The 72089-nt window shown below is 33.8% G+C and overlaps 5 protein-coding genes across 5 annotated transcripts; 1 reads left to right on the top strand and 4 right to left on the bottom strand.

Moving 5' to 3' along the window:
• Positions 1-31: 31 nt before the first annotated feature.
• LOC138317013 (uncharacterized) lies at positions 32-1255 on the bottom strand. Its single transcript, XM_069258647.1, has one exon. It carries the CDS (start codon positions 1253-1255, stop codon positions 32-34), a length of 1224 nt encoding a protein of 407 aa, XP_069114748.1.
• Positions 1256-13824: 12569 nt separating this feature from the next.
• On the bottom strand, positions 13825-30281 carry LOC138316696 (uncharacterized). Its single transcript, XM_069258358.1, has 9 exons — positions 30210-30281; positions 21037-21150; positions 20102-20260; positions 19719-19855; positions 19184-19286; positions 16591-16691; positions 15414-15583; positions 14763-14903; positions 13825-14524 (listed from the first exon to the last, which is right to left on the bottom strand). The coding sequence occupies exons 1-9, from the start codon at positions 30279-30281 to the stop codon at positions 14424-14426; spliced, it is 1098 nt and encodes a 365-aa protein (XP_069114459.1). The 3' UTR covers positions 13825-14423.
• Positions 30282-43650: 13369 nt separating this feature from the next.
• On the bottom strand, positions 43651-52495 carry LOC138315830 (uncharacterized). The gene is made up of 7 exons (XM_069257122.1): positions 52308-52495; positions 51675-51743; positions 51261-51329; positions 50859-50953; positions 48487-48586; positions 48001-48138; positions 43651-46625 (listed from the first exon to the last, which is right to left on the bottom strand). Exons 1-7 carry the CDS (start codon positions 52365-52367, stop codon positions 46395-46397), a joined length of 762 nt encoding a protein of 253 aa, XP_069113223.1. The 5' UTR covers positions 52368-52495; the 3' UTR covers positions 43651-46394.
• A 25-nt stretch (positions 52496-52520) lies between these two features.
• Positions 52521-59646, top strand: LOC138315828 (ATM interactor-like). The gene is made up of 4 exons (XM_069257120.1): positions 52521-52903; positions 53568-53696; positions 54300-54532; positions 54872-59646. The coding sequence occupies exons 1-4, from the start codon at positions 52694-52696 to the stop codon at positions 56829-56831; spliced, it is 2532 nt and encodes an 843-aa protein (XP_069113221.1). The 5' UTR covers positions 52521-52693; the 3' UTR covers positions 56832-59646.
• On the bottom strand, positions 58475-70649 carry LOC138315829 ((Lyso)-N-acylphosphatidylethanolamine lipase-like). Its single transcript, XM_069257121.1, has 6 exons — positions 70495-70649; positions 67661-67749; positions 66140-66682; positions 64690-64801; positions 60802-60988; positions 58475-60260 (listed from the first exon to the last, which is right to left on the bottom strand). Exons 1-6 carry the CDS (start codon positions 70563-70565, stop codon positions 60048-60050), a joined length of 1215 nt encoding a protein of 404 aa, XP_069113222.1. The 5' UTR covers positions 70566-70649; the 3' UTR covers positions 58475-60047.
• Positions 70650-72089: the final 1440 nt, after the last annotated feature.

The following is a 72089-nucleotide window of genomic DNA, read 5'->3' as shown; positions in this document are numbered from 1 at the left end:
GAAAATAAACTATATGTATATATATATATATCTAACAACCAATATCTTCACGACTCAAATCTACAATTGTTCGACCTTTTAATGAAAGCGGTTCCTTACATTTTAGATGTCTTAAGTAACTATATTGACTCGCATTACCGCCTTTTGTAAGTTCGTTTGGTTGACTGAAAAAGTCGATGAAGTCAAGCATTTTACAGTCACACTTGATTGGATTATTTCTAATATCTACTTTTACGAACCTGTGACCTGTAAAGGACTTTAACTCACCCATTGCTATAGTAGATATGAGGTTATACTGAAGATTTATAGTTCCGATACTTTGTTCAACAGACGAATTTCCATAATCAAGCACTGTACTAAATTTCTGGATATAATTATGTGATAGATCAAGCATAGTCAGGCGAGGAAAATACAGTCTCCAATCATTGAATTTATCTGGTATTCTTCTCAGTAAAGAATCTGAAACGTCCAATGTCTTCAATGCCGGATAAACCGCATTATTTACCAGAATACTGTCAAAATTTGCCCCACGGGTATTTGATAGGCTTAAGTCCATTTCGGTAAGCTTTCGGTAAGCACAGGTGTGGGAAGAGGAAAGAAGGCCTTTGATGTATTTTGTAGACGTACGTGTAGTAAATGTGGTAAAAATGTCATTTAAGGTTGATTCAGGAAGGTCTGAAAATGCATAGGAAATATTTCTTGCAATGGACACGGCGATACTTTTCTCAGGTCCACATTTAGCCGCTTTGGTCATGTTATTCATTCCATTTGAAGCTTCCATCATTTTCATTATATCGACATATATTGTCGAATCTGCAAGACTGTTGTAAATCAAAGTATCAGGAATGGCATCGATGGTACGATCAAAATACTCCGACATGTAACCGACTATCAGACAGTTCGTGACAGAAAAATACTTCAAACCAGCTGCACGTATTGGAAACGGCAGAGTAATGTTACCTTCGTCGTGACAGTGAACGTTCATCGCAAATGTCTTATTTGACTTGTGCAGAAAACTTCGAAGATCATGAAAGTTCCAAATATCATCTGGACCAACCTCACAGGAGACGCAAGATGGCTGTAACTCCCTCATTCGACTGACAATGCTTTTGCTTGTGGATGGATGTAGGCATGTCACTCCACTCTTTACCTTGCATATTTTATTCCAATGACGGGGCAGGAGTCTGTTTAGTTGAGCCGATTCAAGTATTGACATCAGCATCACAAACCTCAGGCAGGCCTTAAAAATAGACATCTTCAAGTGTAAAGTATGATCAGATACTCAATAGCTCTATCACACTTATATGTCCTTTTGTCCCACTTAATTGGATTGAAACCGGAATTTTGATTTCTATTTAAAGCCAATCAGATTTTCCTATCAGCATAATTAACTTTGGGGGCCTTTCACGCGTACATTTGGATTTCCTTTTGGGGCTTCCCTCAAGGACAAAGGTACCAAATAGAACCAAAGGAGGAGATTAGTTGGAATTTTTCTAGGATAAATTTGATTTGTGTTTCGGCTATTTAATTAAAATTTGACGTTTTCGATTTGACATGAAAATGAACTGGCACGTAGGAGAGATTAACATATACATATACCACAACAAGGATATTGTCCTTTAACAACGTAAACTACCAAAACTGTTTTTACATCATTGGCATTACAATAACGATCAGGTATATTGTCACTCAGTATGATACATGTATATTAAAAAGGGTTATGCATTATTGTCTTTTATGTTATCTATATTGTTCTATTTGAATCTATAACTTAAGGAAATTGAGATGAATAAATCTGACTACTGAAATGGTATTAGAACATCATGATTTTGTGGCAGGTATCTGATACATAGAAGATAGTAAAACATACCGTAGAGCACATAGTTTTCGCTGGAATATTTTTTCGCGGGGCATTACTGTGGTCGCAACAATTTAAGTCTCGGAGATTAATTGAATCACCACCCAAGGGGTAAATTCATGAACGTCTAACCCGAGGCTTCCGAGGGTTTGATATGAGGAAATTCCTCGAGGGTTGTGATTTTGTTGTCACTCCCTCATAGGTTGGGAATGATATATTTTCTCCCACATACAAAGGATAAAGAAGAGATAATAGCCAAAAAGAAGCAATTTCACTGCAATATCAATATGGCTCCGGCGTTTGCACGTTAACATTGATGACGTCATCGACATTGCACGCCACCGTCACTGCATGAAGACGTTACGTAATTTTCTTCAGGTTCAAAAGGCTAGCGCGCGCAATCTGTCATACCCTAGGGGTTGACAGAGAGAAATCTCCCACGGCTTAAACCGGTGACAAATCAGTGAATTGTGGGAGAAATAAATAGGGGTTGAATATACTCTGGTATAGATAAGATCACGTTGGTTTGATTCGTGAAAATATGATTTTCCGGATTCAAGTCAAACTCGTAAAAATGTACGTCTACACGGTATAGTATCAGCTGGACTTGTGGATAATGTGTGGTGTCCCGCTTTTTTCCGGTGCGCATTAATCAAATAGGGAAATGGACATGTATTTCTCGTTATCAAATATCGAGTGTGCCTCGCACGATGTCTGCCATAGAACTTTTCATTACGGTGGTACTTTAATACAGGACATTCTCAACCATTCAACATTACTTACAGAAAAGATGCATTTAATGTCATTTGTCGTTAAAAAGGCATAAAGACGTTAATATACGTCCAGTTATATCTGCTAATTAAGCGGTCGTACTTATTCAAAGTAATTCAGCAATGCTCAACAAGTCGGGAGTGTCCCAAATCTAAAACAGCACTAGTTTACTCTGTAGGTTTACAAGTAAGCCTTAGGTGGTTTCAGATGTTTAAAAAGTACCAAAATAATGAGTAGATTGGGCAGGTCTATATCAGGTACTTTTATATCGTGTATTTCTAACCATTATGGAACGTAAGTGTTTATACATTTAAAATATACAACATATTTGCATGGTCGCCCATAGTCAGTATCATGTTGAGACAGTCTGCCAAATTTCACTATGTTTAGGTATATTAGGTAAGTTATCACAATGTAAATTTACACGATTATATTGTAAATGTGTAGCTACTGTTACTACGTTTGTACATCGCAGGTAGGGGGAAGTCATCACAATTATTGGCAATAGTATGAAGGAGCAAGTGATCCAATTATTAGCCTTAGCAGGTGGGGGCAATTGATCAAATTATTGGCCTTAGAAGGAAGGGGCAAGTGATCAAAGTATTGGCTTTAGCCGGTAGGGGCAAATGATCAAATTATTAGCCTTAGCAGGAAGGGGCAAGTGATCAAATTATTGGCCTTAGCAGGTAGGGGCAATTGAACAAATTATTGGCCTTAGCAGGTAGGGTTAAGTTATCAAATTATTGGCCTTAGCAGGAAGGGCAAGTGATCAAATTATTGGCCTTAGCAGGTAGGGGCAAGTGATCAAATTATTGCCCTTAGCAGGTAGGCGCAAGTGATCAAATTATTGCCCTTAGCAGGAAGGAGCAAGTGATCAAATTATTGCCCTTAGCAGGAAGGAGCAAGTGATCAAATTATTGGCCTTAGCAGGTAGGGGCAAGTGATCAAATTATTGCCCTTAGCAGGTAGGCGCAAGTGATCAAATTATTGCCCTTAGCAGGAAGGAGCAAGTGATCAAATTATTGCCCTTAGCAGGAAGGAGCAAGTGATCAAATTACTGACCTTAGCAGGAAGGGGCAAATGATCAAATTATTGGCCTTAGCAGGTAGGGTTAAGTTATCAAATCATTGGCCTTAGCAGGAAGGGGAAAGTGATCAAATTATTGGCCTTAGCAGGTAGGGTTAAGTTATCAAATCATTGGCCTTAGCAGGAAGGGGCAAGTGATCACATTTATTGGCTTTAGCAGGAAGGGGCAAGTGATCAAATTATTGGCCTTAGCAGGAACGGGCAAGTGATCAAATTATTGGCCTCAGCAGGTAGGGGCAAGTGATCGAAGTTATTGACCTTAGCACGTAAAAGCTGACCAAAGTCGGGCACTTAAAACAGTTACACCACTAGTACCCGTGATGCAATTTATTTGCCTTTACTATAACAGGACAATTCAGAGGGAAGTACAACATCCCAAAACAATACCTGCAATTATTACCTACACTCACGCTGTGGACGGCATTCTGTATTGTGATCATCATCAAATTTATAGAAATCTAATTTCCATTTTAGAGTTCACATTTTATTCTGCAGAAGTCAAATAAGCGTGTCAGTATATCCGTACTGAAAATCGTAGTATCATATAATTATTGTATATAGAATCTTTTCAAACAAGTTCAATATGCGCCTTCGTGTAGCCATATACATAGCACTGTTATATTTGCTATGTTTTTTTAAGTATCAAGCACAATAGTTTTATCCAGTACATGTATACGTATCATATGAATTTCAGAAATACATATATTAATAACCCCAATAACGTTTATTCTTATTTTGATATGGGATTCATAATTTAACACGGTAGACATACCGTTCATTTATTCTGAAAGAGTACATACAAATAGAAATGGAAAGAGAATACAGACGATATAAATTAGGGTTGGCAGGACTCAATACACAACGTTACTAGTGAAGTAAGGTGACGGAGTTCGTCTTTTGTCGATGGTAAATTTATTTACATATGATTTGACATCGTTCAGTTCTGCACTGCTGAATAATGCTGGAGGTATTCAATCACACTAGAGTATCCCATCGATACACTGTAGTGATAAAGGCGTTCTTTGGTTAGGTTTATTATGGCAATTACAAAACAATCACACAAGGTGTGTTCTATTCGAACCGTCAATACATTTAGTGGTCTAATGCTTCTTCCGTTATGCTTATCGTATATTGCATTGGCAGCTTAAAACTATTTGAACCAGACGTATTTACAAACAAAATTGAAACTGATACAATTGGCGATGCCAAAAGTTTGGCCATGGAAATGCAGATAAAATATTTCATTTTCATCACAATACTGTAATTAATTGGCACAGTGTTAGGCTCAAGGTAGTTCATAGAGTAGGTTTTTTCTGAAACACTTATCATTATTCGGATCAAACGACGCAGGAAAGATCAAGGCTAAGTGTAATTGAATTTCGCAAATAGATGCATAAATACACAAGGGTAATCAAAATTCAGAATACTGTTTATTTCTAGTTGTGTGGGACACCGGCGTCTGTCGGGTTAAAGATTCGAATTGTAGATTTTTTAAATGCTGTGTTTGAAATTGACTCTGAAATGTTTTTCGATTTCACAGCTGGATGCCGTTGTTTACTGTCGCTATGGTAACGATTAGTGCTCATGTGAAACGTGTGTTTACTACAAAGGATGGCTTTTCATGAGCTATTTTAAGAAGCGATTTGTGGTCGTTGCATTTGAATGATACGAAGGTCATAACGTATCAACTCAATATATACATGTGATCATGGACCTTCTAGCAGTGTAATGTAATATGTAGTGGTTAACGACCGTTTCTAGTGAAGAAAGATATGGATTTAATAAACATTTTATTTTCTTTATCATTATTACTTCTGTGTGTAAGCTTAGGTAAGTTTTGCTTTGGATGCTACCGTTAGACAATATTTTACTTTTATTTAAATGAAATTCGAACAATAAACGTTTTGTTCAAAGTAATAAACTCGAAGAGAATAAATAATGTTTTATTTCGTCGAACTTGATGTGTAAAACAGTACGCAGATTTTAAAACCTTTTGCAAGCAAATATTTTCATATTCCATTGTTGGATATTCTCTTTATTACAGTTATTGCCGAAAGCTGTACTTTTTACAGCAGTGCCACAACGTTAGTCCGTACATGTAGTTCTGGATGTTGTGACAGTGACTGTTGTGAAGATAATTATAAATCGTAAGTTTTATAATGTTATCATGCTTATTTTCGACCAATCATATCAATACTCATTTTAATTTATTTTTGACTTAATAAAGCGAATTCAGGTACTTTTACATTCATTTTTATATGTTGTATGTTTTTGTTTAACGGCCTTTCGATAACTATTATCATTTAGGGCTAAACGAACATCAGCAATGTTACAGCTTTTAAAACATACATTAAATAATGCGTTCTAAAATACTTTCTATATTTTGGTACACGCTGAAAGAGTTTTGAATTATTAAATGTTCAAAATGCAACAATCATATGAAAAAGTAGGTACAATGGTAATAATGGGAAAATTAAAAATCGATCAAAATTTATTACGTTACAAGATACCTTATTGTTTAAATCTATTTCTTTTTAATGCATAAAAATAACATCGAGTCTCACAACATGGACATTTTTATTTATATTATTGTAATATTAATGGAAATTGTTATTGATATCTTTATGTAGACAGTATGATGTGGTAAGATTACTTAATGTTCATCTGTGTGATATACAGATTCGTAATAAAAAATCTATTCAATGTGTAATTATTGTAATTAAACCTTAAAGTTTTCCAAATTTCTTGACGAAAACTTTTCTTTCAAGGTATATCTACGCTGTTGTATCAATGTAACGTTACACTCATCGGCCTCATTTTTACGTTTTTATGAAATAATATTTTAAGTGAAATGATTATTACAAGCAAGAGTAAATGATACATTCATACTTTGCATTTTGTAGGCAACATATATAGAGGATATTCCTTTTTTCTTGATGAATACCAGTTATTGATATTTTAACGAGTGCTATTTATTACATTCGTTTTCTCGCTTCCATATACAGAAGACCATCTCTACTAGCTCCGCCATTGTATTTCACCGTTTTATATGCCTTTGCGATTATTACGTCGTTTTTTGTGAGCATAACGTCATATTTCTACACAAAAATATTACCTCATTTTTGTGCACAAACTAATGACGTAACAATCAAAATGATATTTCCACTATCAATGCTGCATTCCGATTCGTCAAAAGCGAGTGAAAATATCAAAAGTTGGTGAAAGTATCACTATATTTTCACCATAAAACCTAATATTCCAATGTGAAAAAAATGTTTTTATCACATAAACCGTCTGATATCCAGTGATTTCGCCCGTGTTATATCTTTGCATATGTGATTGCCACTTTAGTATAGTATGACCGGAATCGATTTCTCTTGGTTGGAAATTCAAAGTCATGACAGAAACAATGAAATAACGTGACGTTAGGATTTCGAGGATGGAGATCTTATATGTATGTGCACGTTATAGATGGCCTTGGACATATTGTTTATCAATTGATTTAAAGCAAGGTGATATATGTTTTGATATTTGGTCTTTGTTTTTATTTTCCATAACATAGTGTGGAAATTGTTCATTAAATGTTTTTCATCATAACGCTTTCAGCTTGGCTATAATACTTGGGACTGTATTTGGCTGTCTTCTGCTGATATTCCTTATAGCAATCATTGTGGTGTGTTTGACGAGAGATCGGTGGTCAAAACGTGTGAAACCGAAGCCTAAAGGTATGTCTTCTTATCAAAATGTAACGTGATCGACAGTTTATTATTAACTGTAATTTGTATTTTATCAAATTATCAAAACCACATTTCTTCATCACAAACATACCTGCTTTAAACATGGTAACATTTAATCATCGGTTAAATAATAATATAAATGTATTAAATACAAACTGATTGTTTTTATTTACAAAATATAATGGTATTCGTTCGTATTTATAAGCTATTTCAAATATAAAAGTAACCAAACTGTAACTATAAATTACGTGAATAAAGATGTCATCATCTAAAGAAATTATGTTTAAATATAAAAACAATTCCCTCGGTTTATATGTGTGTTGGTGTACATTACTGTGTCGTATTAACCTAACACAGGGATTGGACTTTAATTATCCGTCGTATTTTCTTTATCTACATTTTAGATGCGGTTCAAAAGAAGAGAAATGATGACGTTGTGCTCACAGACATGGAAACTAATAACACGGCATCAGTATGATAAGTGTGATTACAAGGAACGCATTTTGGATATATTGTAAAGATTCCGTCCAAATAGTGTTGAAAAAGAAGTTCTCGTAAATAAAATTACAACAATGAAAAAAAGACGTCTGATTTCGCTGGATCACTGTCATAACACAAGGCAAAAAGTGTTTAAAGCTAACACACGTATGGATTAAATATATACTTTGTAATCCAATAAAGCTGTATGTGTACAATGTATCTAGTTATGAAAATATGAAATGTTAAAGAGATGACGTCAAATTGATCTTCTACGGATAAGTGTGATCGGAACATAAATAAATCATTCATTGGAGTTTAATTACTTTGAATTCAAAGCTGATATATTGTTATAGTCATGTATGTCCTGTATTAATTATTAGTTTAAACATGTATAATTACATTTTCAATTGACAATTCAACATTTTAGTGCATTTCCCCTTTGATTCATACTCGTACCTGACATTTTTATTATATTCGACAGGTCACCGCTATGTTTCTGTAGACTAGAAAAACTTATTTCCATGTGTTTATAACCACAGTGAAAAAAAGATGATATGTTATCATTTTATAGGTTCTGTCTTTTTTGCCTTATGATTTATGATACAAAAAGATTTAATTTATAATAAGTCATATTGAGTATGTCATGCCATATATTCATATCGGTAGATTTACTAGTCGGAAATATAATTTTTTTCTCGTCCATCTCATTTTTGTGACAAAACATATTTTGTTGTCATACGATGTGTTATATATGGTCCACTTGAAATCACTTGAAAGCCGTCATGTAAAACACACATTATTTAAAACGTTGGTTTTTTTTTTTTTTCTTTTTTTTCTTTTTTTCTTCCATTTACAGCATATTTACACCAATATGTAGAAATTTACATTGTTAACTTTCAAACTGTATACTTCGTGTTTTTATTCTTAAAAGCTGTTTTATTTACATAACATAGACTAACAGATATAAAAAGTGTTGGGAATTATCTACAAATATATACATATATATATAGATGGTCGCGATGATTGTTGTTTGCTACACCTGTTGATATCCTGCTACAAACAGATTTCATAATATACGGACGTTTTTACGATCAATCATTCTACTGGAAATTTATTGTTTAATTTATTGTTTCCTTATGTTTTAAAAGTTTTCTTACGGACAAGCAAGGCCATGCGTCCATCAAACCGGTACGTACATAAGCAAGGTCATTGGTGAAGGGTGTTTGTTATTTATACGTGTGTTCCATAGGGGGTTCAATATAGGGAAAGTAATGGCTCCTAAATAAACATATCTTAATTACGGCTGATGACAGATGTCACAGCAATCCATTGGCATTTATTGTTTAATCATATAGAGTATATATTTATTAAATGTTTTTAAAATGTTTGTGACAGCTCTCTAGCTTTGATACTGCTATGTTATATGAATAAAGTTCACTGCTAAAGGAATTGTTCCCCGCGTTGGTCCTCAGTAGTGTGAAGCATACGATATAATTTAAACTTTAATCACGCTTTTATTTTGAATACTTTACCATAAATATCACAATCAGTTTGTTATTTCGAAATAATACAACGACATTGTAGCAACTCAGTGAACATATGGACATGGAGTCAAGATAAAAAACAATTCTCAACAGGTGCGTCTTTACCTAGGTGTTGCAATTTTATGGTATTATCATCCTTGATTGACGTATATGCTTGTTTTCACAGTTTGAATGATTCTCAAAGGAAATATAAATAAATAAATAAATAGAAATAAAAAAAGAAAGATTATTTCGGAGATTGTGTACTAAAGTGAGCAATGTCGATCAGTGTTTAAGATTATAATACATAGAACATCTATCAAATAGCATACCGGGGTGTTTTGTATTGTAATCCGTTAAGTAGATACATGTAAAATGTAAACTCGTTTTGACTGTTTATTTGCCCTACAACTACAGTCATCTTGAATTTTGATATCATTGTCAATCCCTACGATATTTTCTTTCATACCGAGTTTAATTTTTTTAATGTATGTTAACTTCGCAAACCAAAACTGAATTATATACAATGTTGTAAATGAAATATAAACAGGCGTCTGCCTTTAAAGTATGTGCTCTTTTGTGGAGACATACACACTTGTTATTGTAGCTTTATAACCATGCAGTTGTGGAAGCCTGATATATTGTATACAGGTATGTTTACCTGTCCAGTGCGTGATAGATGTACCTGTATACCGTCACATGGAAATAAATACCACCACCTGACCTAGCTATGTGGCATATCACTTTTTTTATTATTTAGTTTGACAAACAAATAAATGGGCTATTCTTATCCAAGACAATTACTTAAAGATGGGTCCCTGTATATTAACGCTAGAGGTTGATTTTCCTCGAGGATATTTGTTTATTATTTTCCTTGGTTGTTTACCTTACTAACAAAGGTCACCAGCGAGCGACTTAACCACTACACCACCTAAGCACCCCTTTTTTCTTCTGCTCCTTTAATTTGCTTTGCGCAATTTCGCCGCGAATCACTTTCGTAATGTCTATTCACCGGCGAAATCACATGATTATCAACAGTAGCCTGTGGTTTTTGAGATAAATAAGTCCGCACTCAATCCTCGATGTAAATATGAATTCAGTTCTTATCTAACTTGACTTGTAAGAGCACATAATCCGATGACGACAGTAAAACATCAGACATGATATTACTAGGAACTTGATCTGTTTTGAATGTATATTTAAGTTTTCTTGGTCGTATCTAACGAATACTTGTAGAGACACAAGCCAATTTAACCCATTTCCATGTTTCTAATCAACATCCTATTTCTGTTTTCGTAATGAAATACTATTCAAGAACTTAATGTAAAGTCGGGTCAACTCGCACCACACCTTCAGTTTGTATACAATTCCGTTGGAGCCTATCGTCATTAAAATCTAGTTTATAATAGTTGTGGAAATAAATATGATTAGGTTTAAACTATGCGAAAACGTGACAACATTACTTAAGTACATTAAATTGGCAATATATAGGTCTTAAGAATGACAGTCAAGTTCGTAGGCATTAACTTCGTATTAGTCTTCGACCTTACCAATCCGATTAACATAATTGATTCCTTCATGGCTTCACGTTTCTCAGTTCAGATGAAGTCATAAACAGGCGTCTGTAATCAAACAGATCACGATTTTTGCATATTCTATTCCTCTTTTCTAAAATCCATGCTCATTTGAGTCATATCATTCATTTGGCGTAAATTAAAGCATACCAGCGGCTTACAGTAACGAAATCCTACATCTGTGAGCCCATATACAAGATGTAACCTCTCTTGGCTGTCGGGACCTCGGTCACTAGAGTGCATTTAACCTTTAACAGATAGAGATAGACATAACTGAGGGTTTTTATCCTAATTCTTGCATTATAGTTTTTTTTCTTGCATGCTGACGGGGTTATATGAACCTTTGTCCGAATCCTGAAACATCATATTGCTGCCCTCGCCTTATATAAGACATCAATGACATAAATAAATACGACTTGTGAAGGAGAATCAAGAACAATTTTACGTTTTGTTTGGTTACATCTGAGACAGAATGAACACAAAGAGAGTGATTCACTACGATTTAAATATCATTTTGATATTGTCCGCACATATTGACAGCTACATTAGAAGATGGTCCAGTTATATATATTCCCGTTTCTTGACAGGTGATATCACTACACTTGTGATTTAGATAAGCACAAAATAAAAAAAAATTAAAAATTAAAAAAAAATATATGTATCTCATGATTAATAATTTCATTCATGTTTCAACATGGTAAAGTAATTTAGTCTCCAACACCGAAGAAAATGGCTTGTTTTACATTATATATATTATATTTACAAACGCCGCTGATTCAAAGCAAAAGTCAAATACATGCATGTATCTGATTTTCCCAAACGACACAAATCATCGCGCTTGCGATTACAAGAAGTGAATGAAATATATTGAGTTTCCAATATTCCGTGGTGTTGTCAAATATATGTGTTTCCATAAAATCCATATCTATGATCTGAGCATATTACAGTTTGAGTTCAAGAACCCATTTGTATGTGATCAGAAGTGAATATCTCGAAAACCAGGGCCTCGTGACTCAAAAAGGGATTTGGCTAATCACAGTTTAACGACAATGTTCAAATAATTTCTTGTAAATCGAAAATGACAACGTTTTATTAAATTCCTAAGTATTCCATACTTTACTTACACAACCATTTCAGATACATTCAGTGCTTTTGTAATAGCAATTGAGAAATGGAAATTTTACGAATCTTGTTATTAAGTTTATCGCATTTTTGATAATTGAGCCTAAGTATGTACTAATGACAAATTTCTTTGAAATCCAAGAAAATCAATTTAAGATCGAGAACTGGGATCTAGAATCAAGTGATTTTGACATAACCACACGGAACTACTTAACAACCTAAATTAATGCAATTAATTTGGTTTGACAATTGATTATTATAGACACTAAATATATATATTACAGCCACTTTTAAATGTAGGGAAAATAATTTAAATCTTAGTTAGCAGATTTAGCTATGCATCTAACACCAACGCTTTAATGTAAAAACAACATATACAAACAGCCCAAGCATATGACAGTTCTTTAGCAAGTAGTTCTTTAACATTTTAATCGTATATATACGATGGTTTTTCTTATCAATTTTCTTTCGTTAGATAAGGACACTACTAATTCAAAAAATAAAATGTTTGTCTTAACGTTATTTTTCCCCAATGAAATAAACTTTGTGGTAATCTCATATCTCTCAGCAACTATATATTGCAGTTAAATAAAAGTACGAATGAAGCCTATGAATTACTGTAACATATTCTACTCACATTAATACGTTCATATGCGTTAACCTTTTAGGAAATCATAATTTGATATATTGTGTTACCTCCAAATGTTTTATATTGTCTCGTCATGCAGCCATATATATATCATAAGTCAAATTGAAAGTATCCCTGTAAATGTTACAAGACGTGTATTATTTACCAGACCAAGGGAACTAACCTCAACCAGAATGTAGCGGAATATAATTATATCTGTATAGGTAATAGCTCAGACTAATAAAAGGATAAATAACAATTTCTCAACACTATCAAAGAAGGCGGATATAATAATCTAATTTCCATTAGTGTTTGGATATCCGACTTCCTTCTATTGCCCTGTTCGGAAGTCCGACTTTCTTCCATTGCCCTGTTTGGATGTCCGACTTCCTTCCATTCTCCTGTCTGGGTGTCCGACTTCCTTCCAATCTCCTGTTAAGTGTCCGACTTTCTTCCATTCTTCTGTTTGGGTGTCCGACTTCCTTCCATTCCCCTGTTTGGGTGTCCGACTTCCTTCCATTCTCCTGTTTGGGTGTCCGACTTCCTTCCATTCTCCTGTTAAGGTGTCCGACTTTCTTCCATTCTTCTGTTTGGGTGTCCGACTTCCTTCCATTCTCCTGTTTGGATGTCCGACTTCCTTTAATTCCCATGTTTGGGTGTCCGACTTCCTTCCATTCTCCTGTTTGGGTGTCAAATTTCCTTCCATTCTCCTGTTAAGGTGTCCGACTTTCTTCCATTCTCCTGTTTGGGTGTCCGACTTTCTTCCATTCTCCTGTTAAGGTGTCCGACTTTCTTCCATTCTCCTGTTTGGGTGTCCGACTTCCTTCTATTCTCCTGTTTGGGTGTCCAACTTTCTTCCATTCTCCTGGCTGGGTGTCCGACTTCCTTCCATTCCCCTGTTTCGGTATCCGACCTCCTTCCATTCTCCTGTCGGGGTATCACATTGCCTTCCATTCTCCTATACGATGTTTATTAGCCACGTCCTTATATAGAGATCACTCTACACTAGTCAAAATGTTTTCAAAATACTGTTAGTATACTGAACTTAGTGTATTTACAGTTTTATTTGAATAAATCATTTACACAAATATGAAACAAATAAATATAATTGTTTATGCTGTAAGTGTTGTTGACTTAGAAAGGTGCAGCTAACTGAAAATATGTACATAATGAAAGAACACTTGTTTTTGTATCTACAATGTATTTTGCACAGGCGCTAGTTCAGTCATATATATCAAATAAGAAAAGCCTCGTAACAAGAAGTTAAATTTCAATTTCAAGTTTTCATTTCTATTCATAAAAATTATATACACTTGAAAACAACATACATATGTATAACTCCTTGTCAGAATTTAATTATTTACTTTATACTGTTAATTTACGATTACTCATAAAACACAGAAAATTATATAAAACAATCGGAGGCAAACAAATAACGGTTATCTCCCTTGAAGCGTGTACATATTTATATATATATATCGTATTAAGCTGAAAGTTGTAAATATATTGCACCTTATACATTTTTTAAATGTTTAATCTGGATTAAAAACTGGTGATTTTAAAACGTTTAACACTCAAAATATCAATTTTTATTTTCTTTCATTCACCTCCATAAATGAATTTACAACACAATAAATACCCAGTTCAGTTGTAGGGAATAAGATATTTGCAAAGTTTCACTTCGTCACGTGTTTCAGCCGTGGTTTTAGTGTCTAGTTGAACATTGTACATTCCAAACACACCACCTGAAATGGGAAGGAAACACATGATATATATAAACATTCAATATTCAATATAAATGGTTTATGACACGTATAAATCGGTTATGTGAAGATTTCAAAGTCTAATTCAATATCAATGCCACACTCAAGGTGGTTAACGTCCAACTGTTATAATCCTACTTTACCTGTCAATCTATTGGCCATTGTTTCGTTGTAAATGTTGGGTGTTATTAACTTCTTAACACCAAGTTATTTCACGTACCTGTATGCAAAAACAGAATCCTGTTGCCCTTAAACCTGTGCTGGTTGTTATTGAGTTCCCGTACCATCCCTAGGGCTGCTTTTCCGGAGTATGTAGGATCTAACATAATGCCTGTGGTCACAGCAACAGATGACAGGAAATCTACCACGAAACATATCAATTATCAAATACATATCAGGACTTCGTAATAAAAGATCACGTATCTACACGTAAATGGCAACTTGTGTGGTCTCATTAAGTTTGTTTGCGCCAAAATCGAAATGAAGATATGATCAACGTTGTAAGATATACCTTTCTATACAAATTACATCAATTTCATTATGAAACATTATGAAGACCATGTTATAATGCTTTCAATGATTTAATTTAAGCTAAATAACAGTGTAACATCATAAAACTCTTTAAGACTCTTCTCTGTGGGCGCTGAACATACCTGTGATAATCACGTAATAAACAATCAATATATGACATTTCCTAATGATATCTTAATTTTTGCTTACAATTATATGATTTAAAATGCGACTATAGTCAAATCAGAAACAAAAATCAAATCGTGCATTTTAGTTTCACAGTTTTACTAACAACGGGACCGGCTGTCCATTACTGTTTTAAGTTCGACAGAACAGATTCAATAATGTAAAGATTATTTACCAAGCTCTTCCTGGGTGGAGATATTGTATCCTTTGCCTTGGTGTCCCTCAATAATATCGACAATATTGTCCGCTTTCACGCGATCAGGAAGGCCCATGTCAACTATGGTTTGGTTAATGTGTTGTAAAAAATTGGACTTTGGGATTTCAGTGACATTTATAGCGTGGCACCTACCAAACAAATAGGGAAATCTGTGATTATTAATATATACTAGTATTTGATATACACCCCAATACGCAATACCATAGAATAGTTTGCCACCTGGTCATATATCCAGCGAATATGATAACCCTTTACCCAAATAAAAATACGTCATCATAAACCTAATGGTTCTTAAATCCGTAAAATAAACTTTTCAAGTCGAAGGTTTAGTGGCTAAATCACTTAATCCCATAACTATGCATGTTTCACAATGGAAAACCCATGTGATAAATTCCATAGCAGTTGGTTATCGTTTATGTTTACACACTCCAGTGTGTAAACAACTAAAGCGCATCTGATTGGCCAACTCCAAGATCTCTTGATTCCGACTGGCTCTCAAATTCTGGTTACTTTTCAAAGCGCATTTTCTTTTAAATAGCACTGTATTTACTGTTTTACAGGTAGTTGCTTATTCAAAGTATTAAACAATTGATTTTTGGCTCTCTATTAAGGCACTATATTTTATGGCGGGAAGATATCACTACACATTGATAGATATCACTACACATTGATAGATATCACTACACATTGATAGATATCACTACAAGTTTCCCTGAATGAAGACGAGAAAATGGTCACCATTGCATAAACATAGAGTTAAAGTTATGGGATAAATAAATTCCCCAACGCGTGACTGTTGTTTATCATGTTTATCTAAACTCTCGTTAGCTAATTTTCAAATTTTCAAAAGACACTCGCTAAAGCTCGTGTCTTTTCAAATTTTGAAAATTAACTAACTCGAGTTTGATAAACATGATAAACAGTCACTTGTTGGGGAACCTCTATATACTACACTTAATTCTGATAATTTTAGAATTGCTACCACCAGTCATATGTGCTAGCGTGTCGTGACCTCTTGTCATTAAAGCACTATTATAATAATTCTTAGCACTAATATTTATAAAAGAATACATTTACATATAACCATTAGACTGTGGAGAAATTAAGTGCCAAAACACCATTAAGCTCTATCCACCTGATGTTTGAGCCGGTTAGGTAGTTGCTGATACCCATTCCGGCGGCCGTACATCCTGAGGAGCATGGAAACACCAAGTCGTCGTAATTGTCTAATAGGCCCTGTTGTACAAAAATTGTTGTCAAGCGTAAATCACAAATCAATACAAATATTAAACCGGTATATATATTTTTTCTTTAATACAAGATATTTGCTTTGCTTTTTTTTGGGGTGTTTTTATTTTTTATTTTTGAAGAGAATTTACATGGGTACAAAAAGCATTTACATATGATATTCAATATTAATATTCATTTATAAACCTTGAACTTCTCTAATACTGTAAACCAAGTTATTTAGAAGGGCTGCTAGATATAATGCACTCTCAAAGTGTTCATTGAAAAAACTCTCTCTGTTGATATGTATATATGCATTATATATATTAATTAGTTATTATATGTTTTCACATATATATAATACTCGACTGAATTATATCAATTTTGAAAAAAACCAGTTGCCGTGTAGACAAAGTGGTTTACAGTACCAGGTATTCCCTATACAATATGATAGTAATTTTCTTGAGTTTTAATTGAACGATTAATGACAGAAATTTGCAAGTTGCACCCTTTTAGAAAAGCAAAAGTAGAGATTAAGTAAAAAAGAATAGTAGAAGAAACTGAGATGCTTTGATTTCTTTAAAAAAAAAATTGTAAGGATTATGCATGCCAACATGATGACAAGTATTACATTGTTGAATTGAAATATTTCAAGTCTTCAAATTTATGTATTGATACTACAGCATTGATATTAGCCACATACACACATATAATATAGATACATTTAAAACAGAAATTTGGAGTATATATTTTTAGCCCAAGATCTTCCGTCCTTCCGTGTTATCACTATTTCTCAGAAATTGCTGAAGGATCTTTCTCGAATTTCACCCTAGTTGTGCATGTTGAATTATGTTGAATTTTTGGGATCAATCGGTTTACAAGATGGCCGAAAGGCAGCCATCTTGGATTTTGATAGATAATATTTGTTACCGCTGTTTCTCTTTCTCAGAAAGTGCTGCAGGGATCTGTCTCAAATTTCATATGTAGTTTCCCCTTGGGTGCTAGTTGTGCATATTGCATTTCTTAATGATCAATCAACAAGATGGAATACTAACCGCCATCTTGGATTTTGGTTAGTTGAAGTTTGTTACCACTATTTCTCTATTTTGTGCATATTGCTTTTTTGACGAATCGGTCAACAAGTTGGCCAACAGGCAGCCCTCTTGGATTTCGATAGTTGCGGTATGTTACCGCTTCCTCCCAAATGTACTGAAGGGACCTTCCTCAAATTTTACATCTAGGTTACCATGGGCCCTAGATGTGCATATTGCATTTTGGGACTGATCGGTCAATATATTGCCGCCATTCAGCCATCTTAGAATTTCATAGTCGAAGTTTGTTACCATTATTTCCTAGAAAGTACTGAAGGGATCTGTCTCAAATTTCATACGTAGGGTCCCCTAGGGCCATAGTTGTGCATATTGCATTTCGGGACCGATCGGTCTGCCAGATTGCCGACAGGCTGCCATCATGAATATAGATAGTTGAAGTTTGTTACCAATATTTCTCAGAAAGTACTCAAGGGATATTTCTCAAATTCATATGTAGGTTTCCCTTGGGCTTTAGTTGTGCATACTGAATTTTGGGACTGATAGGTCAACAAGATAACCGATAGGCCGACATCTTGGATTTCAATTGTTAAAGTTTGAAAAGCAGAGAAAAAAATCACTCTTTCAATTGTCAAACATAGATCAATCTTTGATGGGCGCCAAGATCCCTCTGGGAACTCTTGTTTTTATTTCATCAATCAACAGTAAACGGTTTAAAAGATAATAAGTTTGTAACTTGAGTACAGAGAGAAATGAATTAATTTATTTTGGATACAAAAAAAATTAAATACAGATTTTTACTTCGTTTGTTTTGTCTCCGAATATCACTTATATTCCGAACATCATTCCTTGTCGCCAGACAACACTATTTTGGTGCACGGTTGTAAACAGAAACATTACATTATATTGAAAGTACTTTAGTTAGAGTACTTTTCGTCCTTTTAGTCATCATTAAGTGAGATAATGTTAAAATCACTGTGATAATGGGAGAATCAAACACGTGATAAAGGAAATCGAATACTACTTATTCGATTTCCTTTGTGGGGCCCGAATCAAATCGAATACTACTTATTCGATTTCCTTAGTGGGGCCCGAATAAGCAATAGAATAAGGATCAAGTAATCCATTTCATGAAGGTTGTCAATCGAATGTAATCAATTAATCTCTTTGTTTTACAAAGTATGCAATGCCATATGCATAAATAAACCATTATCATACACAAATACTTTTATATGTGTGATGGATACATTAAAATCATAAATGCGTGTTGTATGTGATGTGATTGTGTCTTTGACTTACCTGATTAAATATGACTTTAGGAGTATACCTGTAGTTACATATGCAAATGTCAAAATGAATATTTCATCAGGCGATATGAATCTTAGAACGACAACTGTCGGTAATGTTTCGTGTATGGTAAGATTAGAATTATGTGTGGGATGTTTTACTTACCTGGGAAATCATTTCCTCAAACGTTGAAATTAATCCAAACACTCCTGGAAAACTGGAGCCACCAGCAACAGGTATGATATAGGAGTCATCGCCACTTTCCTTCCTACCATAGAAGAATTCCATTGCAAAACTAAAACTTTTGTTAAACACATCACGCATAGAAAACTTCTGCATATCAGGATATTGTGCTTAGTACTGTTTAAAGCATCATATTTTTCGTAACCGACATGTTCCTGTATACATAAAAGTGTTATAGAAAACAGGCGGGGATACGCACATGATTAGAAAATTGAAATGATACTTTGTAATTTAATGTTAAGGTATAATGTTAACTTCAGCAACTTCTTTGTAACAGTACTCTTAACTCAATTACCAAATACTCGTAGCAAGACAAAGTATATTTAAATATCGAAAACGATAATTCAAATGATTAAGCATTGTTTCAATTCCTTGGATAAGTGCTTATATTAGAAATAAGTGTTCTTTCATTATGATATTTGATCTGAGAACGCTGTAACAGCTACGGGTTGATTACTTTATTTCTTTGGCGACTTTCTCCATCATCGGTTTTGATACTGAGGAGTATGGAGAACCGAGAGGGACTCGGTAAATGTTCGGCCCGCACAGTCTGGTGAAGAACTCGTTTCCACTACATCCACGTACACTAGTTTTCTGTAACAATAATGTGATATTTTATCTATAAATACTACAACAATATCCTTCTTACATGAAAGAACTATGTATGGATATTTTAAAAATATTTCTTAATTTCTCAATCTAATTATGTCATCTTTAATTGCAGTAAGTTAAAGCAACAAACAAGCTCCATATTCTGCTCAGGCTTAAACAACATTTATAAGTGTATTTTGTCCATTCCTGAGTCACAATGTTGACTGACTGTTATAGAAGTAGATTTACGTGAACGTCGTCCCTGAGTATCAAGTGAGGAGTGAGGCCAAGTCGACGAGCTGCTACTACTGTAGCCCGACAGTGATTCGAATGGACGTCTCCACATGTGATAACATGACGACATTTCTGTTTCAAAGCTTCAGCCAGCAAAAAGTCAAGTTTCCGTACCTTTCAACAGGAATATGTAGCTATTTAATTAATGTCTCCAATTTTAGTAGTCTTTGCATTAACTCGGATCTTAAACATTTTAAAAATGAGTAACTTCGATTGACACGTTATTCTATCATAAAGCATCTCATCTAATTAAAAACTTTAGTTTGTTAAAATACCTATATTAGCATTTTGAACGAATTGAGTTTTTTGTACCAGCCTGTTTTGACTGTCATACAAAGTTGATTAATTAAATGCTTATAAAAATGGCAGGTTAAGCATTAACAACCTTTCAGATTTACGGCTTTGTATCTTTATAATATATTAATAAATGAGACGTTGATGATGATCAACGATTTTTTCGGTTTATTATCAAAAGGTATTTTAAACAGAACAAGGTATACCGAGTTTATGCGAACTAGACTATTCTATATTGGTTAAAGACACAAATCGTTCTTAGCCTAGGCGACAGACCTGCGTTGTTTCTTACATGGTTGTTTGAAACTATTCTAAACAATTTTCGTCGACATTCTGATTTTCATAAAATTTACGACGTCCTTACGACAAGTGAAATGATGACGATACGCTATAAGGTATTTTGAGAGTAGTGTTATAACGGTCTTTCCCTTCGCCGTTTAAGAATTTGACTATTTTTCCCACAACCCCTGGATAACCCTGCGAGTTACAACGGTCTTTCCCTTCGCCGTTTAAGAATTTGACTATTTTCCCCACAACCCCTGGATAACCCTGCGAGTTACATTACATATAGGTAGCTAGCTCCCGGTGTGTCGTACCTTGTTTCCGGAGAGTAAGCAGCCTGTCATATCATCGCGTTTGATTGACAGTTCGAATCCAGCAGGTATTCCAGACAATTCCCACCGGTGTATGGGTGTTCTCTCATTTGCAAGCTTCGTACAATATAATAATAATAATAATAAAAGAAATAATATGATATGGTATATGAGCAATATTTCTGCATCTTAATTCATACTATCATATCATGTTCTGAAGTATAAAAATAAACTACATCATATGACATATAAAGTTTAATATTTATTTTATATTTAGGCAGTCAGAATTGAGAAAGCAGGTTCAAACTTATTCACACACGTCCTTACCCTTCTACTAAGATGAGCTGATATATTGAGGAGATAATGCATAGAAACTTCTTTGTAAGTATGCAAATAATAATTGTATGTAAATCATAGAATACGAACATATCTCAACTTATGTCAACCCAGCATAACACTACATTGGACAATCATCAAACCGTAAGTTAATGTACAGTAGAAACTCGTTATCTCGAAATTCAATGGACCAACGAAAATACTTCGACTCATTCGGAATTCGACTCAAACGTAATGTAATTAGGTTTGATCGGTTATGACTATTACAGAAGGGTACATGCCTATTACCGTGATCAGCATATGATCGTGATTTTTTAACTATTGAAGTTTGTATTAAATCATTTTAGTTATATGTTTTAATTGTTTTTGGAATTTTTTTAAATAAATAAAAAAAAACTTGAATTACGATAATATGATCGTCACGATAATAGGCATGAACCCTGATTTCCCGTAGGTGGTATATCGACTTCAATGGTTCATACATCAAACTAATACGGAATATAGTAGCTGAAGAAATAAAAACAAGCATCTTCCTTATTTCAGAAGTTAATGGTATTTCAAAATAATAACATAGTGAATATAATTTACGGTATAGTATTACGTGCATATGTTAAATTGTATTTACATGAAAATGCCATCTATATGCAATAATGTACAGTATACATAATTGGAAATGGACATGGTGTTTATATATTTAGAAACGTTATAGGGAGAAAGTACTATTTCTTTAAAATTCCTTAAAGGTCCACGACTAGCTAGTTAGTTTACCGTTTATATTGCACCGTGTGAACAATCTAATTAAATTAAATAAATTATTAATTTGCATAACGCGGGTCGTATTGTGTTTCCCGTCGTCTTCCTAATTTACGAGATGCAGTTAAATATTTCATACATATTTAAGATAATAATTTTGCATATCTTGATTTTCCAAATCTATTTATGATAATAGGCATCAAATTTGCGAGTATTTATGGATCATAGAATTATAAAAATTAGATTTGAATATGAACTGTTTATACTTGTGCTGTGAAAAATGAACTTATCAAAAAGAAAAAGAAAAATGTCTCTGTCAATCCATAACATCTCGCACTCTAATGAAATTCATATATCATTTCAACATGTTTCATTGAGAAAAAAATATTAGAATTGGGCAAACTGTCTAGGCCTTTATAAGCCCTCTCCTAGCCAAAGTTATACAAATTAAATTAAATACATATATACAGTTGGTAAATTAATCAGCATATTGAATAAACAAATACGGTAGGTATCGCGGAAGAATGTAATTAACATGTCATGTGTTAGTTATGATGCTACTTTAAATATAGAAGTCTTAAATAAATATCACATCGTGTTTTTACATAGTTGTATAAGTTTTATATAACAATAACGAAAATAAACACATTTTTTAATATTGAACGTTTATTGTTTAAAAATAATTCAAATTCAATAAATTAAATTTCACTTATTAAAATGCTATCTGGCCAGTCAATATTGTTATGCCTAATACATAAGTGACACTCGTGCCAGTATTTATCGCATTTCTAAACACGTAGCGTGTACGTTAATGTTACATCAATAGGAATAGATCATTGGAAATTCGTCAAAAACTAACTGTTTCATCAGTATTTTTAATCTTATAATCATATTTCACGGCCACAAACAAGAAAGTCATATTGAAGCGAAAGGCTAACCTTAACTTTGCCGCCATGTTTGTTCTTGTTTGTTCTTCTTGCTCACGCTTTGGAGGTAGTGTGAGATTTTGTTCCGAGAACAATATTCTCGTTTCATGTTCATTCTGTTTGGGCGAAATGTTCTCCGGAGAACATTGTATCATAAACATGTCGCCCAAGGACGCCCTTAGTGTATATCCGGGATATATGTGTGATAATCAGTGGCGTCGCTAGCAGGAAATGAATGTGCACGCAGATTGAAGTCCGAGCGCCGGAGGCGCGAAAAATTTTGGCATTTCAAGGGATCAGGGGGGGGGTCCCCCTCTGGGAAAAAAATACGATTTAGAACAAGAGGCCCAGAGGGCCTGTATCGCTCACCTGGTTTTTGTTAGTAATTATCACAAGAATCTGACAATTAGAAAAATAAGCAAAATTGACTCCCAAAGTTTAATTTTGAATCACAACCATACAATGATGCTATTGATACCATACAAATATGCTATCCAATACATAGGTTCAGAGACAAAGTAATTTATATGAAAATAGTAGCCTAATTGACCTTTTTGACCTCGCATCTATTGCCCTTTAAGGTCCCGGGGGTCAGCCCTATCATTTGTACAATTTCAAATCCCAACCCTATAAGGATGCTACCATTGCATTATAAGTGCTCTTCCATTCTTAGTTGCAGAGAAGAAGTCGTTTATATGGAAATAGCTAAATTGACTCCTTTTGACCCCACCCTTCAGGCTCCCGGGGGGGTCAGCCCCATCATTTGCAAAATTTTGAATCCAAACCCTATAAGGATGTAACCATTGCATTATGAGCGCATTCCCATGTTAAGTTGCAGAGAAGAAGTCATTTATATGGAAATAGCCAAATTGACCCCTTTTGACCCCGCCCTCAGGCCCCCCGGGGGTCAGCCCTATCATTTGCTCAATTTGGAATCCCCACACAATAAGGATGCTACCATTGCATAATGGGTGCTATACCATGCTTAGTTGCAGAGAAGAAGTCATTTATGTGGAAATAGCCAAATTGACCCCTTTTGACCCCGCCCCTCAGGCCCCCGGGGGTCAGCCCTAGTATTTGCACAATTTTGAATCCCCATCCTATAAGGATGCTACCATTGCATTATGGGTGCTATACCATACTTAGTATCAGAGAAGAAGTCGTTTATATGGAAATAACCAAATTGGCCCCTTTTGACCCCGCCCCTCAGGCCCCCGGGGGGTCAGCCCCATTATTTGTACAATTTTGAATCCCCACCCTATAAGGATGATATCATTGCATTATGGGTGCTATCCCATGCTTGGTTTCAGAGAAGTAGTCGTTTATATGGAAATAGCCAAATTGATCCCTTTTGACCCCGCCCCTCAGCCCCCCCCCCCCCCCCCCCCCGGGAGTCAGCCCCATCATTTGTACAATTTTGAATCCCCACCCTATAACGATACTACAATTGCATTATGAGTGCTATCTCATGCTTAGTTTCAGAGAAGAAGTCGTTTATATGGAAATAGCCAAATTGACCCCATTTGACCCCGCCCCTCAGGCCCCCGGGTGGTCAGCTCCATCATTTGTACAATTTTGAGTCCCCACCCTATAAGGATGCTACCATTGCATTATGGGTGCTATCCCATGCTTGGTTTCAGAGAAGAAGTCGTTTATATGGAAATAGCCAAATTGACCCCTTTTGGCCCCGCCCCTCAGGCCCCCGGGGGGTCAGCCCCATCATTTGTACAAATTTCAGTTAGTAGCCCATAAGGATGCGCTACCAGTCAAATTTTATTGAAATCCGACCAGCGGTTATGGAGAAGAAGTCGATTGTTGACGGACGACGGACGCCGGACGCTGCGGTATCCCATAAGCTCACCTCGGTCCTTTGGACCAGGTGAGCTAATAAATGAGATTAATTTTACGGTACATTTTTTTTATAATTTTAAAGCTAATTTTTCGAATTTTTGAAAACGGATTGATTCATATTGCAGATTGAAAATTACCTACATTTAGAAATTATATAATTGTAAATGTCGTCGTATCTTTATGCTAACATGTACTGCATTTTTGCCAAACACGGCCATGTCTTTGATGACACTGCAATTAAATGGTAGGCCTAGAGCAATTTTGATAATTTTGTAAGAAAACAGAGTTTTAATAGACAGTCAATTTCTTCATGCATGTAAGTGCTGATACTCTCATTGAATCATTTCTACACATGAAAAGGCATAGTTAAAAGTTAAATTGAATGCATAAAGGGGACGAAATAAAAATCGAATACAAATGAACTCTTTATTTGTGTCCTTATTTTATTGTGATAGCGACGAAGATTAGCCACATATCAAAGTTCATTGTAATTACATCCTCCGGATTTTTCTACCCATCGAAAATGTCAATAACGTTATCCACGTAGCCAGAACCCATGCTCGCAGGTTTTAGGGCCCTAAGGCGTTTCATAACACTCTATAGTCAAGTATGCTTCCTACTGCTGTTGCCGTTGTTAGTAGCATCGTTATTAAGATTTGAAAGATCTTGTGTATAGTGCAATATAAGTTCTTGTTAGTGTCTTGTTCATGTCGGGTTTTCGGCTTAAAAACGTCAATTTTCTGACACGACCTCGCACCAACTTTTAACCCTGGAAACGGAATGGAAACATAATTTTCCGGAAAAAGTAAACCTAAAAAGTAGGCGATTCGGGTAACAAATTAAAATGTTTAATGTTAGTCTCGGTTACGTGTAGTTATGACTATGATTTTTTTTTAATTGATTGATGTGCACGCAGTTGCGTTTTTGCGTCAATGGTAGCTACGCCACTGATAATGGACGTAGTATAGCTAACTCAACGTGGGACACCGTGCAATAACGTACCGTAACATACTTTAACTTATTGTTGATGTCGGTTGAAGCAAGCGGCGAGAAAATGGGATACTACATTATCGGTATGTTACAACATGATTATCAGTACTGTACGTTGAGGCACGCTATAGTACATTATTCTATTGTACGATACGCTTCGATTATATAAAATGTGATTTGCGTGCCCAACTTTATAATCATACTACGTTAAATCGAGGGTTAATGCCCCGGTCACACTTTCGCGGATCATCTCGACGGTGCCACTACGGATGTAATTTCACGGATGGCCCCAGAAAAAGCTAGTTTTCAATGTCCGATACGGTTCCGGTACGGCTTCACAACGGTTTGTTGACGGGTCTTCACGAATATACCGAGATTAGTCAACGAAGTGAGACATTTGACAAAAAAAGTAAAACATATTAATATTATTAAAGTACACTGACAAATTGGCATTGAAAATCTTTTCCCCTAATTAATCTCAAGACTGAATTCTAAACGAAGGAAAGAACATAAAAATGTGTGGTTAATGAAGCAAGGACTAGAATAATTCCATATATATGCCCGACGAGATATAGAACTTAAAGGCAATTTCGATGTAGCTTGTTTGTATATTGTAAGGTTGTTTTTTTTTACTATGATTCACCATTTATTCAAAAATATCTGTCTATGCTCAATGAAGGAGTACGAGTTTGTTGTATTAAAGGTACTGACGACCAAGACATCAAGCACAAGCGATATGATGTACGATGCTGTTACTTAATTGCTTTGGTTAATGATTGAAAGAAACATATTATTGTAACCAAAATTGCATACTAAATAAAAACATTATCCATAACTCTTTGACCCTAGAACCCTAGAAAAGCTAGTGTCGTTATCGAGACCCGTTTGTAACAAGGCTTCAGAAACCTGGTTTCCTACCAAATACGTCGTCGCCAATTCGTTTGCCATTTTGGATGTTGTAACTAATCATGAACATGCCAGAAAATCTATTTTCAAAGTCCTTCTTCAATTCATTCTTGTTGCCAATCTGATCGCCAGGGAACCAACATTAAACAATTTGATTCCCTTTATAGTTGTAATATAAGTTTCATACGTTCTTGAGACACCGTATGACTACAGGGTGTTCATCTAGAGCACCAAACGAACACGGGAATTTAATTTAACGGTGAAGTACTTAGCTACAAAATACTAATATAGCAACTGTTCGGGTTCAGTCACCACAAGCATTCCAAATGACGAGGAATTCTTTTGTCGAGTCTCGAGTCAACTTTTTCGAGTTTCGAGTCAACTTTTTCGAGTTTCGAGTCAACCTTTTCGAGTTTCGAGTCAACTTTTTCGAGTTTTGAGTAAACCTTTTCGAGTTTCGAGTTATCATTTTCGAGTTTCGAGTTACAGATTCTAAATATTTTGTTCATATATATGACAGTTCTTTAATATTTTAGCTTTCAATCTCTGTAACTTTAACATTAGGCCTACTATATCTTATTCTTTCTTTTATTAAATAAGTGCTAAGTCCCGGAAAATTGCCAATTACCATACATTATAGATAAAGAAATTTGGTAAATATTTGGAATCTTATCTGATAAGCAATGTTTATGTCTACGTGTTGTTCGATGTTATTCTGATTTATTTTACTGGACAATGTGAATTTACCTTAAAATTTGAAAATCTTCAAGATACTTATCAACGTGATGTTATATCACCCGTATTGGATTTCGATTTTGATTTTGTTTAGTACTAAATTATGCCCTGGCCAAAAAATGGGCATTTCTTATTTAGATATTTCAAAAGGAACGGAAAACCACCATTATTTAGCAAAACGCAAAAAAATCCTCCGTTGAATGCATAGTTTTTAAATATCAAGTATTTGTAAAACGAGATATTCTGCCCTTATTAAAAAACGCGATCACTCAAACCTCTAACACCCCCCCCCCCCCCTCACTTCAAATACGCCATGTTTAGGGTATTTTTTATACACATTTATTCTAATAATAGCTCCAGAACAAGTGCACGGGATACCAACATATTGACTGCGCACCGATCACTCATTGTCATTCAAGATGTACACTTTTTCTGTGCTTTTTATGATCAGGGTATGCCTTAAATTGAAAAAATATCAAACTTAACGATTTTTCCAGAAAACCCAGAACAGACGGTCTACGTCAATATAGTGTTGCCATGTTCTCCCTCCACTATGATTAATTGTGACGTCATACATGTAGGTTCCCGAGGCAGAAATTAAGTAACATATCAATATACCATATTAAAGATTAAGAATTTTGCTTACTTAGTCAGCATTCTTTCCAATCCAAACATCTAATTATTCGCATTGAAAACAGAGTTCCGAGTATATAATCCAATATTTTATGTATGTTTTACATGATATGCTATGTAGCCGCTATTAAAAACAAAATAAAGTGAAAAAACCACGAACAAATAATCTGTCACTTGAAATCTACAAAATGTATCTCGAAACTCGAAAATTTTGACTCGAAACTCAAAAATGTTGACTCGAAACTCGAAAATGTTGACTCGAAACTCGACACTCGACCAAAAGTCACTCTCCCCAAATGACACTGTGTACAGACTGGGAACCATACATCGTGATGTAGTAGCCATCTTTTATAGCAAATATGCAGTTTCGGATCGGAAAACTGTCGATAAAGCACAGCCATTGGACAAAAGTCATGTAACAACGTAGTTTACCGTTATCATCCTTGACAATCCTGGTTGATTCTGACCTATCCGTAAAGCAACGTAACAATATCGTGCTGCGCCGTGACCGTAACGTAATCGCACTAAATTCCATGAAGCGCCCTAGCACCAGTTGGCATTTATATTGGCTATGATATATGGATGCCAACTGAAAGACGTTCAATGCTTATATTTAAATTTGGTTACAATTTTATGTTGAAACAACAATGGATTAGGCATCTATAATGAATTAATCATTCGTTATCTTCAAAGGATTGAACAGTCATTTGAACAGCGGTTCTCCGTGATCCCTGGCACGACAATTGTGACCTCACAACGATAATGACATCATAATAATCGATTGAAATTCATAGTTTATATTTTATATGACTACAAACTGCGCTTGGTAAGGTTACATAGTATGACTGCAGTGAAAATGTAAATATAGGTTTTTGAAACCACTTATTTTATTGAAAATTGTGAATTGACTTATAATAATAAGTAATAAAACTATCGGCCATCTTTTTCCATAAATGTATTCGAAGAAGTGGAAAAATAAAGAGGCTATGCAATAGACGATTTTTTTACTTAAAGATGCTCCACCGCCGACAGAGAAAAAATGATATTCATCATTTGAAATATAATTGGCTTTTAATCGTGTATATACATGTACATGCCTAATTACCACACAAAAAAAAAAAAAAAAAAACATGAAATAATTCAGTTGGCCTTTGGTGCATGCGCAATCATTACTTCATTCCATATAGGATATAGTGCCACGGAATTTTTTCTGGATGCAATTAATTATTTTTCATATTTTTTAAGTTGAAGTAAAATAAGAAGCTCAAACTTTTCAATGGTGGTAATGATGTAAAGTAAGTAACTTTTGTAACTGAAGAAAAATACTAAATCGTCTGTTCCTGTTTTTGATAGTGAAAAATACCATTTGTCAGCGGTGGAGCATTTTTAAATGTGCGAATGTATTGTATCTCTTCTCATTGGCTAATCACGCTTTGTTTATGACTTTGCGCACTACTCATTCCTGTAGACGCAAGGGGAAAATGGGCGCCATTGAAATTTTCTCAAAATTCATTTCCCACACATACCACATCCTAGGCCTGTTTGTTCATATTATCCGGATTGGTTACTTGTATACAGTCGCTCACTGTTGTTCTTTATGGTTTTCTGTGTACCATTTATATGTGTAATTTACCATTACCAATGCTTATTCTCGATAGTTTACATAGTTGTGGAAAAGGGATGCTAATGTACGCTACTATAGACTAAATCACGCTGAGGTAATATAAGTTATTCTCCCATTACGTTATGGTACGCTATTAGCGCAATCATGTCCAGAACATAGGAATGAAATATTCCAATTACTATAATTGACATTTTTTCGGGACAATTAAATTTCGCAATTTTCATTTCAAATCAAGTTCTCGAAGTTTAAAGATAGTGAATTAAATAAATAAATGGGATGAAAATGGTAATTCGCGACGATAAAATTTCGCGAATTTTATTGGATCGAGAAATTCGCGAAAGTAAATCGCACGCAAAGTTGGTTTATAGTTATTATTTTTGTAAGTTTAGATATAGAAATATACTACAAATCTAGTTACCTACCTTAAGTCGATGAGTTGGAGTCGGGCTCAAACATTTCGCCCAATCTGGACATTGGTAGGGATAAACGTCCATCGTTCTGTTTGTATATGTTCTATGTTAGCCTACGTGATATTTATATGAGACATCAATTGACACAGCTGAATGCATTCATTAATCGATATAGCAGCAATGTATAATAGTATAACCTTAATATTCAACCGGATACCAGTATGCATACGTAATCAAAACGCGGTATAAAGAAGTCGCTAATGAACTGACGCAGGGCTTACCGATATTGAGAAGTGCAAATAAGGTGTAGTTATATCATCATAAGCAAATAGACATTCGTTTATATTCAGAACTCTCCATATCTTAAAGGTTGTATTAACAACAATCATTTTAATTATGAACAACTATTCCATACATTCCTACTTACCGAACGTCTTATTGAATCTAGATTTCCATAGGAGCAATAACTTATCATTGTCTAACTACTTTCGGACATGTTTACGGCAAAGTGACATCTACTTCCCGCCAAATAATCACCAAACTATTGTAACCAAGTGCATCTACCGAAATCGCCACAGGGTCCTCGTACGGCAAGATACACCACTAAATAAAAGACAATGATCAATTTTGCGACGATCCTACGAATTGAAAAACAGGAAAGATTCGGACGTCGTCACACACAGCTGTTAGTTCTGTATGCAGCGATCACAGTACATGACGTCATTCGAAAATTCGTTAGCATCATGCGATTTGTGACTTTAATTTGGGGGAGGGGAGTTCCGTATTAAAATCCATTTTTAACATAGAGCGCATTAGAGGACCAACTATCACTATGGCTCATTTTATTCACCGTAGTAAAATACACTATGTTTTCGTGCCGAAAAATGAGGAAAACGTGATTGATAATACATTTTAATTTAACATCATTCAGACTTTGTATGAATTTGTTTGTTTGTTTGTTTATTTTAACGTCCTATTAACAGCCAGAGCCATGTAAGGACGGCCTTCCATGTATGCAATGTGTAGCGTGTGTGAAGTGCGAGGTGCGTGTTTTGGGAGACTGCGGTATATTCGTGTTGTGTCTTCTTGTGTAGTGGAACTGTTGCCCTTTTTATAGTGCTATATCATTGAAGCATGCCGCCGAAGACACCAAGTAACACAACACACCCGGTCAAGTTATACTGACAACGGGCGAACCAGTCGGCCCACTACCTGTTTGCTGAGCGCTGAGCAGGAGCAGAAACAATCACTATTATAGACGTTGGTGTGTCTCGGCCAGGGGACAGAACCCAGAGCCTACCTCACAGGGGCAAACGCTCAACTCAAGGCCAAAAGTGAGGCGGTGCCAAGGGAGGCATTAGGAAACATAAAGGCCCTGCAGGTAGAGCGTAAGTATTGTGCCGGATATGATCGTAAAGACGACTAAATTTTTGGATCCTATCTTTTCTCTTCCTCGTAACTGCGTATGAGTTGTTCAGTGTTCGAATCACTAAATTGTCAAATATTTTTGTTTATTTAATCAATTCTTTGGGGGGAAAATGTCCTTATAATAATCTATAATACACTTTTCGATACCATATCTCATTTAAATTGTATTCATATTGTAAAAACCGGTACATGAAGGTAAAGAGAATGGATTAGTTATTACAATTGATATAATTGACATAAACATGTACTAGAAGTTAACTCCATGGATCCTATATAAATTTACTGTTGAATGTATCTATTCAAGTATTTCTAATATTTGACATTTTATGCATTTAATGATGTTAATTGATTCTGTATTTTACAGTAATTTTATTTTATAAAGACATGAGGGTACAGAGAAAATTTCATCATGCTTGAACTTCATCGTTAATTTTATCTCAAAGCTAGTTTTGTGCGTTATTTAATCATCATTTTGTTTAATATTTGCGGTCAAATGTATATATCATCATTATTTTTACGGGAGAAGACGGAATTATAAGTTTGCAACTTGTGTCTTATCCCATTTGTATATTTCAAATAAAATATGTTTAAATCAAATATATAATTTTCGCAGCGATCTTTTTAATTTTCGCAGCGATTGTTTCGAATGTCCTCTAAATCTTTTTTTTTCTGACTCAAACTTTTGTACATCTATATCATCTGATTTTCTAATGCTGACTTTCGTTCATGAGATTTTCTTTTCCTTAACCTACTTTGCTTTTTAATAAATGACGAGTAAGAGATTGTTTTCCTCTGATTCCAATATAGGGGTTTCCAAAAAAATAATTGATCATGATTACTAATAGTAAACTCTGAATCCGGAATAGTATTTCGGGTCCATATCTAGATGTATACAGAAAGACAGTATTGAGTTTTTTATTTCTTTATAGTTTTATTTATGGTATCAAGAAAATCTTTGGTTGCGGTATCAAAGCGTTTTAAATTTTCCACGACTTACCTTTTTTATATTCATTAAATTTCATGTGAATTGTTGGGAAGGAATGTTAATGATCTTTAACCCGACTCTAATGATCTTGTGTAAATTTGTTGAATCTAACAATGAATGGGTCTACATTTCCGCCATGTATTAACCCTTAGAGTGCCACAGGGCCTCAATTGAGGCTCTTGGCGTATTCCCTTGAGTGGCAAAGGGCCTCAGAGAGCCTCACCCAGATTTCAACGGTTCAACAATGCCAATGACATCACAGATAACATGACGTCATGGATAGCATGATATCGTCTGAAGGCATGTATGTTTTCTCTATAAAATGTATGCACTTTTACTTTTTCCTTTGAGTTTTCCCTATCTTATTTGTGAACGGATTTCAACCAAATTTAACTCGAAGATACATATAATATACTAGAATATATATGGGAAAGACACATATTAGTATTTGACTCACATTTGACATGCGAGTGTAGCTACTGTTTCCTGATATAATGGATTCGTACGACTTTTTGTGCCATTGGTACGGATTTTTAAATGTTTTCTATTTTTTTTATTTTTTTTTTAAAGTTCAGGTTAGTTCATTGATTTTTCTGACTTATCAATTAGACATACATATACATTATTATATGATATTCAAATGGTATACCAGATAATGCAAATATAAACGTGAAGATATCAGATCTAGAGTAGAGGGTCGCGTGACTCAACATTTCATGGAGAAATGGCGACAAATCGTGCCATTTCAGGCATATGTTTCAAGCAGGACAACTTTTTTATAAATATTACCACTCATTCTTGGTATATGAATGATGCATTAATGTGATTCTGAGTTAGGACTAAATATTTTTGACGAAATTCGCTGCATTAACTGTCAATTCATGCAAAAACATGCAAAAGCCAACGTTCACTGATATTGACTTTTTTAATTGTTTGTTTGTTTTTTACTATTATTTTTATCATCAGGAGACGCCAAACATTCACAACATGACGGTTAACATTTGTGTATTAATTATATAATTTTTCTAGAAGGGAATATACGATGTACATAAACCGCTTATTGTGAGTGATCTTAGCCGGAAGATATGGGTCTCTATATATATAAACTGTATCTTATTCTCAGATCCTTGTGTATTTAGCGAAATAGACAAACAGTTCAGATATTGTTACAGATGTTGGTATCAACTAAACTTGTTACTGAAATTAAGTGACCAACGTGTAAGCATTCTGGTTCTATTATGCATACGAAATATGTGCTTTATTTTAAGATTCATGTCAAATAATTACACATTATGGGACTTTAATGTCACGCTATTCATTGTATACATTTGTACATGTTTATTGTAATTCCAATCCGACAAATTGTTTACCGTGGTGAGTGTATATATATATATAGAATGTGTTGGAAACAATTTTAAGAAATATGTATATATCCAGTAAGAATGCAATTCTTAATATCTGTATGATATCAATACCCCTACTCTCACATATATAATAGAGCAAGACGTAACGAAAAGTACGTAACAGACAATTTGCCCCATCCCATTTTTATGGCAGTGGTATTTATATCTATACGTATATCTTTAGTTTATTTTTGAGTATTTATAAACAAATAATTTCTTAACAATTATAGGAATTGCATTCTCTATGAGTCCCAATTTCATAACTCTATATATAGATAGCCAAATACAGTGTAATCGGCAGTGGATGCTTGTCTTTCAAAAAAGAAAAAGAAAAATATAAACTTTTTTCTACACATTTTGTTATATATGCATTTAGATTTGGTTCAGTAGTGTTTCATTTCCGTCGAACTTATAAAATATTTAGTTCATCTTCTAACAATTACTTCTTTTATATTCAATATTACAATGAAAACAGAAACATATCAACACCAGAGTTAGGCTGACAAATATGCATCCTACATTATGTATATGATCGTCTTTCCTCACAACTTTATAACCCATGTACATATAAATACATATCGGCAATCATTTTTTTATCATCCTTGAACTACGAAATTATCTATATTCTACGACTATGATATTATCAGGCATTCCACTAATCTTCGTCGGGAAATGTTACTGATTTAAAGTCAATAAAAACAGAAAAAAACAACAACGAAAATTGCTACATTCCCGGTACTTTGACGTGACGTCATACGATAGTCGATTGACTTACTGTGACGTCATATATGTTCAAATTTCAAAGAGGTCTATTTGGCCTTGGCACTCTCAATGTGGCACTCAAAGAGTTAACCTTTAGAGTGCCAAGTATTTGAATTTGCCAGCCACGGCAAAGAATCATAGCGACCAAATTGTGACGTTTTCCCAATTACGACGTCATATAACCCAGAGCTAGTCTATAGATATTCTTTTGTACGTAAAATATAGATGACGTCTGTGTAACCATGTATTGCAACAAAAATACCTGTAATTTAGTGAAATAGAAACCAGTCAGTTTAATGCTGCCACCAGATACAATGAAGTGCACAAGACATGTAATCCTTCGATGACACAAAATCCATAGATTTACACTTCAAAACTGTATTACATGTTGCATGCAACATTTTAGAAGCATTTTGCTGTGATTCAGAAACGGATTTTCAAAAAACATATACACGAGAAAAAAAAATCGAATTTAGAATATAAAGTGGAAAGATAAATATAATACGATTTTTTGTAAAGGTTTGCGTAGTTACTGAGAAAATGTTTGCCTGGTTTGTAATGTAAATTTTACGGCTTCGTCATTGGAAATCGGAAGATGTGATAGAAAGCGGAATGTTTTGACATCAAAGAGGTAGACGGTAGTTTGGTGACAAAAAGTTGTAGACTTCTGCTTAAAAAGTTGTATTTATCATATATATATATATATACATACATAAGGTTTGTAATGAAATTAATACTTGATCTAATAATCCAAATTATATTTGATAAGTCTTTGATAAAATATTACACGTATGAGCTTATCGCTTTAATCTTGTATCACTCTTTCCGGCACACCTTGCTGACGCAGGCCACTTATATACACCAGAGAAACCCAGGAAAAATACATGCATATATAATGTATGAAATAACAGCGTCAGTTTTCAAAACGCAATGGAGGACGATCTTGTGTTATTTTTTTTATATCACTTTGTATAATTTTGTAGAATGGTTTTTTGAAAGAAAAAAATTGGTCTCCTCGATTTCCTCCGCCCCTCGTCTACAACATGTACATGTGGAGTAAGATTTTTACAGTTTTTCTATCAAGACCCCCAAAACGCCTGAAATAATCTATGGACACTTTGGTGCGTCAAGGGCCGACTTTGTATAAGCTGTAACTAAATTCTCAAATAACACATATACAAAATATATACATAGGGCACGCAAACAATCGTCTTTCGTACTACTTTATCGTAGCTATACGGTTTCCATTCAGAGATAATCAGCAGATTCAGGTAAAATACCATATAATGTGTATGACATGACATTTTTTATTTTAAGATTATTAATGCATGGAAAGCAAATACACATTTTCAAATGTAGCTTGGTTCCCCTATACTGTAGTCATTAACATAAGTACTTCCTTCTCGTGTAACATGTTTTTGTGTGTATACCTTTTTGGTTATACAAAAACATCATATTAATCAAATCAGTAATGCATCTTTAGCATTGATACTGTGTATATCTAGTATACGCATTTTTTTCTTGTCACGCTTTTCTTTTTATGTGTGTATTTTCTTCCCGCCATGTTTTTCATATCTTATTTTCAATTATCGAAGATCGGCATTTTAAACAAAATATGAACGTTTTATCATCTTACATGTATCATCGTATCAACTCAACATTTCATCGTTTCTTCAAAATTGTGCTTGAGTTTTCTCATGTGTATTTTATCCCATGCAACTCTTTTTTTATATATATAAAATCAGCATTTACAATTTGTGTTTTAGTTCTTACTTGTCTTTTTCTTATCCTGATCTTTTCGATACAGTGATTGTTTATATCCTGATATTAATGCCTGACTTGTAGTTTGGCCCTAAATGACCTAGTTGCCGATGGGCCGTAAAACTCCAACAAACAAACAAAGAAACAGACATTTTTTTTTCATATTCTTTAAAATAATGCAGAAAAGCGAGATTAATTTTCTGAAACATGCTCTTTTATTATATATACTAAACATGCTCTTATAAACATGTATATAGTGCATATATATATATATTATATATACTAAACGTTGCAATGTCCTTTCCTAAACGAAGGAAACTGGTACATTAATCGTGATTTACCAGTCCGTATATGTATACATATTGTATTGCAGTAAACCATTTATGTCATAGAGACCAAGTTGTGAAAAAAACATCGCATGTGTGTGTGTAATTATCGAATACAGGAAATACTACATGTACATTATTGGTAATAAGGTTTGGGTTCTTTTAGAAATTGATTTAAACTATGCATATATGTATATAATTTCTTCAATGATGAATGTATCGGTAAGCGTAACTAGTTCCATATCTTTCACGTATAATATTGCAGATAGGAACAAAAATACAAAATATCAAGTGTCAACATGACGTAGTACTTTTTGACGCTTCTTAAGAAGGTGGAAAACACCTATACCGAAACTGATAATAATACAAAAAAAAAAACAACACCAAAAAATGTATAGAACAGTCTTAAAATCATAAATACCACTTCGTGCACCGTGACACTTTCTTATTTTGAAGTGGAAACTTTCCTCCTTCTGCGAAAATTGATAGAAACATAACCAGGATGATTCCGTTTCGATTCAAGTTTCTTATTTGGTACCTTCAGAGCTACAATATAGCATTTTTGATCTGAATTTGGTCACACGTCATGGTCACTAAATATACTTCATATATACATTCACAGGTGATAATAATTTGAGTACAACTGGAATCTACACGCATTAATAACCTTCTAAGGATACATGTAATCAAATCACGTATCGAACTTTACCAATATTTCTTTTTGTTTGACCGCTCTTTTTGCGTAACAGTTTAATGATTTTTCTATGAATTATGGAAAGAAATGCTCCATCAAGTTCTATTTCAAGAAAAGGATATGCGAAGCTAATTGTATACGAAAACAGTGAGGTTATCTTTCATAAAGCATCGTGAATAGTTCCCAGGTATAATTATAGTGTATGAAAAGTTACACGTAAATTATAGCAATAAAGGAAAATGGAACACTTTAATTTACCGCAATCTACGGGAAAAAACATATCAAAGTTATTCAGATTCTTATCTTGATACTAAGTGTTTTGAGAAAATGAAGTAATGGTAAGATATAAGAAGAACCAAATGTTCGGGAAGTGTACATTATAAACTGTACATTATAAGTTGCGGAACAATGGTGAAACAACCACTACTGTCTTCACTGGTGACGTCATGTAATAAAAAATGACGTCAAAATATTGTTCTATTTCGTGATCATTTTTAAGGTAAAGAAAGTGTCAAAGAAACACACGAAATCGGCCCCATCGGCCCCCTGGCACTCTGAGACACATGTGATCGGCCCCCATCGGCCCCCCGGCACTCAAAAGGTTAAAGAACTTGTTCTGTTGTTAGATTACGACACCTTCATCTTCCTTGACATCTTTATTTGAACTGACTTACGAGATGACGTTACGTCAGACCATCGACCATGACGTCATAATCAAAATGAGAATTCACGACATTCTCGGGGCCGCGGAAAGTTATAATATATAATAACACATAAAAAGAATAATTATAGTATAGATTTACACAAAGTTATTGATAAAACAATGTCCATTAAAAAGCGTACAATGGTGTGCTTCGCATTGTGTTTGATATATTTACTAGATAATTAATTTTTTTGTATACGATATATATAAGTTATTTTGACAATGTCCATGTTTTGATTTTCCCTTCTGCTGCCAATTTTGCTTTTCTTTGGATCCTTGGCGTGCAATCTGTGACATCCTTGATGTTAACCTCCAACGGGTAGAGTTTGACAATAGGGCGATTTGTTCTTCCGGATGCAGTATCTACAGTTGCTGCTCTAACAAATCCATCCCTGCCTCTTATCAGTTCTTTGACAATTGCTAATTTCCATTTACCTCTTGCCGAATTGTCATGAATTTGAACAAAGTCTCCCTCTGTGATTGTTTGTGTCGTATGTTCGGACTTTTTGTGGAATTCACAAGTGACATGTTTCCATCTATGCCAGAAATGTTCGATAAGTTGTTGCTTTCTTGAAAATCGTTTTAAAAGTTGGTCATGGGAAACGTCCTCTGTAGTTTCATCCTCATTAGAACTGCTCTCGTATGGAAGAAAGCTTAAAGGACTACCGTATCCCGATGAGAATTCACGACAGAACTCTAATAATTTTATTACTGAATGCTACGTATCATGTATGTATTAAAATAATGTGACATCTTGTAACACACTACATGTGTATATTATGTGCATATTATGGGTGAATAATTAAACTTTGAAACCGATTCTGCACATGTCGAACTCAAAGTGTTTATATATGTTTATAAAGTGTTCAAGTATCAAATATTGATCTACGTTCATAACAATATACAAAAACAAAATACATTATGTATCATCTTTTTACTTACAGGTGATCCGCCCATTGACAGGAATAATACAAATACACTACTTATCAACTTACAGATACTAGGAGAAAATAAGACAATAACATCAGTCAGAGACAGAAAATGTATAAAGTAATACTATTTCGTTAAACGACAGACGTCCACTGGAGTTTATGAAAGTATCACAATGTACAACACTTTTTATGCAAGTCAGTTTAAGCATTAAAAAAAATCTAAACCAATTACAATACTTTTCAGCAAAAAGTTTCTTTGGTAAATTTTACTAAAATATTTCTTTATTTATTTTTTGTCTAATACTTGAATATTTTTTACATTCGAGTAAAAAATGAAATTCGTCTTAAATTTCCAACGCATTACAATTTACACAATATCTATGACACCTGAGAATATTCTTGTATATTCCTGATTCTATCGCTAACTCTCAATTTTGTTATCAATATTCTCAGTTGACATGGTAATGGTTTAATGAGTTAAATAGCAATCTTACTATATTAACCATATGCTTTTATAGATAACATTGGCTCGACACATGTAATAAGCAGGCCTGATCATTAATTATTTCTTTTATAACAGGCAGATAAACAATATCAACAGGTATCTGACGTAGCCATATACATCCAAATCCAAGTTCAAATAATTAGTGCTTGACAAAGAAGAGCCAATTCTGCTTTGGATTTTCTTTCTCAGAATCGATGTAGAGTGAAATCTCATTTACAAGACAATTGTCAGATTTCAACAATTTGAACTAAAATTTTAACAATCTAGAAAGTTGGATTTTCTTAAGCGGGAGCCGCCCAAGTTCGATATACAGGGTGTCCCAAAAAACATGTCCCGACTTTGACAGGTAATAACTTTTGCAATACTAAACTTTTTATGAAAATTCAAAATGATTTGGAAAGCAGGAGTATTCAAATTTAATTTAATTGGGTACAAATGTACATATAAAATCATCATTTTGTGTGACGACGTCATAATAAAAATGATGACATCATCGATGATGTTACATTTTGGTGACTTTCTAGCACCATGAAGATTCAGGCTGAAGATATTTAATTATACAATGCGGTTGGAAAATCCACTACTTTAGTAAATGAAATGTTATGAAAATGTCACCCAGGTATGCAGTCCACTTCCAGGAAGTAGATTTACAGAATTGTGAGATGGTTAGGAATTTCAGGGACAGAATTCATCATGTCATCGAAAAGAAGGGTGGACACCTCCCGCCCATTCTTAAATGAAAGTTATTGATTTTCTGGACAAATCGCGACATTAGCGAAATATGACTTTTTCTCGATTTTCAATATAAGTATTAACAAAACAATATTTGTCCGGGTTGTTATATATCATTGTACAGAGCAGATCATTAGCTTTCTAATGGTATAAAGATCGAATTCCTCCGTCTATCAAAACATTTTTATAAAGCGTCAAACGCCAGTAAGTCTTTACAAAATTCCCAATGTACCTTTTCAACTACTGCATTATAGGCACCCCATATTTCCAATGTAAGTATCAAACAAATAAAACATACGATAAATGTAGTTCTTATATTTAAATTCAATATGTTATATTTGGAAATAAAGGCAAAAATAGTTACGACCTTGTTATGCCAAGTTAAACATAAACTTAAATTTGTTATTAAATTTTTCAAAGAAATCCTAAATAACAGAAATGATCTACCACCGGGATGTTTACAAAATTATATACATGTTTCATTATTCTTGACTATACCATCCTCCCGACAAATTTTACGATACTTTCCATTTTTCAAAGTAATACTTTTAATTATCTAAACTACTCTGCAAACCTTCGACTAATTCTGAGAACAGCACTAAATATTCAGTTGTCCGAAGTTGTAGTTTGGGACTCCATTTTCAATAAAGTAGTTTTCAAAATAAATAGAGAAAAATTAAAGGAGATAATATCCTCCAATTAAATAAACCGACCTTATTTGAGAAAAAAATCTGAGCATTTACTGAATTATATAACGATTTCACTTTTTCTAAGTAATTACCACGTATAACCAGTCTTTCTGTTCAATGATGTTATTATAAACAATATAAATCATCATTTACCATCCGATAACGTTTTGGAATGCAAAGTTTCTGAAACTGTGAGAGTTGTAGTGATCTTACAAATCCATTCTGCTTCTTAATCTTTGTTTGTTTTCAAAATCGTGTATACCGTTTTGAAATAGTCTGGTATGAAAATATGGCAAAGAGTTGTAATCTACTTAGGTTACACGATACTTACGAAGATCCGTATTCGGTATCAAACCAAATACAACTACATTTTTTGAAATATTATTTAGCGTTTAATATCAATATTAATTCCGTATTTACTAGATTAATAATTCGATAAAAGATGTGTTTTGAAACTGCTTCAAACCGCTCCCGCCAGGTTTATTACCGGGGTACCAGCTGCTAGGTTACACTCATTAACTTACTGATGCAAACTACGTCTGCCCGTAAACTTTGAAATATCGGCTTTGCATCATTATGAAAAGTCATTAGGCAAACATTATTGCTAATTCTGAAAACACATGCTGCTCCGATACACATTATAATGTATCGATTGGCTATCATGTGTTATTCATACCGGGTATAATGTTTCTCTATTATGCAAAATAAGTACATTCAACTTCATGGTTAAATCCAAAGGAATACCTTGCTTGGTTGTCAAAAAGTTTGCATACATAAACAAATGAAATATACTTATGTTAATCCTAATAAGCAATAGGACAGTACTGATTTACTAGGGAAGGGGAAGGGTGCAGGGACTGAGTAGAGAAAAATGGTGTTTATTTTTCAACCACACAAAACCGGAAATTTGTTGATAAATCGGCCATTGTTTGATCATTAGTAAAAGTAACACAGGCCATGAGTATATAAGCAATATACGAAAAAGATCAGATTGGTTTTAAGATGGACAGTAGAGTAGTACTGATGGATACATATGTATTTTTCTCTCATACCTACACGTGTAATACTGGCTGATCCATGAAGAATCTGATGGAATTTAATAATTTTGTGTTTTCGCCTTCTATTCATAAGTGTATCTAATCCAGATTCTGTATATAAGCGATCATGACTAGTGAGTTTGGTAGCACCGGTAATGATCCTAGCTGCTTCAAGTTGAATGTTTTCTAAAAGATTACTTTTTCCCAATGTTATGTTATCCCAGACAATGTCTCCACATTCTAGCAATGGTCTAATAAAAGAATAGTATAAATTATCTATCAATGGTGAATGTTGTTAATATATATGGTTAATAAGATATAAAAAACTCTTCTTGGTGCGAGAGAATGAAAATTACGGACACATAAAAAATCGAGCTTAATGGTTTAGAGGGTATCCAAATGTGCATATGTTGGATGGAATGCCTCAGAAATTCATACCCCATGTGTGCTCAGACGTGTAATGTATGTTTAACTCATATGAACTTCGACTTATACAACTAGTTTTAGCTACTACCTACTGGGTCTAGACAGTGCATATATAGATATGCTTGTGCTTTTGTTGATTTTTCAAGTTTTTTTTCTTATTATTACTGTATACAGAAGCAATGAAATAATCAACTGAACGGATCAATGTCTATCCGTCCAGAAAATCACCTATGTATCAGTTTAATATTGGCAGTTGAATCTGGCGTAGTCACTTCATCCTCGATACTCCAATGGTTACTATTTACTGTCGTTATATCCGCCAGTTCAAGAGAAAACATATGCATCTGATCAATCACAGGTCTCCAAAGAATTCATTTGAAGGCTACAGAGAGAGCGACGCCCAACTTCAGAGCCACAGAGTAAACCACAGTGCGTTAAATATCTGACATGAAGGTGAACGAATAAGCAACTTACGTCGATCAAAAATTTCTATATTTTTTCAAGAAAGTCTGCCTGCCCTGACAATAATATCAGAGACATTTTGAACATTTCATTTATAAGCACTGTTAGTAGTAATGACGAAGTTTTGACAACATGCTTCATAATGCTATTTACAAATACAGAAGTTTAAGAAAAGCACCCGGAGTTGAAAATCTCCTAAATGAGATTTTTTGTTAAACATACTCCTATTCTATCAAAACTGTTCAATACTATTTTTGAGCCTGTTGTCTTTCCTTCGGTGTCGTCTAAAGGTATCATGTTTCCATTATTCAAAAAGGTAAAGCAAAATCATATAGGAATTGCATTAGTAAGTTGTCTTTCTAAACTATTTATTTGTTTTAAACAATAGACTTTTATAATATTACCTATATCATTACTGATGCCCATAAAACTATCATAGATTTCAATGATTATGTGTCTCGCTTTTGTTGAATGTACTGTTATAACTGTATAATATGTATAAGTTACGAAGGCGAAAGCGAATATTTATTTACCGGTTAAATTGAAATTCTGTTATATCTTCTGAATTTTGAACATTCGTTCATGAAATCAAAGACTCCAGACAGTAGTATGCACATAGGATTTATTTCCCAAGATTTTCAAGAATAAATATAGTTTGAAATTAATGCAATGATAAATAGCGTGATGAAATATCAAACACTTCAAATACAGAAAAATACTTGTATCAAGAAAAGAGATTTATGCCTGTAATGACGAACAATATTTCAACAATGTGGAGGGGATTTGGGGATCAACGTTAAAGAAATGAATTTTATTTAAGTTGTTCAGCAAACTATATAAAACATTGTTTTCTTCTAAAAGATATTAGTTGTATATCAAATGTCTAATTCAATGTCACATTACTGTAATTGATGTTTGGTTTCATTACTGTAATTATAACTTGTACTTCAAGCTATTAAAGAACTTCCATATAACCAATACAAGCATATTATGACACTAAAGCCAATAGGCATATGTCTGTGGTATAAATGTAAATCTATTTTGAATTTAGCGTGTTTCTGTGTGTTCAACAGATGTGCTAGCTATATATCGTGTGGTTTTATGGTTGAGTAATGATGTAGTAGCTATACAAAGCAGAAAACTAAAAACAAAGTTAATTTCCACATAGAACATGATATCGTCTTATATAATTGGAAGTTTGTTCTAAAACCTGTGGAGTGCTCAAAAAGGAAAATATGCTGGCATGTTGAGTAATGTTAGCATTGATAAATATTTAACTAGCTACTGTAAGTTTGAAAACCTGTGCAAATATATTTCTTAGTAATTCAACCCAAAAAACAAGGTTTCATCATTTAAACTTATTTGAGATTACTTCTGATTATGTGATTGGACAGCTGGTTTCAGTTTATCATTATCTTCTCATATAATAGTATTGCAAAACCAAGAGCTTATATAAGATGGTCTTTCAAACTTAATGTTGGGATCAAGGGAAGCAATTCCAACGTACAATGAATTAGATAGGCTATATATATGTTTATATTATAGACTATCTCATTAGCAAAACAGAATAATTTCCATTTGTTTTTTTTCCAATTCACGTTTGAATATTTTTTCACATAAACTTCCTTTGTTTCATTTTAATTAACCACATTGTCATATACAAATGTCCCAAAAAAGTAACTGAATATTATACATAGCTGATGTAGTGAAAAAGCAAGGTTTATAAAGCATAAAATCCTCATCATTACTGAAAAAAGCATGATGCAAAACGACATGCAAAGATTCTATTACCTTCAAGCTCAATTACATATGTAGTTTTCATTAATTTCTAAAGCATAAAGATTTCAAAATAGCAGCAGTTAAAATCTAAAAATGCATAATTTACAAAATTCAAATGTACCATATCATCAAACTATAAAAAATAATATACTTTTAAAATAATAAAGTCTTCTCAGACAACAACAACAATGGACTGTGATATAATAATACTGATAATAAAGAGCCCTCAATCTGTTTATATTTCAAGCAAGACAATATTTACCAACAAAAATATAAATATTTGATAGTTTATAACAATGTATATAAGGAGACAGTACACATCTACAACATTACATACTTAAAAAATAAACACAAAAATATGTGACATATCTTTATCAGTAACTGGGTTACTACCATATACATCATAGAATTAACAGTGACTGAGAGGTATTGAGCAAAATGGATAAAGAAGTAACTAATTAAGCGCTTGGATGTCATACATCCTGTTCACAAAGACTAAATAACCTCTGTAAAAGTCGGGTAACTTTGTATCTTGGATTCTGGAACACTCAATATCCAGACAAACAAGAATTTTTCATAAAATAATGGTAGCTCTTATCAAATATTCTTAAAAACTTCAAAATTCTTCATTATTTGATTCAAAGGTAAACAATCAACACTAAAATTGCAATTACAACGCTAAATTTTTATAATGATTTCCTGGAAATAACAATGTATCCAGTAAATCCTGAGATTGTGTGTATGTCCATAATGAACTAATTTACAAGTACATTTTGGCATTGTGATGTCCTCAAACTACAGAGATTTCAATCCTCATTCATATAAGGTAATCAAATTATTGATTATAAAATATAATGATGAAAATAATTACATTTTAATTAAATTTAAATAATTCACTGGAAATGTCATCTTGTTGGATTGCACTAGCGGCAAATTGGGATAAAATCTTATCAAGGACATCTTGGATATAAACAACAAATTGTATTAAAAAATAAACTTTTGTCTAGACCTGAATGAGAACTATATTATTGGATTTATACCTCTTTGAAATTGACATTTTTTTCTCAAACATTTTCCCCAGTACACCTTTTTCACATTAAATGGTACTGTACACATAATTATAAATATCAGCATACGTTAAAACACAATTTGTTCATAAATAGGACATAAATCAAGTTCATCACAGACAAGTTAGAAGCATCATCAATATACAATGTATATAGTAATGCAAGGTTTTCTTTCCAACCATAGATGTAAAAATAAAAATAAAAACTTTAACTGTTTTAAGTGTTTTTTAGAAAATGAAAATAGAGAAAAGATTATTACAATAACTCAAGAAATTCCTTCACAAAAATACACAGGTAGCCAATATTATGTTTCACATAGTGTTCTTTTGATCATTCAAATATTCATTTAATACAATATAATCAAAATCAGAAAAGCATTGTATCTTTTATATGTATATATATATATAATATATGTATAAATAGTATGGATCAGCCAAAAATTCTGAAAGCTTTGCAATTAAACTTTTATCCTGTTTAATATTGTAAAATCATTTTTGAATTTCTACCTAGGCCTCGAGTTGAGGAAAGCCTGTGGAATATGGAGCCCCGCTGTGGTGGCCCAGAGGTGGTGCCCCAGCTGGGTAGGTGCGGGTGGGTGCTACTGTACTGTTGCCAGGATAGCCTCTGTCTTCAGCGTAACTCTTGTCCGGCGGGTAGGCATAGGATGGGTGTCCAGTGTAAACTGATGGTACCACGCCAGGCTGGGCTTCCGGAGGAATCTCAATCTTACCATATCCCTGTGGTAAAAAGACAAACAAATCACTGATAACTATAAAAGTTACCAATTGCATCTACCAAGACTATACACAATTATTATAAGATATTCTTAGCTGTTATCAACCCCATTAGAACATATGTATCATGTATACTTAGACTTAATGATATCTTACCTAAATTCCTTGCCTGATATCAAATTGAAACGTTTAGTTAACAGTATCATAAATTCATGTCCTGAAATAAACCTAGTAATTCTGTGACAATATGATTTCATTTTCAAACTTACATTTTCACACCAAATACAGGGATTACAGCAATTAGTTAATTTAATTATGATCAGGAAAGGACCAGCTAATGGAAACCATTATTTAGATATGGTAAAATATTTAAGGATTAACTTGAATAGATTTTTTATGTTATGGAGATATAACACAAAAATCTGAGTGTACTCTAAATAAACCGCGAAGCGGTTTATGATGAGAGTACACTCAGATTTTTGAGTTATATCTCCATAACATAAAAAATCTATTCAAGTTAATCCTTATAATTCAATTTACTAAAGATAATCTCTTCAACATTTAAAATTCATTTTGGGACTCTTTTGTCTATGAAATTATTACGCCGTCATCTCAGCCAATAAGAAGCGGCGTTACAAACGGCGACGCCATTTTTTCCTTTATGGGCTGATAAAGTAAATTTTTAAGCCAATGGAAATGCTCATAACAAGCAACATTGAATTATATAGATAAAACATGAAAAATGATATTTTTGACATGGTTTTAACAATAAAACAAAGGAAATTATCTTATATCCAGGAAATTAATACAAAGAGGTTCCTCAACAAGTGACTGTTGTTTATCATGTTTATAAAACTCAAGTTAGTTAATTTTCAAATTTTGAAAAGTCACGAGCTTTAGCAAGTGTCTTTTAAAAATTTGAAAATTAACTAACGAGAGTTTAGATAAACATCAGTCATCCGTTGGGGAACTTATTTATCCCATAACTTTAACTCTATATTTATACAGTGGTGACCATTTTCTCGTCTTCATTTAGGGAAACTCACGCCATACAATGTGTAGCGATAACTTCGCGCCATAAAATAAAGTGCATAAATAGAGAGTCAATATTCTATTGTTTAATACTTTGAATAAGCAACTACATGTTAAACAGTAAATACAATGATATTTAAAAGAAAACGTGCTGTGAAAAGTAGCCCGAATTTGAGAGCCAATCGGAATCAAGAGATTTTGGAGTTGACCAATCAGAGGCGTCGCAGGTGTTTACACACTGGAGCGTGTAAACATAAACGATAACCAACTGCTATGGAATTTGTCACATGGGTTTGCCATTGTAAAACATGCAAAGTTATGGGATAAAATGGGATTCATCACTGACCGGGATTAGTTCAGCTTGCATGTGAAGTGGTCCGTAAAGGTGAGGAACCATTGGCCGAGCCTGTGTATAGAGACCACCTAGGGCAGCGTAACCTTGGTGACCACCAGCTGCTACCTTATTGGACACAGAGGATCCAACCTGTAACAGACACAAAATCACTCATCAATCTTGTCAGGGAAACCTACCCCAGCATAAACTGTTTGGCCAAACTTGTTTATTCAATGACTTAAATCAAAATTCAAAGCTTTCTATGATTATAATTGTGAAAAACTTTCCTATTTGCTTTTCAATTTTGAAGAAACATATATGATATGAATATGTATGTAAAATAAATAATTGAAAAGAACTTGATATTGCTAGTTGTACATGTTCTGATTATTTCATATCAATTCATTCCTGTGATTTTTTTTTTTTTTTTTTTTTCTCAAATTGCTCTCACTCCGTTTTTGCATAATATTTTGATTTTAAATAAAAAACAGAACATACAGTCTGCAGGATCTGCATAGCTCTTTGTTTGTCGTGTTCAAAATGGAAGGCGCTGAGTATATGTTCTTCTCCCATGGTTGTTTGATAGTCACACAGACACCTACAAACAAATACAATGTCTTGGTTGTATTTACCGTATTTAAAGCACCATATACCAGTGTCCTAAGATATCCTTTATAATGATGAAGTTCATATTAATAACCAGGTAGATGTCTTATCAATTCATTAATCAGTACATTTTTGGAGTGTATTCTGAGTTATCTTCGTTCATGTTAACAGTTTTATAGTCCATTTTGCTATTTTGAATATTGATGAATTATAATTGTCTAAATAATATATTTATATATACAAGTAATTGCAAAAGAATTGAAAGTATCATAATTGGACTTCATCTGCATATCTCAAAAAATCTTGTAAATATCAAATGACTGCCAAGCAATGACAGATTATCAGATGTACATTCATATGTGTTAATTATAAAAGTGTTTAACTGACAGTGCTCATCTAATTATTCATCTATAGAAATAACTTGCAAATTCCAAACAAAATTATAACCAGCTGCTCTTAAACTGTGTATATATATATACATAAAAAGAAAACACAACTATAAAACAGTTTTTCCTCCCTAGCGCTTTCTCGGTCATGCCGGTCTTCAGGGGTTTGAATTCTTTTATTTGTAAAACATGACGTCATAGTACAATGACGTCATAGTAAGATTACCTCATGACATGGTACATAAAGATATTGTGAATGGTCCTGGAAGAAACTAACAAAAACATGAGGACAAAATAAAAACTAATATGAAGTTCCTTTGTCCCGTTCTGAATTTAACACAGGTTTCATAAGTTGAATGAAATACATTTCTTTATTTTCTCTTTTTAAAAGATCTGAATTAGACATTGATATATTGGTAAAATAAAAAAGTTATAATTAGCACACATATGACAATGTTCGTTTACTGATTTTTATATTGGTCAGACAGGAATGGAATTGAGAAAGAGAGTTACATTACACCGACAACAAACCAAAACAGACCATCTCAGATATTTAACAGTAAACGAACATTGTCATGTAACTTATGAAACCTGTGTTAAATTCAGAACGGGACAAAGGAACTTCATATTAGTTTTTATTTTGTCCTCATGTTTTTGTTAGTTTCTTCCAGAACCATTCACAATATCTTTATGTACCATGTCATGACGTAATCTTACTATGACGTCATTGTACTATGACGTCATGTTTTACAAATAAAAGAATTCAAACCCCTGAAGACCGGCATGAGCCGAGAAAGCGCTAGGGAGGAAAAAACTGTTTTATAGTTGTGTTTTCTTTTTATGTATATGGAAACCATCACATGGACATGGTTCTTTTTTACTTATATATATATATATTTATAATGTCTGAAAATCTTGAAGATTTCATTAAAAAATATTTCAATTTCAATATATTCATAAAACTTATAATTCTAAACATCCAAAGTTCAACTGTAAATTGTGAAATCTATGGTCTATCTAACACCAAGTTTTATTTCTATGTCTCAAAGCCATTCCTTCTAATAATTCATGCAGCATTTATAACATGCATGGTCAGATTAAAGTAATCCTCACAAAATGTAATATATTATAGTTACCAAATTGAAAACACTTGTTTAATCAGAACAATCCAATCAAACTTTAAATTAAATATATAATGTAATTACAAAAATAAATGCAAATATTTTCTTCAAATTAATTACATGTAAATTCATCAGAAAATACTTCTTTCAATATATACCGGGTATATCAAATGCCGGTAGGTATTTACTATTTAATAATTGAAAATACAATAAAGCTTTGAGTCTTCGATATAATTTGATATAATATACAAATAAATATCAAAATAAAAATTCAACTAGGTACTAGATGTAGTGTACATTACCAAAGATTAAATATATCTACAATAAGAACATAGATTATTTAGAGTGATTTTGATCCTTTAAAAAAGAAATATTGAACAAATACCGCTTCAGAAGAAAAAGAAGGTTTTCATCCACACGTCTATCAACTGTAGATTGAGTAATATAGTATGTAAGCTATATAGTACATCATATCTTTATCTTGTTTCAAATTGATAAATTGCTGCACAATCAAATAGGAATTATATATTAAGTAATTTAGTCAGTCAGTATCTAAGTGGGCAAAAGGAAGAAAGACAACTCTAAATTAAAGAATGAAGGCAAACATTTCATTATCTCTTTATGTAGTTCGGTTTCCATTTGATTGCAAAGAAAATACAAAGCCAAGATAGGAAGTTCTAGTTTTACACAAAATTTTGGGAGAAGGATTTATTCTTTCAATCCAAAAATTAAGTAGTGAGAAGAAGTAAAGTCTTACCTTTTTATACAGTCCAACACAATTAATTTGTCGTTATGAACACTGACCGCCCCAATGATATCTCTGGCATCTTTACATGTCATTTGACAAAGTCTCTACAACACATATAAGTCATATAATCAATTCATGCATAGTGTAAATAGAGAATATTGACAGCTTGTCGCTTTAAACATTATTATAATGTTGACAAAAGTAAAGTTTAAGTTTTATACCTGTTTTACAGTACCTTCTTTAATGTGTAGACATCATCTTCTGTCACATTGCTGGTACATTTCATTACATTGAAATGCCAGAACTCTTGAAGTATTAGATAATTTAAATGTGTTTGTGATCGTATTTTGAAAACAATTTTAAATTTGAGGTATTTGTTATATTGTTGGTGTGTAAGCTTTTCAAACTTACAGGCTCCAAAACTCTGATTGCCTTGATCTTGTCTGCAGGACTTCCATAGGAGTACAAGATTGTGGCTGCCTGGAAAGTCAATCAGAATGCACAAGTGTAAATAGTCAATAACATTTATAACAAATGATTGATGTATTTGAAACAGATGATCATGTCATTAGTTTTGTAAACTTGTATTGAAAGATGAAGACAAAATATTGTGAACCATTATTCAACTAGATACATATCGTAAAGTTATACCATATATCATAAGTACATCTTTATCATTTAAAGGCATTATGCCTTAATGCTTGAGGTCTCTGCTTAATTATACAAGCATAAATTATCAAGAAATGATTATGATACAATTTTCGTCATTTGGAGAACCATGTAAAGTTGAATCAAATTATGTTATTTTCCTTAGGCAGTGAATACCTGGTCAGCACTAAAGAATCCCCTTGAACTGTACAGTGTTTCAACTTTCTTATCAAGAGATGAGGTTTGCTGAAATAAACATATGCAAATAAAAGCATAGAAGCAAACAAATTAAATGCTATTTCCCTTAAACATTTGTAACATATAAATATTGTGTTTAACATATGAAATTCTGGGGTAATTATTGATATTATCTCTCAATATCTGTATGAATTATTTATATATTGAGAATATATACATGTATTGGCACAATAATAATGCAACGATATATTTAACATTAATATAGACTGGTGGATAAAAAAAACCTACAACAACAAGTCTATCATAATTTTCTCCTAACACTTGCACGTCAATTGATAGCAGTTGTATCTAATATACAAATGTAATTTCTAAGCTTAACGTTAAATGTCTGTAAGGGTCTAAGGGAGGGATAAAATCAAGTTAACTTAACCGTCATCGTAAGTCATTAAATTTAAAAATCCATACATTTACTTGAAAAGGAATTAAAATTGAGAACAATGGAATTAAACGGGACCCTTTAAATAATTCTAGAACAAGGCAAACATGCAAGTGTGAGGCTTATGACACTTCGTGTTTACCATGGAAACGATCATTTTACGAGAGCATACCGACCTGATTAATGTCATTGAGCAACCTGCTGAATGTCACATCATCCATGCATTCCTTAGCCATCTTGTTTTAGTGTTGTCGTTTCGACAGAGAGTGAAACGGTGCTGTCAAACCCCGGAGACAGACGTACAGAAGCTTTCCTGGCAACAAGATGGCGAATGACCCGGAAGTTACTTTTGCGCATGTGTAATGAAATTTTGTAACTCTCCGGTGAGAAGTTACATTTTTATCGTAAACAAAAAAATACCTGTCGGTCTTTTTCAAAGAGACAACACTCAATACTGTGGAATTTGCCGACTGGAATTGTGCAAAAACAGTATTGCTTTTATTTCACATGTCACGGGATGTATATGTGATGGCACAATAATCGTCAGGAAGCCATCGTCAGGATGGCGAACGAGACAGCTAGTAAAGATGAACAGACCGAATATTCAGTTACGCTTGATGAGAATAGGGGCGTGTGGATCGTATGCCCTCCCGAAAATGCATTTGAGGGTGTCCAGTGTAATGTCCCATGCCCTATACAAAATTGTGGTCAGATTCTCCCCACTACGAGCTGTCTGCGTATGCATGTCAGGAAAACACACGGGATAGAGCAGGTTAAAATCTAAATTCATGTGTTGAAACAAGATATTTATAACAGGTTGGGGACCCTCTGGTCCCATACAGCAGGATAGTCCTGCATTTGAGTAACAGTCCTGTATATGAGGGATAATTTTGTTACGCAAATGCAGGATTATGTGAAATGAAAACGGATAAAGTTGTTTTAAACATGTTTATTAAATAAAGGGTAAACTATCAAAATTAAGTGAATTGTAACAACTATATATACAATAACTTTAATAGCAATATTTATATTTTTTAGGGGCCTTAATGGTGTCCAGGCCATTACCTACATGTTTATATGCATATGGGTAATTGTCCTTCATGATTTAATAATCAAAATGGTAACTGTTCCTCAACTGCAGGACTGTTACCTAATCCAATAATATTAGACGTTGGAATTGAGAAATTATTTCTAATGGGAAATACCGACGTTAGACACGAGCTAATGATCAAATTTGTCTCCTCATGCTATACCTTTAACAATGTTGCAGTAGACTGTTACCCATATTGATAGGTGACCGACCATATGCAGGGTTGTACCCAACCTATGAGCTAATACACAAGTTTCCTGTTCATACTGAACATTGACATCCCCATGGCACCAGTCATTGGTATGTGATCACATGTGCCATAAGTCTTCATGTTTCTATTTTACAGGAAAGCAGTACCTTTAACAATGGAAACCACAATGCTGACTTTCCTACTGAGTTTCATTGTCCTCTAACTTCATGTCCATATAACATTTCCTCACCAAGACACTTCAAATCCATGAAGCTGCTCAAACAGGTAATCTGCTGTTTTTGTTAGCTTGTACGTTCAAATTTGATATTTGCATATTTGCCTTTGTACTTATACATCTGAATATGGGCATAATATAATATTTTGTAGAGTGAGTTTTGCTCACAAAATAATGACATTACAATTGATGGCTATCTTCAAAAGCAGATAACTCTGCAAAGAAGTAATTTCAATAGTTATTTAGAATATATATATACATATATCATTTATCTCATTTATTATATATACATTTTGTTTGTTGTTTTTAATTTCATCAAACAGATTTCACTTTAAAAACTATGTACATTATTTACCATATGATTGTAGAATGAGATTGCATGTGAAAAATGTACAATTTTAAACATATACTATTTGTGTTACCCTATTAAATTACATGACATTGTGTGCACTATATAATAAAGAGAAGTGCAGATATCAAAATGGGATAGATATAGAGTTCTAAAGCATTTATTTCTATAACATGGAACATACTACCGTATTTTCCGGACAATAAGCCACACCTGTGTATAAGGCGCAGAGGCCTTTTATGGGGGATATATATTTTACCTGACAAATACTTTCCATTATTCATTATCTCCCCTGTTTTTGCAGCACTACAATAAGGTCCATGCAGAGAAAAAGTATAAATGCGGAAAATGTGATGCTGCGTTTGGTTTGAGCAGAGATAAAGAACGTCATGAGAGTAGATGTGGCATTGTGTACAAGTGTGGGACATGTCAATGTCCTTATACGACACGTGAGGCAATGCTCACACACTGTCAACGCAAGTCACATGACATCCCAGCAGAGATAATAAAGGCAAGAGAGGACCAGTTAATTGCACAGTAAGTGATTGCTTAACCGTTTTCTTCTTGCAATGCCTACCCAATGTGTTAGCGTCATATACATGTTGCTATTGTTTTTAGTTAAACTTGATATACAGTGATTACTAATTAATAAAATACATTTATTGTATTTCTAACTTAAATATCATTGTTCAAAATAGTAGTACATTTCATTAAGTCCTTATGGATAGAGTGCTTTTTAATAGAATAATCCACATTTGGGATAACATGAATCCCTAAGCTTATTTAGGATTAATTAAATCAACAAAATTATAATTTGATAAATTGTTTGGCTGACGAAAATTAAGACATGTTCTCATTGATATTAATTTTTAACAGGAAAACAAAGAAGGCAAAAAAACGACAGGTGGAGAATAAGATACCTAACACAAGTCCATTTGCAGGACAGCCTCCCCCTAAAGTAATCCTTGTCAACATTCAACCGACACCACCAAGTCTTCCTACAAAACCATCCTTCAAAGTTACACACCACAAACCCATTCTGTGCAAGCCCACTCCGAATATAAACTTGATCCCACTTACAACAGTCACAGTGACTCAGAATAATGTTGAGGTTAACCAAAAGAAAATTAAGGAAAAACCAAACGCTGATTCCAACGGCAATTCAGGAGAAAGCAGTGTTAATACTTGTGATGTGCAGACTAACAAAATTGATATGAATACAAGCATTTGTCAGACCCAGATAGCTAACACACAGACTCCAGCTATTGTGATGGAGACGGGCATACAGACTCATGTTACGATTCCACTCCGAAAGATGACCAATCAACAACGTAATGCTGCACAAACACAGACATCAGGCGATCTTATATTACAGGCAGCCATGGCAACTGCAAATATCCCTATCCATAAGTTGTCAGTCGGGACACAGATGACCCCAAGGACAAAGGTCAGGAGGGCTCTTGGTAAAGGCAGTGTGTGTTCCAGTGAAACACAGACAGTTAACGACCAGACCAGGAAACGGCGACGTCGTAAAGGGCCACTTATTGCAGCACCATTACGAATAGACTCGACATCTCAGACATTGCTAACCAGGCCTAAAGCTTACGTAACCATGACAAGTGATTCAACATGTCAGGTCGAGAACATCAGTATGATGAACACATGTGCACAAACAAACAGGATGGTAGATAATATATGTCAAACTCTATCCACACCTCTTCAGGACATCCCGCACGATGTTCTACAGTACTCCTCAACTCGACCTGAAATTACAATGGGTCAAAACAGCAATGCTTCTGTGAACAGAAATCAGTTTATATCCTCCAACCCCTCTATGAGTACAGACAGACAATCTCAAGCTGTAAGTAAACAGCACAGGAAAGCTGTTTCTATGGGAACTAGCTGTTCTGTAGCTACTGTGCATCTTCCTGGTAATGTGGTAACTGCATCAGAAAGTCCCAGAAATCTGTGGAGTACAGCCAGTAACATCAGTCAAGGAACATCCACCGATCTAGACATTGGGGATGAATTACAGAACATTCTGATTTCCACCTACAGAGATATTTCTGTTGGAACAGATGCAGATGAGATGCAGTCTTCTTCCTATAGTAACTTCATCAAAACAAAGCATCTTCCATCATCTAATTTCAATAATTTTGTCGAGGCATCAACCCAAGTGATGGACAATCAAACATCATCTCCTTCTACTGAGTATAACATCACAGAGAGTGTACTGTGTGGACAGACCAGTAGGGGTAACAACGTCAGTTCAATTACCTCTGACCTTGGACAGTCTAATAGGGGTCTAGATGTTGGTACAGTGACTTCTGACCTTCAGCAGAACATAAGTGATTTTGTTTCACTGACTGACTCTCAAGTTCAGACATTGAGCCCTGCATCAGATCTCGACTCATTGCTACAGTCAACACAAACCAATACTGCTGCCCCAGACACATTAATGGACATGCATACTCAGACCATTAATGATTTTGATGTATTTGATTTGTTGATGAATAATATGGAGACTCAAACCACAGACGACCTTGACCTTGACAACTTTACCTTTACAGATATACAGACACAGACTATGTTTGATTTCCAACAAGTAGATGATCCACTGTCGATTGGCAGTCAATATTCTCAGTCCTCCGCTGGTACACAGACTGCTACTGGAATACCAAACCTGAATGAGGCTACCCAAACGCCTCAGTTAGACTCTGCTTGTCTCACCGATACTCAGACACAAACTCCACTACCAGGCCTATTTGCTTTGACCAATACTCACACACAAACAACTCTAGATGACTTGGCCAATATTTTTGCACAATTTGAGTGAATTATTTTGTTATTAATGTATTTTTAATTTTATCTCAATCTTTAATCATTTATTAATAAAATGTACAAGTTTACAGGTTGATCATAATATATAGTTAAATATTTGCTATTTTTTCATGTATGAAATGAGGCATTCATTTTCTGTTGAATAATAATTGTGAAAATTAAATATTGGGTTCTAATTATTAGGTTCATAATATTAGAAAAGTGGAGTTTTTGTCTACCTACATATATATGAATGTAAATTCATTTTGCCTGACATTTTTCCCACAATTTATGACCAAGTTTTTTTCAACTCTACACAGATCTGATGTGCCATATTCAAGGGTTTACTAATTTATTGACATATATCTAGTATGTTGTTTTAACATTGCATATATGTTTATTATGAAAACAAAATCTCCTAAATATTATTAAAGTTTTTAAATGTTTTGTCAATAGTTATCATATGTTTATCACCAAAAGTAAAGCAAACTTAGAAGAAATCATCATATTTTATTTTTGAAATGCAAATTAATTAAAATGAACCTAAAGGATGTGAGGATGTCTTCTTGAGAGTTGTTTCCCTTGGTAGGCAATAGTTGAGTTCTCGTTGGTGTCAACAGTCACCAACTGTTGTTATAGACTACTGTTCATGGTTTTAGAAATTGTACTTCTCTTTAGTAACTTGTTTTGTTGAACATGTGATGAACAATATTTGAAATACAATCTGGTTATTTATTGAGCACAATTAATTTAGTAAGTTTAGAAAGTTTATTCTATTGTCGTATATCGTGATATTTTTCATTTTATTCAATTTATAGACAGAACTGTTATAATTAAATCATTGATTTAAAAATAATTGTGTGTGTCTTATCTTGTAATTCTAATTACAAAAAAATCTTTTTTATTTTCTTTATAGTTGTATGTAAATCAGCAAGTTGGAATAATATTCTCTAAACGATACATTGCACGGATGGCTGTAAATACATGGTTATAACAATAATCAAGAAGTGGCCAATACAACTTTAACTTGATTTATAATAATTGCCATTTTAAAAGAAAAATCCTTACATGATAAACTATTGATCATACATGTAATACATGTACTACATGTACTTCCAATTTATGCTTTAATCTTTGTTCTATGATTATTATTCTATTGAGAAAAAGACAGACTCCAGCTAGGTCATTCATTTAACGGTTAAATACTCTTGGTATACTTATAATACTGTAACCTTTTATGGAGATCAAGGTTCTTCTGTGAACAAACTTGAAAGCTTTTTATCTCAGAATGTTATGGGCCTTTGGTTTATAGTCTCTTGATTTTCAAGTATTTTAGTATCAAACTTTGTTCCATTAAATATGGTTGTAATTCAGATGGGTATCGAGTGAACAATCTGGTCGATTTTGTACCACTTATACTGGTCTAATAATGAGACCTAAGATTAAGTCAACCAGGTGACTTACTAAAAAGAGGACAACAGATACCAAATGTAATTGTAAAGAACAGACAATACTTTGTCTTTGATGAAAGATAATCATCTTTTATGGAGACTCAGGAACAAAATTCCAGGCATGACTGTCTTAATTTTTTCATGTCATTAAACCATCATATCAAGAACTTAATCTGATTCCAAGGATCAAACAAAATCCAACACTTAGCAAGTTAAAAACAAGTTTTAATAATGTAACTTGATTATTGTTAATAATGCATCAATTACACATATTTCATCTCACCATATATACATGTATATCAGTGCAGTACCCTGAGTTAAAATCATATATATACATATACATATATAATTTTGTTTTATCATTTACAATTAAGTCTTTAAATATAAACAACTTCAAAGGAAAGAGATTAGGTTTGTTCAAAATACTATATGCATTTTTATAGCCATCATCAGAGACTTTATGTGGAAAGATATTTAAGGTAATATGAAACTTTACTGGTACATAAGAATCTATCAACAAACTATTTACCTCTCCTTGCACCAATATGTAGAAGGGGAGATAATCCATAGTAACGGTGGCACAGACAAACATACCCAGGTACATTGTATACGGATATTGAAAGAATATGTTAGACTTTTGTGTTCGATTAGAAGAAAGGGTCTAACTAAATTCCCTTTATAACAATTTCAGGCTCAACATGCATTGTTTCTTTACATTTTTGAGCACTGGGTATATATATTCGATATACCTCTGATACAATTGTAATATTTATCTGTTGTAAAATCTGTTTAAGCTATGGTAACCATTTGTATATGCCTAGTTACACAAGTAAAGAATGTAACTAAATTCAATATCACTATTATACATGACTAGCAGAAATTGGGCTAAACAAGAAGACATGCATCTATCACATAAAGCTGAGATTAATTTAGAATATGTCCAAAACTATTAAATCTACTAGCACTATAGTTAACAACTCTTTATGTGTGAAAGGATTGATATTTGTAAATTGTATGACCGGCCGGTCGTGTGTGAAAGTGGTTTTGTTTAATATAAATAATATTATGTCATCTGTTTTGTAATGCCTAATTGCTGGTGTTATATTTCCGTATTGTTTATTGCCGCTGGTTTCCTGTTGTCATCCGGGTATCTCAATTTGGTTACTTCCTTTACTTTCATTCAATTTGTAACAAGGTATCTTATTGGCTAAATTTGTCCCATTGTGTAATCGCTATATAAACCCGCTGTAGTCCGTGTAACTTCAGTCTGCATTAGCACTGACCTGCTGGTAGGCTCACTCTCTTTGTTGTAAACTTTACACTCATGTTGATTGTTGATATTTAAGCATCTGCGGGTGCAATAAAATACCCTGTACCACAGTTCTGTGTTGTTTACTCTCTGACCACGCTATATCTCTACGGAACCCCGGGTTGAACGACATTGAACCTGGGTACAACGTAACATTACACATAGTAGTGACACTAGTATTCGTAGTGACAGACGAACGTGACTACACTCCTATTACATATGTAATGCATACAGAGTTGTTTGCCCTTGTAATAGGTAGTTCTGTATACCAGTTAAAATCTAATCAAATTAATTAAATTGAAGGTTTCATCACAATGATAGTTAATCCCCCAGATGATTCACCACTGTATATTAATTATTCAGGGTCTTAAAGAGAATGAGCATATTAAATACACAATGTGTAAACTGATCTGAGCATTGTACAAGATTTCTGACAATTAAAATTACTAGCAAGTACAATGTTTAAATGTACCTATAAAGAGCTTGGTACTGTATCTGGTTTTACAGTGTCTATATTTGTAGAATTTTCACTGGTTGTCCATCCTGTTCCTCTAGACTTGTGTTTTGGACTGTTAGATTTTACAGGTAAGATTCCACGGTCTACCATATCACAGATCTGTGCTACCAGAGTGTTGAATGGTGCAGGCTGGTCGGCATAGACATGGTGGCCTGCCCCCTTCACTACCTGTAAAACAATAGGTCTTAATGGTAACAAATGTACCGTAGACACAGTGAAAGTCTTTTTTTATGCAGGTATGATTATATAATCGTAACCTTGGTCAATATACATGTACCACTTGGTTAGAGAGAAATTAATTATCTTTAGCTCTATCGTTTGAGCGTCAGACTAGTATTCCAGAGGTCCCGAGTTTGATCCCTAGCGGAGGCAGTGATTCAATATATTTATTATAAATCCTGCACCCTGTAACTTAACATATAATCCATTTTGTACTGGAAAATAGAATTATTGAAACAACTCTAAACAATGATTTTCTAATGTTAATTGACAGCTAGTACATCCATTCAATTCAACTGAGAGAAAGATCAATGAATGCATATACATGGGAATATTTCATATGAAATCAAGCAACATACAATTTTAATTACTAAATTAGTGTGTTCCACTATAAAAATCCATACATAAGCAACTTCTAAAACACATTAAAAGCACTACATATAAGCATATTGATAAAGGATAAAAAGAAGATAAATAATAGTTAACTTACCTGTACGTCTACATAGCTTGTGTTCCTCAAGTACTTGACGAGGTTACCGGTGTTGCTATCCATCCATGACTTGGCTCCGTAGATCATGGTTATAGGTACATGGTCTGGTATGTTGGTTACTCTATGTATCATTGGCCTCTTAGCCCAACCTATCCCTTTTGTCATTGTCTTAAAGGCTGTCTCTCCACTGTGTTAAATCAATATCAGCTTTATGGTTTTTTTTTATTAGTTATTAGTAATGCATATGTATAATTATCTGGTCGACTGAATTACCATATATGGAACAGACAAAATTCCTATGCGAGTTATTCCCCTTGTAGTCATGCACGTGATTCGTAAGCAAATTGTCAATGGAAAGTGTGATTTATGAATGGAATTCAATTCATTTACTACGCATAGCAACCCATAGTATTTTCAGGGGGCACTGTCTTTAATTTCCCCTGCGAACCACAATTCTGGTGATATAATTTGTAAATGAAATCCATCGTGTGTATTAATAAATTATAAACATTTTCACCGCACGCCAATTTTTGGGAAAACAATAGTGATTTTAAAGGGACGATTCAGTCTAAGAGAACATTAAAATTTGAACATATATCGGAAAAAAACCAATTCTAATTGAAATTAGATCAGTCGGATTTACTGTGATATGCCAGAAAAGCCCATGGTAGTGAAATGCATGTGAAATGTTCAAACTCGCTCGCTGGCCGCAATTACACATTGTGGTCGAACATCTTGTATGCCGCACCCTGTCCCTTGCTCGTAGAGTAATACTACTTTTGTCTAGAACTGCTCAAATTGCTCTGACAGTAGTGTGTTTACCTTATTAGGTGAATTGTCTTGCATAAAAAAACATTTTATCACCTCCACAGTGGTTATGTAGTTCATTTGTTTAACGTGCATGACTTTGGCTTGGATATGGGTACAGCGTACAAATTGTACCTGCTTAATCGTATTGATCAACGATTTGTAATTACAACAGTATCAATTAAAATACTAAACTATGTCTACTATGATGTGGAATTTGTCAATATTTTATGTTATATGTTCCATAAGAAATGTAGAACAATACATGTATGCCATATTTTGCTTCTTGGTTATGTAAAAGAATTAGCCTGCGTGAATTGTCCCTTTAAATCAACATATATTTATATAATAACCTTTATATAATACAGCCAACAAAACAATCAATACGTGTTTATTTTTTCAATTTTAACCTTGAATAAAAATAATTAATCTATTATATTTCATGTATCTCTTCGACTACTGCATGTACTTCAAGTGAAAAGTCGGGCAAGGATGGCTGAAGTCGGTAAAAATGGTGTGAATGTATCCAGTATAATTTCTTATGAAATGGAAAAATAAAATATCTCGTCAAAATCTGTCTGCGTACGAAGAAAATAATTTAAAGTATGGGAATTCTAAAACGTCCTCCCGGCTCACTATGTCCGTGGTTACATTTCCACACAGCCTCGCTTTCAATGCTTTCAAATTTTCTTTACTTTAATAGTAAGAACTGTGAAACTAAGCAGAACTTGACTGTCGAATTAATATGGGAGAACTTTTGGACGGCCAATGAACGCATTTAGACTGGTTTTCTTTGCCCGACTATTCACTTTAATATGCATTATATCGAAATGCCCAAATATTTAGTAATATACATAATACATAACAAAATCTCTCAAATCATTTAAAATTTCTCTCTAAGCCTTCTTTTCTTGCATTTTTAAGTTTCTCATCATATATTTTATATGGCTCGAGAAAGTTATTCAATCTCTTTCTTTAAAACCATATTCTACCATGTGACGTTCTAAATGCACGGAGAATTGCAGTAATTTTTATGGTTATGTGTTACATGAAAATATGTCGTCAAAAGATAAATATATAAATCTAGAGCACGTCTTAGATCGATCTGCTCGATTACTATCGTCTTATGCACAAGTCGTACACGACGTACTGATGTTCTTGGTAGTCAAGACATCTTCATAAACCCCTTCATCTATGAAACGGGTATTTTAGAGAGTAATAAATTCTGCTCATTGGAACCTTTCTGCGTATAGTCTAATTATATAACCTATATACACAGAACCCTGAAGTAGACCCTATTACAACAACATGTAACAGTCGACCAGATCCGTAAAGTGTTGTAGATAAATTTTTAATATATATTTAATGAACAATTTTTTTTTACAATTTAATATTTTGTATATAGGTTATGTACATGTAGAGATAATGATAACCAGAAGTGCATTTTGTTTTATTAGTAATGTAGTTAAAATATTTTTTACTTTCTTTCCAAACTCGTACTGAAACCATCTGAAAATTAGAGTAACTTTTGTAACGTACAGCTAGTATGCACATACAAAGGTACATCTGCCTCTCTAATATACATATGTATGTTTCTAATTATCACAAACTCTTAATTCAAATATCTTTTTGAAAACGTCATATTTCTGAAAAACGACATGTGGTGAATTTATCGTAAAAAATGAAACAAAATACCATAAAAGTAAACGAACAGAAAATCCAAAATAATTTGTGACAAATACATTTTGTTATGTATTTTGTATATTACTTCAACATTTGTTTGTAATTAATTTTGTCTTTGTTACTGGCTTTCTGATTGACCTATTCATTTTTGTCATACCATGATGAAAAAAAATATCTGAGAATGGCGCGGAAATCCGGACATTATCGTGACGTCACAATAGAAACATTGACATTGCGTATTGATTTGGAAAAAATAATCCCTTGGAAAAAATTAATGTAAATGTATTTCATTTTATAAAGTAGCCTGGAAAATTAATTATAAGCAATGAAGTCACTATTTTTTAATTTCATCGGGTTATGAAATAAATTTTGTTTGCAGACTTTTGTGAGAATCCGCTATGCGGATTCACACAGTTTGCAAACAAAATTTCTTTCATACCCCGATGAAATTAAAAATAGTGACTTCAATGCTTAAATGGAGTTTGTTTGTAGATAAAATGAAAGTCTGATAATGTACTGATTGTTTGCATTAGCAGTAATATAAAGCAGTAGATTTACTGTCAGTAAATCATTATTGTTAAATAACGCTGAATTTCCCGAAATCGGCGTGCAGTGGAAATGTTTATATTTGATTAATACACACGATGGATTTCATTTAAAAATTAAATCATCAAAATTGTGGTTCGCAGGGGAAATTAAAGACAGTGTCCCCTGAAAATACTACGCGTTGCTATGTGTAGTAAATGAATCCCATTCATAAATCACACTTTCCATTGACCAATATCCGTACAAATCACGTGCATGAATGACTACAAGGGGAATAACTCTCACAGGAATTTTGTCTGTTCCATATATGGTAATTCAGTCGACCTGATTATATGCGATATTATTTTAATATGTTTGTAACTTTTACAATATAATTACACGCAAAACTTGTGAACACAAAACAATTACTCCTGTTCCATATTCAGTATTGCTTAAATATCTATTACTCAAATGAGTTATGTTAGAAAGGCATAAATCCATGCAGATAAATGCTGACAAGCCCAATACTCAATGTGAGTGTGAATTTTGCTTATTGGAAAAAACTTAAGATGTAGTGCATCAGCCGAGGGATGTCACCATGATAGTGTGTATATAACATAATTAGGTATTACTGCACAATAATTGATGAATCAATGGTAACATGTTATGTTAGCCCTAATACATACACTTATATGCAATATTACTGTATTCGACCCAGTAGGTGCCCCCCATCCATTTTGAGGCATCAATTTCACTCGGTACCTTGAATTAAATTAATTCACAACAAAAATATGAAAACATTCTATCATGTTTTTCCAGGATAAAAACCTGTATGTCAAATTAACAGGTTACAAATTTACTACTGTTACTTACCTTGGTGTTTGTGCATTACAATGGTAAATGTAATCAAATATTGTTTCATCTTCATCTTCATCTGAAAATCGCAATTTCAAATCAGGTCGAAAGTTCCTAACTAGACTTTTACCTGAAACACATAATAACAGTCATTGTAAAGTATACAAACTTTTAAGTGTTAATTGATACCTTTTTCAGGCAGTGTGAGCATGCCCACTAGCAAATCATGAATGCATGGTATGACTAAGCATGTAATCTGTCAAAAACGATCAATCCTTCTGTCTATAATTACACCAATTCTCGATAAGCCAGGGGTTACTATCACTGACATAATATCCACCCTGGCCTGAAATATCTCATATATAAATCTGGAGGCAATTCAGGAGAAAAAACTGACTACATCACAGGCTTGCAGAGATTTCCCTTCAAGATTAAAGACAGTAATGCACGACTTCAAAGCAACAACGTCAACCACAGTGTACTGTTATTTAAGGATTAACTTGAATAGATTTTTTATGTTATGGAGATATAACAAGAGAATACTCTAAATAAACCGTGAAGCAGTTATGATGAAAGTACACTCAGATTTCTGTGTCATATAGATCTCCATAACATAATAAATCTATTCAAATTAATCCTTATAATTCAATTTACTAGATGTGGTCTCTTCAATATTCAAAATTCATTTAGGAACTCTTTTGTCTCTGAAATCATTACGCTGGCCCGTTATCTGTTTATCTCAGTCAATTAGAAGTGGCATAAAAAATGGAGAGGCCATTTCTTCCTCAATTGGTTAATAAAGTAAATTTTCAAACCAATGAAAATAATCATTATATACAAGCAAAATTGAATTTTATAAAAATATAGATCTGTATTTTCTGTAGCCTTCATTTTTAATATATGAGATAGTCCAAGGGTGGACAACATCAGTAATAATAAATCCTGGAGTATTGTGGATAAACTATGCCAAACTTGACGTAACATTCCCAGGTTGATTGACCCATATCTATCTGGTAACAATATTTTAAAACATTTATAACCCCAAAATTGTTAATTAATCAATGTAGCCTTTAATTATAAGAAAAGTATTGGTTCAAATTTGTTCAAAATTGATTGATATACATGTACATGGTACCGTGTACTTAAAATTTGTCTTCCTTTAAATTTGTAAAAGAGATGATCAATTCACATCAATGAAAAACCTTATCCTGCTAAGGTACTTGTCTTTGAGGATTTTCATAGAAACTGATCTGTGTAAAGGGATGTAACTATTTAGCAACATTACTATGACATAAACCATTTTTAAAATATTTTTGTTATTTAGGTGATTACTGTTGATGATGGTGGGCTAAAAAAATAAACTAAATATGAGGTTTCCAGATAGTCACAAGTGTTTATTTTTAGTTTTATAGCGAAGAATAGTATCATTTTACAACATTTATGTAGATCTGTATGCATCGTCACTCACCCATTGGCCCAGCTACACGTATGGCAGCTAGTGGATTAAAAGGCGACATTATTGCTATAGAAGCCTTTATCCAGAAAGGCAGTTTCCGTCTCTGATGCTCGGGAGGTTGTTCTGGAAAGCCCCATGGATCTACAAGCACCAAGTGTTTAACACATTCTGGGTATTTGATGGCAAAAGAAGAAGCTAGATAACCACCAAAACTATGTCCAAGTAGTATGAAGCTGTCCAGTTTCATTTCTTTTCGCCATTCTTCCATAGAATCTACAAATTGCATCTCTGCCATGGCTGCATTTTTGCTGAAGGTTGGTCTGGCACTTTGACCAAAACCTAACACATCAAAAGCATACACTGGTGCATTCTTTGCTAAAGAGTTTAAGTTTTGTGACCAGAGGCCTATGCCGCCACCAAATCCATGAACCAGGACTATGGGAGTAACGCTGGTCTTCTCTGTTTTCCCAGCATCCTCATTAACAGAAATAGTCCATATCCTATGCTGAGTCCGGGGTAAAATGACAAACCGCCTGTTGATGGCATGCTTTACACCTGTGAAAAAAAAAATCACATTCTTTCATTTTTAAAATTAATGTAGAGCTCTTCTATTTAAATATCGAGGTGGGTCCCAAAATACACATAATTATTTCATTAATTCCAGATTACCAGGTAACTAGCTCATAATAAATGTTTCTCTAGGACAGCAGACAAAAATCATCTTGCCGGAAATCTTGTGGATAAGTCACTAATATTAATACTATTCCTAAATGAGGTAAGCAATAATAATTCATATAACATACAATTGAAAATTTCTGTTTGTTTTTCTTTCATATTGAATACCTGTGTATCAATAGTTAGTCTGCTGAGGTGCCTTAATTTATCATTACATCTAGTTTTTTCTCTTTTTTTTTTCTTTTGCCTTATATATATATATACATTAAGTACAACAAAAGCCATATATATATATATATTTATTATATGACTGGTGTTTTTGCTGTATTTTGATTGGCCGATACGTTTCTCAGAAGTATTCATCAACTGCGCTATCAACCCCGAAATCGGCGGCAAAAGGCACGCGAGGTTACTGGACTCAGTCCAGATACCTCTCGTGAGTCCAGTAACCTGTGTCAAAAATAGATCGAGGGGAACTCCCTTTAGATGTGACGTCATAACCACTTTTGACGTCGAGTTGTACCCAAATATAGCGTTACGGGAGTTTCCTTATTCAAAGACGTCGGATTAATCTATTGTGACGTCATTATAAATAGTCGGCAACATATTTGGCGGAAGGCAGCAAGTTTTGTAAAAGGAACATTTGCAAATATCATCCTGTTTATTGTAGTTAAGTCTTTTTTAAGAACCGGTTTAATATCCTGTAAATGTCATATAAGTAACCTACGGTGTCGGGATATATCACTTACTCGGGTTGATAACTCACCGCATCCACCTGAAAATAGGTCGATAATTGTATAATATATATATATATATATATATAGGCAGGTTTAGCGGACTAATCAAAAGTATACTTACACTGCAAAAGTTTATTTTCTGCTTGAGCAATCTGCGCCATTGAAGTTGGTTTCCATGATATCCAATTACTTGGAGCAAACCATCCTAGCCTGAAATATTAATTTATGTTTCTAAAGTTGTTTAATTAGTTTCAAAATGGAAAATAAGCTTCTGTTATATACATATAGATACATTTATCTTCATAAATTATATTTATCACACTAGCCATTTCGCCTGGGGAAGAAGGGACTTTCTATAATTGTGAGCTGGTAAGTTATGAACCAAATCTTAATGTGATATTCCAGTGTGAATTTGTGAAAGGACTTTTTTGTATTTAATACACTGTATAATGAAATTGTTATATCACATAAAACATATAATATACTACTGACATATATGTAGGTCTAGCTAGCCGGAGGAGATAATTATAAAAACCATTACATGCATGTATATAAATGTACACCCATTTATAGATATCAGGGATATACACATCTCAAATTTCTTATATTAACCTAGCTATCATGTCAAACTGCATGGGGATAAGGAACCTGCAAACCATTTGGTCAATTAAATCCTGGTACAAGTGTAACAGGAGAAGATAAAATGTAGCAGTCATTATACTTGGGCTCAAACACAGGGCCTCCAAACACTAGAGAAATTAGGAGGCTCTACCATTACACTACCTGGATGCAACCGCCAAACAAAAGTTGATCCAGCTACTGTATATATATATATATGAATGTATTAGTCCAACTACTGTACATGTATACTTGAATGTATTAGTCTAGCTACTGAACTCGGTGAACATTTATACATGAATGTATAAGTCCATGCAGTTACTGTACATGTATACATGATTGTATAAGTCCAGTTACTGTACATGTATACATGAATGTATAAGTCCAGTTACTGTACATGTATACATGAATGTATTAGTCAACCTAGACTGTACATGTATACAATTGTATTAGTAAAGCTACTGTACATGTATACATGAATGTATAAGTCCAGTTACTGTACATGTATACATGAATGTATTAGTCCAGCTACTGTACATGTATACATGAATGTATTAGTCTGGTACCATTTAATACACTCCTTCCTCCTTACTCAAATTAAAGTATTTGCCATCAAAGACAAAAGCAACCCTTTAATAGGTTGCCACACACACGTTTGTAAGAGCATTAGGAGAAGAGAAAATGTATCGACCAGACTCATGGGCTTCAATTAAACTCAAGATACTGATGCTGTACAGATTAACAAGTGCTATATACCCGACAATGATTATTAACCATTTAGACTTGCCACTAAATCGATTTTTGGCGAGGGTCACCTCGCCATTGTGATCGTGGTTGCAAAATTCTCTTACAGTCAATTTCCTCAATATGATTGGCTTAGAAATTGCTCGCAGATACTAGCGCTCCTAGCGGCAGTGTATTCAACAACTTTGATTTTACTGGGAATTTTAAATAGCAAATTTTGAATATGAAAGTTACTGAAATAAACGTGTCTGTAACGTTGAAATAGGAGTAGTATATTACGGCTTTCATATCCTTACTATATACACTATCCAAAAGATCTTCTGTTTGAAAATTTTCACCTGAATTGTTTACAAAGTAGACTTTTCGTCCCCAAAATGGTGTTTACAATGAATGAAGACGTTTCGTCCCAAAAATGCTTCGCTCCGAAGCTGGTTCCCCCCAGACGTTTACTCCCTATTAGTGACAGTTATCCCGCAACGGAAAAAAATGAAATCAATATTTCACCTCGAACATCAAAACTGATACCATAATGAATTTTGTAATTTGAATCAAATTTGTCTCGGAGCAAATAAATTTCATGGCGAAATGGATATGCATTTATCACGGCTGTGTTATGGCACATGGCCTTCATCCGGAACTCCTCGGGGAATAGATTCTCCAGATAATACATGATTCAAGCAGTTACTATATATATAAGGTTGTGTGAATATTTAGAGGAGTACTGTAAACTAATTACATGTATTTACTGTTTTAAATCTTGAAACAAACCAAGATGTTTGATGTGCTCTTTTACCATTTGGCCATTTAAAGCTCATACATTACAAATGTAGTACATGCAATATATGTACATGTACAAATAAACCACACTACATCAGAACAATATATACATAGACTCTCTAATATTTTTGACTACATGTTATTTCTAAAAGGCCATCGATGCATGAAAATGTATTTTGTATCTATACATGCATGTATCGGTGTAGAAGGAGAGGAGAAAATGTATCGGCAAGACTGGAATTCGAACCTGGGACCCTCCGAACACTAGCCGAGCTGAGTGCTCTAAAGACTGAGCTACTTGCATGGTCACCCATGATCGACCCAGTTCAATTCCGCTACACTTTATTGTACTATAGCTAGTACAAAATGTACAAAGCACATATCAGCATATTAGAAGAAATAGACAGAACCATATATACATATATATTATATGTTTCTGAAATAGGTGACCTGACCACAGGTCACAGTGACACATGTAGGTCATGTCAAGAGAAGTCAGAACGACACGACCTACATTCAACAGCAGTAGACAGAGTCTATTGTACAAACCCTGTATCGATCAGTCCTCCCTAAGTTACTACATGTACATTGTAAGTGTTAAATAGCTCGTGTAGGATTCGATCAATTTCAGTTTACGTCATATCATCTTATACCAATATGAAGGTATCATCAGACATCAACAGAAGATACGTATAAAAAATTGCTATTTTTAGCCACTGTTTACTGTACCAAACTTTTGAAATCGGACGTGGACATGGTGATATGTCGACAATCATTAGTCCTGACTTATATTCCGTTTATATTTCATATACTCACACTAAACCAAGGGTGTGCATCAAAGCGTCTAGATACGATCGAAATACTGTCACCAAAAACCTACAGGGCATGTTCGAAGTCGCTGGAGGACATCACCGCATATCGTGTCCTCCTTTTTCAACTAAAACAAGATAACCATTCGGAACATTTCTAAAATGTTAATGGTTCAAAGCACAAAAGTTCCGAAAGGTAGCACAACCTGACTAATACAGTCGCAATCGTAGATAAGTCGGTTTACGCAGCACATGTCTCGGGCTGACGTCAAACAGCTGGGCCGTTTTCGTTTATTCGGAACAACCGGTTCGACCGTTGGTTAAAGTCATTATTTCAAGTATAAAACCTGACGGACCTGCAGTTTTTGATACAGGCCTGCGAGGGCTTTGTCAAGGCTCGTCTGAAAACAATATAAAATCACCAGGTCCGTCTTAAATTAATAAACGAACAACTAGGTCCAACCAGTCAAACCGTATAATCGAAAACGGCCCAAGTCATCATTTTTAAAAATAGTATCTATACATAATCTGATAAAGTATGCCTCTGATTTTGGTGTATGAAATTTAAGAATCGGTCGGAAAATAAGGAAGAAATCGTTAATTAAATATTTAAATAGTAAATTAATATATGAATGTCGCTGAGAAAGTTGGTCGCTGAGCCACCAAAGTTAGCTAGCTTTAGATCACACTCATCGACCAGTGGGCTGATCTTGTAACTGACCATTGTGACGTCACTAATTATAATTAGCCTACTGAATGAATGAGCTTATTGAAGTTTGAAATCGAGACGATCGGAATAAAAAAGTTCATAAAATGTAAAAATAAAAACACTTAAATTGTGGAACCTTTAGGCCGGGACACTCTTATATTAGCTTATCATATCATACTTCTTATTCCCATGCGTATTCGCGTTCGCGGGTTTGTATCCGCGTCCGTACACACATGACACGCGAAGAGAAAATGGCATGATGATTTAAAGTATATAATATGGCCATACTTTATTATGAAACCTTTTAACGTGTGCATCAATATTCATACAAAGTTTAGCAAAGATCACGCAAGTTTTTATTGCAGACTTTTCTCATTTTTTTTGGCTAAAATGATATTATTGTAAATTTCTTTCTGAAATATACTTTTCATTAACAAAACATCTTAATCATAAACATCATAATATTTATATTTCTATATTTATTAGAAGATTATCTTCAAAAGACCAAATGTTTTAAACGGTCATAACAAAAACTTTTAAGAATTACCGAAATCACACGTAAGGCTTGTATAACGCCTTCTGATTAAATATATGTCAAAAATTCACGAGGTTAACTTAACGCATCCTGTTTTCAATACTCCATTAGAGAAAAGTTTGAATCTTTGGACAAACACCTGCCTAGTATCGAACAAGAAGAGGGTTGGTGGAGGGAAGCACAACAGGAAAAGAACAAACAATACGATCAACAACAAGCCATGATTATCTATTTGCAAGTTCGAATGCCACATATGATGCTGACCGACAACCTGCAAAATTAACAAACAAGGAATTCGAAGCAGACAGAAAGACTGTAAAAAGAGACGGTACAAAGGCATACAGGAAGATTGCCAAAC

The sequence above is a fragment of the Argopecten irradians genome, chromosome 2 (assembly GCF_041381155.1).
Source record: "Argopecten irradians isolate NY chromosome 2, Ai_NY, whole genome shotgun sequence".
Taxonomy (NCBI): Eukaryota; Metazoa; Mollusca; class Bivalvia; order Pectinida; family Pectinidae; genus Argopecten; species Argopecten irradians.
The sequence above is the reverse complement of the archived record's forward strand: the minus strand, read 5'-3'. Positions and strand labels throughout refer to the sequence as shown.

Coding starts and splice junctions, on each gene's coding strand:
- LOC138316696 (XM_069258358.1), bottom strand. CDS start 30,281: ATGGACGTTTATCCCTACCAATGTCCAGATTGGGCGAAATGTTTGAGC. Junction 19,287..19,718: donor AAAGTCGCCAAAGAAATAAA/GTAATCAACCCG, acceptor CTTCTATGGTAG/GAAGGAAAGTGGCGATGACT. Junction 14,525..14,762: donor GATTCTGTTTTTGCATACAG/GTACGTGAAATA, acceptor TTCCCATTTCAG/GTGGTGTGTTTGGAATGTAC.
- LOC138315829 (XM_069257121.1), bottom strand. CDS start 70,565: ATGCCCTGTAGGTTTTTGGTGACAGTATTTCGATCGTATCTAGACGCT. Junction 64,802..66,139: donor ACGTGTAGCTGGGCCAATGG/GTGAGTGACGAT, acceptor TATGTGTTTCAG/GTAAAAGTCTAGTTAGGAAC. Junction 60,261..60,801: donor CAAGCTATGTAGACGTACAG/GTAAGTTAACTA, acceptor ATTGTTTTACAG/GTAGTGAAGGGGGCAGGCCA.
- LOC138315830 (XM_069257122.1), bottom strand. CDS start 52,367: ATGGCTAAGGAATGCATGGATGATGTGACATTCAGCAGGTTGCTCAAT. Junction 51,330..51,674: donor GATTCTTTAGTGCTGACCAG/GTATTCACTGCC, acceptor TTGACTTTCCAG/GCAGCCACAATCTTGTACTC. Junction 50,954..51,260: donor CAATCAGAGTTTTGGAGCCT/GTAAGTTTGAAA, acceptor TATGTGTTGTAG/AGACTTTGTCAAATGACATG.
- LOC138317013 (XM_069258647.1), bottom strand. CDS start 1,255: ATGTCTATTTTTAAGGCCTGCCTGAGGTTTGTGATGCTGATGTCAATA.
- LOC138315828 (XM_069257120.1), top strand. CDS start 52,694: ATGGCGAACGAGACAGCTAGTAAAGATGAACAGACCGAATATTCAGTT. Junction 52,904..53,567: donor AAACACACGGGATAGAGCAG/GTTAAAATCTAA, acceptor TCTATTTTACAG/GAAAGCAGTACCTTTAACAA. Junction 54,533..54,871: donor GAGGACCAGTTAATTGCACA/GTAAGTGATTGC, acceptor AATTTTTAACAG/GAAAACAAAGAAGGCAAAAA.